Source organism: Gadus chalcogrammus, unplaced genomic scaffold (assembly GCF_026213295.1).
Source record: "Gadus chalcogrammus isolate NIFS_2021 unplaced genomic scaffold, NIFS_Gcha_1.0 GACHA101, whole genome shotgun sequence".
In the NCBI taxonomy this organism is placed as follows: domain Eukaryota; kingdom Metazoa; phylum Chordata; class Actinopteri; order Gadiformes; family Gadidae; genus Gadus; species Gadus chalcogrammus.
This window is the reverse complement of record NW_026613536.1, coordinates 77,724-149,812: the sequence shown is the minus strand read 5'-3', so window position 1 is coordinate 149,812 and position 72,089 is coordinate 77,724. Positions and strand designations below refer to the sequence as shown.

The window sequence follows — 72,089 nt, the reverse complement described above, 5'->3', positions numbered from 1 at the left end:
GTATATGTGTGTGCATGTGTATATGTATATATATATGTTTATTTATGTTTACATTTATTTATTTATATTTATTTATTTATATTAATCCTCTATACAGTTCTCTACATTTATCTTTTATTTTACTTGAATCCTGTTTTACTTCTATTATTATCTACTTTCTATATTAGCTAAGAGTTTATTGTTTACTGTTTACTGTTTTTTGTTTACTTTTTATAGTTAGTTAGTTAAGAGTTTATTGTTTATCTTATATTATATTATAATTATTGTTTACTGTTTACTTTTTATTTTACTTTTTATAGTTATCTAAGAGTGTATTGTTTATCTTATATTGTATATAATTTAATATTGTGTTGTGTTTCTTTCTGTAAGATACTGGACAATCAATTTCCTTGAGGGAGTCATCCCAAAAGGATCAATAAAGCCTAATCTAATCTAATCTAATCTAATCTAATCTAATAAAGTAGTATATAAACGACTCACTTCAACTAACTGACTAAAATGGGTAATATAACCTGCTAATTTACTATGAGGTACAACCTATTATTAAAAATGTTTATTACAGGTTTTCCTTTTTTCAGATGCAATAAAATCCCTTTAAATCAATAAAACCCCTTTTTGTTGCTATATCTTTGGTCAAATGATGCGGGCTAATGTATCTTCAGGGCTTTGAAAGGGATAATGTTCACTGCACATTACCCCTTCCAGAAATGTCTTGTAAATGTCTTTGTACCGGTCAATCCAGAGGTCCAGAGCTGCTCCTCCTCAGAGTCTGTCTCTTCAGGTGAGCAGACTCTCACCTGGCCGGGCTTCTCTCTCCTCATGAAGGCTGGAGCCACAAAGGACAGGCCTGACACACACACACACACACACACACACACACAGACACAGACACAGACACAGACACACACACACACACACACACACACACACACACACACACACACACACACACACACACACACACACAGACCGAAACACACACACACACACACACACACACACACACACACACACACACACACACACACACACACACACACACACACACACACACACACACACACACACACACACACACACACACACAAAAGAAGCAGTGATGTGTACAGCAGCACCACCTGTGTCTGTATGTAGAGCAATGTACTCAGTAAAATAGTATTTAAGTATGAGTGGTTTACCAAGAGACGACATAACCAAATGGTTTTCCTTGATCTGCATGAATCTTTTTTTCTCTGCCATACAGAGGCGGTTCCATTTTGTTGTGGAAAAGTAGGCCCTGATATCCGCAAAGTCCTCCTTCACCACAAACAGACAACATAATGTCCAATACTGTTGATCTAACCTTACCACTTTGTAGATAAACAACCTTAACTACAACCGTAACACATTCTAGGTAATACTGAATCTATCAAAGTCAACAGTTGCTATAGAGCAGCCAATTAACTGTTGTAAATCCCACATATTTCTCATAAATAAAGTAATATCGTTCTCCTAAATTGCCATTCTCTCCATGGAGGGTCCCTTTCATGAACACATTGGTCTTATCTGATCGTCTGATCTGATTTAATGGTGATTAACTCACCAATGTTGCATGAACAGATGTTTAAAGTATTGATATGGTGTCTCACCTCCTCCACTGAGTGACTCATCTGACTGGTAGGCCTACAGCTTGAGTCCAGATCAATCGTCTAACAATGAAACATAATTAGAACATCCGGGGTAAATATCGACGGCTAACATCCCTTTGCAAAGTTAATAAGAGTTACTTAACGTTGGTTAGTGAATTGGCGCTGACTAGTCAACACGATGATTGGAGGGATTCTGACCATAAATCACTTACGTCGTCCACTTATGCTTAGTTATGTTAGCCATTAAATTATATAATAACCAAACAAGTTTAGAATATAATACATTTCAGATCATATATGCCTTACCACATGCACTTGAATGGCACTAAAATGGAGATCCGAGATTCTATTGTTCAGTTGATTCGGCCCCAAACTGAGAAGAAGCGGGAAAACTTGGGAGAAGTCCCGCCCCTTCTGCCGTGTTCCAATACCCGTACTGTCCGTACTTACTAGCCAACATTTGAGTACGCAGTACGTTACAATTCAGATCCGGCGAAAAGAAGTATACCTCAAGGACCCGGATGCCGTACTCAAAACGGGCTTAATCGTGAAGTGTGGATCGAAGGACACTCCCAGGCCCCCAGGATAGGCGCATACTTCCGCAATCCACCAGTGCTCAGAGGCCAAGCCTGGTATTGCAGCTGTTTAAGCTGGCTGTGGACGGGGGTCCGTCATTTCATGTGGCCCAGAAGTAGATATCGCCGTCCACTCCAATACAAGTGGGGAACAGGATTGTGTCTCCGCAAAAAATTTCTGGATATCAATCAAAGGCTCATAATTATATTTCTACGCTGTTCTAAAAAAATGTAAGTTTTTTCTTTTCAAAACGCCTCCTCAAGCGTTTTATTAGCAGTTTATGTTGGGTGGGCAGCTGAAAGGAGTCGTACTGAAACAAACGGCTCCTTGCTATGGACCTATTTTGAAGTGCACGGCTCCATTAACTTCCGAATTAAATTAAATTCCGAATTAACTTCCATCAACTCCATTAACTTCCAAAGTCTGAGATTTGTCCTTTTACTTAACATGAATGGCGTTGAACACGGATATATAACACACATATCATTCAAATAGCTGTAACAGGCACGGGCGTATTGATTACCTGATTGATTATGGGAGACCTACGTAATCTTCATAATATTGTTAATTGTCTAATATTAACATTTCAGTTGCGTTGGTAGGTATTTCATTTTCATTTGCTTGTTTAGCTATGACAGGGTTATGGTTAGCTATGTATGACAGTTGACAATGTTGGTGTATTACAATTCATTATTTGGGTAGGCTACTCCAACTTCGTTGCTGGTCGATATGTAAACATTTACTTTTATATAAATTATTGATTGCATTTTTCGTAAATAGTTAGTTGGAAGGAATCTGTTTCTTAAGCAATAACATTGAACTGAATTTTTTAGGCCTCCATACGTTTACTATACATGTTACTATGGTATTATATGGAGCAATCTTACATATTTATGAAGTTTCCAGATCAATAAAGTTCTATCTCTTCTTATTTGAACTGCATGTATGTCCTCTTGATTATAGTATTACAGTGTGTACCTTGGTTATCAGCTATCATAGAATGGTGTCCAAATGGCTGCATGTGTAAGAAATAGGATTTGAACCAAGTGTTACAATAAAAAAAGCTTTTATTACAAGACCCCCCACCCCAAATTTTAACAAAACACTTTTTTGTATATACATGTTTCATGTATTTATATGTTTTTTTACATGTTGTGACTGTCTGAGTTTGTGATGTGAGTCTATGGTCTTGTATATACATGTTTCATGTATTTATATGTTTTTTACATGTTGTGACTGTCTGAGTTTGTGATGTGAGTCTTTGGTCTCGTATTTATATGCATGTTTCATGTATTTATGTTTTTTACACATTGTGACTGTCTGAGTTTGTGATGTGAGTCTTTGTTCTATTGTGTCTCGTATTCATATACATGTTGTGACTGTCTGAGTTTGTGATGTGAGTCTTTGTTCTATGTTCCCACTCTTGGCCTGCACCTTGACGTGGTGAGTGGGCTTTAAACTAAGCCAGGCCTTTTATATTTTTTCGTTTGTTATTCACAGTCTATCTTATTAATGATACAAAGCCTTAATTAAACCCCTTCTCTTCTGTTTGCAGAAACTGGAAACTTCAGAGTATATTTTATCTTAAGTTAGATAATCTTTTTTTGTTTCCTCATCAGATCCCAGTCCATCATGCTCCTCTGCTTGTCTGCCGTGCCACCATCATGCCTCATGCATCACCTCTCAGCGCCCTGCCCAGCTGCATCTTATTCCATTTCGAAAAAGCGAGCATCTCACCAAGCAAAGTTTTGCTAATGCCTGCTCAAGTTATTTAAATACTTCATTCTATGGATATCTGAAAATATTTACAGATGGTTCTAAAGATCCCAAAGGACAATGTGGTATTGGCATATATATTCCAGAATTTGAAAAAGGATATGGATATAGAGTGGGTGACTTTATCATACTCAATCGAGATGGCCACAATAATAACCGCTCTTAGATGGGTTGTAGATACTAAGTTTTATAACAGATAATTCAATACGTGAAGATTTGGTGATAGAGGTAAAGCAATTTCTTTTAAATATTATAAGCCTTGGTTTAATTATTCAGTTCTGTTGGATTCCAGCCCACCATGGAATATATGGCAATGAAATTGCTGATAAATTAGCTAAAAGATACTAACCTAATTAGAAGAATTTAACCTTAAGTATATATATTTTTTCTTTACTATTTTTATTTATTCATTTCTTTTGTTTGTTTGTTTTATTTTGTTTCGTTAGTTTCGTTGAAGTTATTTTTATGATTTAAAGTATCATTTGCCAACGTCCTTGTCACACACTCCTGTATAGTAGTCCAGTAGGTGGCGGTATATGGGGAAAAACTATGATCCGCCACTAAACAAGAAGAAGAAGAAGATCTCTGCATCCGGTAAGTCACGGACTAGGCCACGTGTCTTGGCCCCATAACGCGGAAGCAAATCGCTCCTGTATGTTACCCTGCGCCACTGAGCAGTTTGTATCAATGGTGGATTCAATGATTCGTTTCCGTGACCCAGTTCGCGTGATTCAGTTCGCCACGAGGAGTCGTTCGCGAATCGTTCGTTCGTTCGTTCGTTCAGTCGAGTTTCCGGTAGCACTAACTCCACTGAGTCTGACTGACTCAGCTGAGAACCGTGCAATGGGGTCCATTCCATGATGCGATTTACCGCTTCCGGAAACCAGGCTGAACGAACATACGATTCGTGAACGACTCCTCCACGTTCAGTCGAGTTTCCGGTGAATCGATTCACCGGAAACTCGACTGAACGTAGAGGAGTCGTTCGCGATTCAGCCTAGTTTCCGGTAACGGTGAATCGCATCATGGAATTCACGCCATTGCACGGTTCTCAGTTGAGTCAGTCAGACTCAGTGGAGTAAGTGCTACCGGAAACTCGTTCGTTCGTTCAGTCGAGTCGGTGAATCGAATGGTGAACGAGACGACCGAACGAACGAGAGAGACGAACCGGTTCAGTTCGTTCGTCCTAAAGACTCGGTCATTCGAACCGGTTTGCGAACGAACGAGCCAACACTAGACCAGCCTCCACACTCAGCATGGGGGGGGGGGACTGCTGCTGCTGCTGGGGCTCCTCTCCGGGGGGTCTGCAGGAAGGACCCTTCAGAGCGTCTCGGTCCCAACTATATATAGAACCGGAACTAGAACTATAGTGGTCCCGCAGCAGTGCTTGGTTTTGCTGTCTTTCCTTTTGATGTGAAAATGCGTCCACCAAAAGTGCAAAAATCCTTAGAGTAAATATAAAACAAAATCATGAAATAACTACAGCAACAGCTTTTAAGTGTTGTATTATGAAGACAAGACATAGCGATGGATAGAGGATATCTCTCAGATAGCACTTGTTCTGATACCATTATGTCTGCACATTATCATGGCTCCTATTGCACTCCTACCATCCCTGGAGAGGGATGGTAGGAGTGCAATAGGAGCTTCTCCAGGTTCCCTGATATTAGGGGGGTTTCCCTGCCCTTTGGGGGGCTAGGGTCAGGGGGTGTCCTTTAAGAAGCGGCCTGCGAAGCCCTTCAGATCTCTGGTCCAGGGTGTTCTAACCTGTTTGACCTGATGGGGATGTGGTGTTTCAAGGCTGCTTGGCTGGGGGGGTCTATAACGGATTGTGTGCGTGGTAGTGTGGCTGTGTGGTGTTGGTGCGATTGGTGTAGGTAGGCCTCCAGGGTGAATACATTTCAAAAAAGAGATATCTATTTCAAAAGGGTGAAGCTGTGAGGGGGCTCTGACCTGCTGACGGTGACGGTGGTGGTCCCGTGGTGGGTAGCCGGAGAGGGTGGAGGTCCCGTGGTGGGTAGAGGCGACGGCAGGACGGTCCCTGGTAACTGCTGACGGTGACACAGCCAACGGGCCCATAGATTTGGTAGGTGACCTTTTTAGAGCATTTAAAAGAAATAAACCACTCAAATAAATATCTCCATCTATTATGTTTATATATTACTGTATAACTGTGTGTATGAATGTATTACTGTGTAACTGTATGTGTGTGTACATGTTAATAATCAGTGAATAATAACAAGTATGCTAGAGACCAGCACTTGTTCTGCTTAAGTGTGTTCTTAATTCAACACGAGAGCTACAGTACTTCTGATGTTTCTTCTAGATGGGGAGGGATTCTGCAGACCGTAGGAACACTGTCTGGACTGTGAATAACAGCCATGCAGTATGAATATATCCCTGTGTACATAACTGTGTGTGTGTGTGTGTGTGTGTGTGTGTGTGTGTGTGTGTGTGTGTGTGTGTGATTTCTAATGAAATTCCAGGCAATCAGAGAAGTCGCTCTTTCAAAAATCCAACACCTGTTTGCAAACATCCATATACCTCAGAACATCCTCACAGAGATGACAAACAAGACGGTGAGCCTGGTGAGGAAATGGCTTGGCTTAAACACCCACTCGACCCGTGACATCATCTTCCAAGCCCGCGGAGATGGAGGTCCCGGAGTCCCAAACATTGAGTGGGTCTACACCGCCACCAGAACCAACCACCTCCTCAAGATGCTCAACTGCGACGACGTGACAGTCCGGGAAATGGCCCGTGAATCACTCCTCCTGCATATGCAGCGACGCAAAATCCCACCTGCGAAGGAGAATGAGCGGCAATTCCTCGGATTCAAAATAAAAGATAATGGAAAACTGGACATCAGAACTGCAGGCTTCGGTGTGCGGTCAGACTGGATGGATCTCAATGACCTGTGCCACCGCTCAGGAATAAATCTGAAGTGGGCGGGGCCCGATGGTACACCTGTTGCACTGAACTCTGTTGTCATGGACCCGCTCATCAATGTATGCGCGACCTTTGAACAGGAAGATGGGCAACACGAGCTGTCAATCAAAACAGCGAGAGCCACAATGCTAAGAATGAAAGTAGAAGAGAGTGCGCAGCATTGGACTAGCTTAAGCCTGCAGGGCAAACTGGCACTGCTACCCTTTGCAAACCACTCTGTGTCCCACTCAATCCTCTCAAACACGACCATTGGAGAGGACGTCCTTATCTTTTGCATTAAGGCCCGCTTACAGGTATTGCCAAAAAAATACAACCTGGCAATCTGCTATCCATCGCAACACAACCCACACTGCATCCTACATCCCACCCCAGACAATAAAGAGACAATGGCTCATATCCTAAACGGCTGTAGCTTTTACAAAGGACTGTACATCGCCAGACATGACCGTCTGGTGGACTTGGTCTCACAAGAACTCAGACAAGTACAGGACAGAACAACACACATGTTGTTCTGTCAATACCCCACAACAATACCCCCACCTACCTCTCTGACCTCCTGGAATCCTACACTCCTGCCCGCTCACTGAGATCCTCCACAGCAGGCCTACTGCATGTCCCTAAGGCGAACCTCAGCACCCTGGGAGAGAGGGCTTTCAGCTACATCGCCCCCAAGTTGTGGAATTCACTGCCAGACTACATCAGACACTGTGACTCAATTACTGACTTTAAAAGCAGACTTAAAACTAATTTCTTCAAGATAGCTTATGGACTGACTGACTGACTTTTATTTTTCTTATTTCTATTTATTTCTATGAGATTATTGTAATTGTAATGAGATGATTGTTTGTGAAGCGACCTTGGGTGTCATGAAAGGCGCTTGAAATAAAATGTATTATTATTATTATTATTATGTATAAGCACAGCACTGTGAAATTGAACTGGTTTGATCATAATTGTACTGATAACAACATACTGTATAACATCCCAAACACCCCGGACATTGTTTTCATTAACCAAGCCAGAAAATCAGTTACCATCTTTGAAATAGGCTGTGCGTTTGATCTGTATATGGACACTTGCTTCACATCCAAATTCATGAAATACCAGCCATTGGTAGAATGTATCACAGCTCTAGGATATAACTGCCAATTAATCATAGTTGTGTTCGGAAGTCTGGGGCATGTACACAAACTTGTGCTCCGAGGTTTGCAGATGGGTGGACTGCAAAAGGCTGATGCGAAAAGAGTTCTAAAATTCTGCTCAGTCTCAGCGACCATAGGCAGCCTCCACATCTGGAAAAGACGTTGTGTTGTCTATCCCTGAATGCCATATTGTATGCAATGCAATGCTTTAACCTCAGCTAAACCATCATAATTTCATCTCTACTCCTCTGCGTGCTTAAGCATTTTGCACATTCAGTGTCTGGTTAGTTTTCAGATTGAAACCTTCTAATTAATGTTTGTGAAAACTTTGTTTTGCTTGTAGATCCAAATAAAATAATTTGTTAAACCTGTTTGTGTGTGTGTGTGTGTGTGTGTGTGTGTGTGTGTGTGTGTGTGTGTGTGTGTGTGTGTGTGTGTGTGTGTGTGTGTGTGTGTGTGTGTGTGTGTGTGTGCATTTATCTTTTGAGTTTTATACGTCACCATAATCACGAAACATTGACTGAGCGTCTCTCTCACGGTCTCTGACAGCAGACAGGGCCCCGAGAAAGGACCGGTCCCAGGTATTGGGGAACGTGTGGGTCCGGGTGAGGGCACTACGAAAGAAACCACCGACGCACCCCTGAACAACCCTGAACATCAAGATTTAGTCGTTGAGGCTGAGAAGGAGGGGGAAGCCACACAGAAGGCTGAGGGGACGGGCCTCAGGCCTCGGTTGAAGAATGACACTCTCAAACTTGTGTTTGAGTATCAATAGAATTGATCAGAGACAAACTAATGAATGGTCTTTCTTTGCCCCACTGTGAGTGTTGATGCAAATGTTTGGGTATAAAACATGCATAGATTTGGAAATAGCTGATGGACTTGGGAGAACAAATTTCAAATGGTGACTTTGTAAACACGACTGTGTTATTGTCAACTTTTTGTATTAAAGTAATATTCTTATTTCAGTGGTTTCCATTTGAGTTATTAAAAGGCCTATTCGGTAGATTGCAATAAAAACAAATCCAGTTGCCTGCGACGACGAATCAACATCAGGTACCACCTCTGGCCGGTCGGAACCCGACGGGCCGCTGTGACATCACCGCCTCTATATAAGTCCCCGCTCCTCAGTCCAGTCCTCAGTGGTGATCAGAGCAACGACTGAGCTGCATATCAATAACCAGCGACAGCAACAAACTGAGAGATCCACTATGGTGAGGAAGAGACAGGAAGAGAGACAGGAGGGAGACCAGGAGACCCTGTGTGGGGACCCCTCGTCGCCCCCCGGAGAACAGCGTCCGGCACAGGTGAGGAAGGAGAGGACACCACGCCAACCGCACACGCACACGCACACTTTGATTCTGCAGACGCACATTTGTATTCTGTAAAAGCTTGTGGTTGTACATGATTATATTAAGTTAGGGTCCAACTGACTTTCTTTAAAGAAGTGCAGGCAACACACACACACACACACATACACTCACACACACACACACACACACACACACCCCCACACACACTCAAATACACACACACACGATTGTACACATTTAATATCAGTGCTTTATAAAAAATATACATGATATATATGTATATGATCTATAAATACGTTTATGCATGTTTTTCTTGAACTTTTCTATTCGAAAAAACATCAAAATTATTGATTTATGCTTCAGCATATTTTTGCCATTTTCAAAAGAATGTATACCCAAACATTCCGTCCCCGTGACGACCCCTGACGACGTCCCCGTGACGACGTCACCGCGGCGGCCCTCTGACATCACGGGGCCACGCTCCTCGATATAAGATAATAATAACAACTAGAAAATGCATTTCCTGCAGAAAATGAGTGCTTTAGTGCAAAGTGAGGTTGAAAATATTATGAAAAGCGCTGTGCTGTATCTGAAACGTGCCGGGTGGCCGTAGCGCGGCGAACTCTGTAGGGGATTGTGCTTTGTGGGGTTTGTTTAACGGCGTTGCTATGGTTACCTAAATTATTATAAGCAACTGAAAACGATGCCGGTTTGAAACTAAAACTGTGACTCTGAAGAAAGTATAAATGCTATTGAAATTCCGTTGGGATAGTATTGAAGATACAAGTGTGTAGATTTGTTTAATGGTTTGAACGATGATAAACGGTTGAAAAAGGATTGAGTTACGAAGTTATAAGAAGTAGGTGTATCAGAATGGGCATTGACGTCTTCAATGAAAACAGCTGAAAACGAAGCGGTATGAAACTAAAAGTGTGATTCTGAACAAAGTTTAAATGATATCGAAATTCCGTTTAGATATTATGGAAGATACAAGTGTGTAGATTTGTTAAATGGTTTGAACGAAGATAAACGGTTGAAAATTGATTTAGTTACGTTCAGGGCTGTAGTGGTCAAATTAGAGGTAGGTAAACTATGAATTTTTTGATCAGACCGACCTCGACACAACGCAACGCAACGCAAAGTGTTGCGACTCTGTAAGGCTAGCCTGGCTATATTCCATTATGTTATCAATTAAAGTCATATTAAATCAATCGATGACAGTCAATGAATGTGTTTGTAGTTTATTCAAGTTATTCAAATTTCAACAGTAAAGAAAAGTATGTGTAGATTAAGAACTATCTATCTATGGCATGTGTGTATGTGTGTGTATTAGTATGCATGCTTTTCACAGTAGTACCCAGAGGGCCTCCTTGTCCTCCACGTCAGGTCCTGCCTTGCAGGGGCGTGTTCTGGAGTTCATGGCTCCCCTGTGCTTCACCAGCCAGGACTTCACATACGTGTTGGATTGAACTTTGTGGTGGCTGAGTGGTGGGCCATTCAGTTGAATAAACATCAAGGACGACACTGTGACCAAGTGCAGACTGCATCTCAGGGGGCACACTATGATGTTCATTAAGCTGAACCCCCTCTCACACTCAGCAGTGCTAACTGGAATGAGATGGTCGATATTCAGGAGTGGTGCAAGGTTTTCTGGAATGATGCTTGAGTTATCCTTAAAATCCCTATAGCCTTCAAGAATTTTTCTGTCATCAAGTCTGAACCTTTGGGCAAGTTGTTTCAACTTGGATTCCCCATACGGTTCCTCTAGGGCAGGGGTGTCAAACGTACGGCCCGCGGGCCGGATCAGGCCCGCGAACGGGTTTAATCCGGCCCGCGAGATGATTTTGTGAAGTACAGTATTGTAAAAAAATAAAAAAAAATAAATTTTTTTTTTTTTTTTTTATAAAAATCCTTCCTAGCATTACATGAATTGCATTGACTGGCACTGACTAATTTGTTGTACATTGAACTACTGGACAATTGTGTGTAACTGGAAGTCGCTTTGGAATGTAACGTAAAATGATCTGCTATTTTTCAATGAAAGAAACTGCTGTTCTTAATGTGTCCACTAGAAATCGCAATAGCAATTATGTTAAGCAAGCAAACTTTATACCGGGGCTGAGCAGGGAGCAAGTATAAACAGGTAGTGCAGCTAGCCCGGAGCTACCTTGTCGCTCTGCCTTATGCTACGGCCACACCAACCGCGTTGCTCGCAGTGGATACCGCGAGTACCGCGCCTAACCTGACGCTTGATCGGTGTGTGGTGGTTCAACGCTTCCACCGCGTCACCGCGCCACCGCAGCTAGATGAGTCCATGTCCATGCAAGTGAACGGAGCGTTCCCTCTTCGTCATAACTATCAAACCAAACATCCTTCACATTCACTGAGCAAAAATTATGAAATTAAAATGCACATTTCTCGCTAAAAATGTTTCCATAAACGCATTTAATGGCGTAACTATAACTATTTCCACCCAGAATAAAGAAAGATGTCGGCCGTGGCTGCGCTGGAGTCCGAGGTAGGAAACCCAAACGCCGCGTTTGGGTGCATGATAGAGTTTAGATCGGGTTAGATTAAATAATCTCTGATATAAATAACACTAATCGGGTTAAATAACTTCACATGGTGTGTCTGGTGTGTTTCCAGCATTCGTAGTGTTGATCAGCAGAGAAATAGTCCGCCAGGCTGCGTTTACGTGCGTAATTACGTGCAACTTCCGCGCCTAAAGCCCCCAACGCAACGCTTCAACGCGTGTACCGTGCCTAGACCAATGGTTCCCTATGCAAAAATGCCGATTTTCAACGCCCCTACCGCGAGCAACGCGGTTGGTGTGGCCGTACCTTTATACTTCCAACATTATGCGCTTTGGCACTCTCATTGCCCCAAAATGTCTCTGTCAAAAAGACGAAAAGTGGACACAGTGCAGAGTTTTACAAGAAAAATGGTCATCGTACTTTTTATTCACGGAAGTAAATGGGAAACCTGTGTTTGGTGTGCTCACAGCATGTTTAATTTTACAAAATTATGCCATATTTTTACCGGTCCGGCCCACTTGGGAATAGATTTTCCTCCATGTGGCCCCTAGGCTAAAATGAGTTTGACACCCCTGCTCTAGGGGAACAGGCCAGTTTGGTGGGAAAATAACTTTAAAGAAAATAAATAATAAAATAAAAATATTTATAATATATAAAATACAAATATTTATAAATATTTTTTTTTTTATTGGTTTAACCGCCAACCGCCCGAATTTAATTAAAATATATTTTTTTGTCGCGTCATCCGCCCGATCCACGGTTCAGCCGCGGAGCCCACGGCTGCAACCGCCAACCTCGCATCTCCAAATTGAGGCTTTAACATAGCGACCAAGCTATAGCGAAGTTGATACGCCGAAACCGGAGTTTAATATGGATAGTAAAACTCTGGCTGCCTTTCACTCATTTTGACGTGGGCTGTACACGGATAGCAAGACTACGCATTGGCCAATCTGAATGCTCGTAGTCACTTAATAGTTCGTCAAGTAAAATTGATTTATAAATCACAAAAACAACTCATGTGAATTGATCATCTTCAGTCTTACTTTGTACTTGAGGCCTTTTTCGGGCATCTGTTGGAGTGGGAGCACTCGAAGGTCTCTTCAAAAATCGCCTGATATCCATGGCTAATTAATGACAGGTAGGCAGGCATGATAATCCACAACGCGCAGGGCCATGTGTTTACATACTTCCTGTTTACATATTTTCCTGGATCCTGATTGGTGTCGCTGCCGCAGCCGCAAGGCACTGATTGGAGGGTCACAGACCATAATAGCATAGGCCTAGCGCAGATGAAAATGATTCAGATTACAGCGTTTGTTTGTTCAACAATATGAAACCTAGTCTTAGGTGTTTTAAAGTGATGCTGAATTTATTTCCGATTATTCCAACGGCAGAATACAAGGCACAGGGAACTTAGAGGTGCGTAAACGCTATTTAGAGGTGCGTAAACGCTATTTCCTAAATTCCAGAGGTGCGTAAACGGCGTTTACGTGCGTTTACCCTCCACTACAGCCCTGGTTACGTTACGAAGTACCAGAGGACGGCTCTGCCGTCCTCCCATTGACTCCCATGTTATAAAAAAGAAAATATTTTAAAAGTAGAATATCTCAAAAAGTATAAAATATTTTCAAAATCTGAAAAGAAACGCGCGATTCCAAGCTATTCTGAATATTTAAAAATTTGAATGGAGTCTCTCGGTGAAAAATTGAGGAAGGAGATAGGTCCCAAAGTTTGTAGAGAATAAGAAAGAAAGAAAGAAAGAAAGAAAGAATAAAACTTATGAAGAACAATAGTTGAGCGCTGCATTCAGCACTCACCTAATAACCTTTATTTATGCATTGCTTTTCTAAACAGAGCTACAAAGTGCTTTACAAATAAAAAGAAAGACAGCAAAACAACCAAACAAAAATTAATGTCTAAGAATAACTGTATCACAGGTCTTTTTTTTTTTACAATTATAAAACCAAAAATACCATCAATGAAAAGTGTACCAGGCAAAAAACATAAAAAATAACATTTAAACCTAAATAAACTCTTTAAAAGCTTTGCGGTACAGGTGAGACTTAAGGAGGGACTTAAAAGATGTCACCGAATCAGCTAACCTTATTTTCTCAGGCAATGCATTCCAAAGCTTTGGGGCTATCACAGAAAAAGACCCGTCCCCTTTAGCAGCTAGCCGGGACTCAGGAATAGTGAGTAAAATATAAGTCACCGCTCCTCAGTGCCGTGCTCAGTGGTGATCAGAGAGCGGAGCGATGAGCGTTACCTGGTGATCAGAGAGCGAGCACAGCGGCCAGTGAGCCAAGTTAGCAAAGAGCGAGGGAACTATGGAGAAGAGAGGGGCGAGGAAACATTAACGGTGACGATCTCCTCCGACAGGAGGAAGAGGCCACCCCCGATCCGGACTCCTCCTCCCCCTCTCCGGACCCCCCCCAGCCCCATCAGGTCTCCACCTCGTCACAAAAGAAAGAACGCCTGAGACAGGTGAGGAAGGAGAGGACACCACCACGGACACGGAGCGACTGAGACGTCTTTGTGTTTCCTGTCGTGGGTCTTCAGTGTCGGTTCGTGTTTGACCCGAAGAGTTCCTGATGCCGTGTGTTTGTGTCCTAGGTGGTGATCAGATGGATGGAGACAAATGAAGAGGCGAATGACCCGGACCAAGGCCAGACCCCCCCGGACCCAGGCCAGACCACCCCGGACCGAGGCCAGACCGCCCCGGACCGAGGCCAGACCGCCCCGGACCGAGGCCAGACCGCCCCGGACCAAGGCCAGACCGCCCCGGACCAAGGCCAGACCGCCCCGGACCAAGGCCAGACCGCCCCGGACCACGGCCAGACCGCCCCGGACCAAGGCCAGACCGCCCCGGACCAAGGCCAGACCTCCCCGGACCGAGATCAGACCGCCCCGGACCGAGATCAGACCGCCCCGGACCGAGACCAGACCGCCCCGGACCGAGACCAGACCGCCCCGGACCGAGGCCAGACCGCCCCGGACCGAGACCAGACCGCCCCGGACCGAGGCCAGACCGCCCCGGACCAAAGCCAGACCCCCGATGAACCTGGTGAGTTCGCTGCATTGTTGTTTTTACCTGTTTGTGTGTGTGTTTACCTGCTTGTGTGTGTGTGTGTGTGTGTGTGTGTGTGTGTGTGTGTGTGTGTGTGTGTGTGTTAGAGCCCGACAAATATATCGGCGGTCCGATATTATCGGCTGATATTAGGCATTTTCCAAACTATCGGTATCGGCTGATTAATAAATATTAAAAAAATTAAAAATATATACATTGTTTTAAGTTATTGTGGTTTGTTCAAAGGACATTGATTTTCGTATCTTAAGTTTGTATTTTTATACATTTTATTTATGAGAAATTTAATGAATTTGGAACTTGACTTTTCTGTTTTGAAAATAAAATAAGATTAATCAATATTAAAAAAAAATATATATGTATATATTTTTGTAGTTATTGTGTTTTTGTTCAAAGGACATTGATTTTCATATCTTAAGTTTGTAATACATTTTAATTATGAGAAATTTAATACATTTTGATTTTGACTTTTCTATTGTGACGATAAAAGAATAAAATAAAGTTTATTTTTAAACTGCATTACCTCATTATTTTAGTAAGGACTCATAAATGACTACAAATAACCAATGTTAGGGAAATCCGTTTATGTTTTGTTACGCGTTTCTGGAATTCCTTTTATTAATAAATATCGGCCGATATATCGGCCGATATATATTTATACCTTTATTGGTCGGGCTTTAGTGTGTGTGTGTGTGTGTGCGCGCGTACGTGCGTGCTGTATTGTATGCATTTATCTTTTGAGTTTGATGTGTCAGCATAATCACGAAACATTGACTGAGCGACTCACTGTCTCCGACAGCAGACAGGGCCCACAGAAAGGACCTGTCCCAGGTCACGGGGAACACGAGGACCCGGTTGAGGGGACTCAGGGAGCTCTGGGATGAGACCCTTACCATCGCCCTGCTGGATCAGGAGGAGGAGACGCCTTTGGGCCGCCCTTCAGGCCTGAACCCCGTCCCTGGCCAGACCGCCCCGGACCGAGGCCAGACCGCCCAGGACCGAGGCCAGACTGCCCCGGACCGAGACCAGACCGCCCCGGACCACGGCCAGACCGCCCAGGACCGAGGCCGGAGCGCCCCGGACCGAGGCCAGACCGCCCCGGACCGAGGCCAGACCACCCCGGACCACGGCCAGACCCCCGATGAACCTGGTGAGTTCGCTGCAGTTTTTTAAATCTGTTTGTGTACCTGCGTGTGTGTGTGTGTGTGTGTGTGTGTGTGTGTGTGTGTGTGTGTGTGTGTGTGTGTTAGAGCCCGACTAATATATCGGCGGTCCGATATTACCGGTCGATATTAGGCATTTTCCAAACTATCGTATCGGCCGATTAATCAATATTAAAAAAATAAAATATATATATTGTTTTTAGTTATTGTTTTTTTGTTCAAAGGAGATTGATTTTCATATCTTGGGTGTGGGGTGTGTGGGTGTGTGTGTGTGTGTGTGTGTGTGTGTGTGTGTGTGTGTGTGTGTGTGTGTGTGTGTGTGTGTGTGTGTGTGTGTGTGTGTGTGTGTGTTAGAGCCAGACTAATATATCGGCGGTCCGATATTACCGGTCGATATTAAGGTGCGGCCACACCAGACGCGTATCTCGCGTACTTCGCGTATAAAATCGCCATTTTTTCCATAGGGAACCATTGGTTTACACGCGTATTACGCGTTTCACGCGTATAAGCAACATTTTACGCGCGTATAGCGCGTATGTGGCGCGTATATTTACGCGCAATACGCGCGTATATCGCGTATATCGCGTACATTTCAAGAGTTCAAAAAATTGAACTTTTTACGCGAAGTACGCGAGATACGCGTCTGACGATTAGCCGCGTTGCCCAATCAGCGTTGAGCTTGACCCGACGTCACTGGCAGAGAGTAGTGAGCTTGGACAGAAGCATACGGCCGACATCTTTCTTTATTCTGTGTGGAAATAGTAACATAGTTACGCCATTAAATGCTTTTATGGAAACATTTCTAGCGAGAAATGTGCATTTTACTTTCATAATGTTCGCTCGGTGAATGTGAAGGATGTTTGGTTTGATAGTTATGACGAAGAGGGAACGCTCCGTTCACTTGCATGGACAGAGTGTCTGGATGCTAAGCAACCTCAACGTCTTGGCGGACTATATATCTGCTGATCAACACTACGAATGCTGGAAACACACCAGACACACCATGTGAAGTTATTTAACCCGATTATTGTTATTTATATCAGAGATTATTTAATCTAACCCGATCTAAACTCTATCACCCAAACACGGCGGCGTTTGGGTTTCCTACCTCGGACTCCAGCGCAGCCACGGCCGACAACTTTCTTTATTCTGGGTGGAAATAGTAACATAGTTACGCCATTAAATGCGTTTATGGAAACATTTTTAGCGAGAAATGTGCATTTTACTTTCGTAATGTTCGCTCGGTGAATGTGAAGGATGTTTGGTTTGATAGTTATGACGAAGAGGGAACGCTCCGTTCACTTGCATGGACATTGGACTCATCTAGGCGAGTGACGTAGGCGCGTATGGCGCGTATTGCGCGTATGTGACCATTTTTGACACAAAATGGTCAAGCAACATTTTACGCGCGTATCTCGCGTAAAAATTACGCGAGATAAGCGTCTGGAGTGGCCACCTTTAGGCATTTTCCAAACTATCAGTATCGGCCGATTAATCAATTTTAAAAAAATAAAATATATATATTGTTTTTAGTTATTGTGTTTTTGTTCAAAGGAGATTGATTTTCATATCTTAAATTTGTATTTAGATACATTTTATTTACCAGAAATTTAATGAATTTTGATTTTTCTGTTGTGACAATAAAACAATAAAATAAAGTTTATTTTTCAAACTGCATTACCTTATTATTTTAGTGAGGACTCATAAATGACTACAAATAACCAATGTTAGGGAAATCTGTTTATGTTTTGTCACGCGTTCCTGGGATTTCTTTTTTTACATATATATCGGCCGATATATCGGAATATCAGATTTTTAAATCACCAAATATTTGTATCCGAATCGGCCTTAAAAATCCTTTATCGGTCGGGCTAAAGTGTGTGTCTGTGTGTGTGTGTGTGTGTGTGCGCACGCGCGTTTGCGTACGGTATGGTTTGCATTTATCTTTTGAGTTTTATGTGTCTGCATAATCACGAAACATTGACTGAGCGACTCACTGTCTCCGACAGCAGACAGGGCCCACAGAAAGGACCTGTCCCAGGTCACGGGGAACACGAGGACCCGGTTGAGGGGACTCAGGGAGCTCTGGGCTGAGACCCTTACCATCGCCCTGCCGGATCAGCTAGAGGAGAAGCCTTTGGGCCGCCCTTCAGGCCTGAACCCCTTCCCTGGCCAGACCGCCCCGGACCGAGGCCAGACCGCCCCGGACCGAGTCCAGACCACCCCGGACCGAGTCCAGACCGCCCCGGACCGAGGCCAGACCGCCCCGGACCAAGGCCAGACCCCCGATGAACCTGGTGAGTTCGCTGCGGTTTTTAGAGCCTGACAAATATATCGGCGATCCGACATTATCGGACAATATTAGACATTCTCCAAACTATCGGTATCGGCCGACTAATTAATAAAAAAAAATAGTCATTGTGTTTTTGTTCAAAGGAAATTGATTTTCATACCTTAAGTTTGTATTTTTATACATTTTATATATGAGAAATTTAATGAATTTAGATTTTGACTTTTCTATTGTGACAATAAAATAACAAAATAAAGTTTATTTTGCATAACCTGCATAACCTTATTATTTTAGTGAGGACTCATAAATGACTCCAAATAACCAATGTTAGGTAAATCTGTTTATGTTTTTTTACGCGTTTCTGGATTTCCCTTTTTTTATATATATCGTCCGATATATCAGAATATCGGATTTTTAAATCACCAAATATTTGTATCGGTAACAGCCTTAAAAATCCCTTATCGGTCGGGCTCTAGTGTGTGTCTGTGTGTGTGTGTGTGTGCGCACGCGCGTGTGCGTACAGTATTGTTTGCATTTATCTTTTGAGCTTTATGTGTCAGCATATTCACGAAACATTGACTGAGCGACTCACTGTCTCCGACAGCAGACAGGGCCCTCAGAAAGGACCTGTCCCAGGTCACGGGGAACACGAGGACCCGGTTGAGGGGACTCAGGGAGCTCTGGGCTGAGACCCTTACCATCGCCCTGCCGGATCAGCTAGAGGAGAAGCCTTTGGGCCGCCCTTCAGGCCTGAACCCCTTCCCTGGCCAGACCGCCCCGGACCGAGGCCAGACCGCCCCGGACCGAGTCCAGACCGCCCCGGACCGAGGCCAGACCGCCCCGGACCGAGTCCAGACCGCCCCGGACCGAGGCCAGGCCGCCCCGGGCCGAGGCCAGGCCGCCCCGGACCGAGGCCAGGCCGCCCCGGACCGAGGCCAGACCGCCCCGGACCACGGCCAGACCCCCGATGAACCTGGTGAGTTCGCTGCAGTTTTTTTAATCTGTTTGTGTACCTGCGTGTGTGTGTGTGTGTGTGTGTGTGTGTGTGTGTGTGTGTGTGTGTGTGTGTGTGTGGGTGTGTGTGTGTGTGTGTGTGTGTGTGTGTGTGTGTGTGTGTGTTAGAGCCAGACTAATATATCGGCGGTCCGATATTACCGGTCGATATTAGGCATTTTCCAAACTATCGTATCGGCCGATTAATCAATATTAAAAAAATAAAATATATATATTGTTTTTAGTTATTGTGTTTTTGTTCAAAGGAGATTGATTTTCATATCTTAAATTTGTATTTAGATACATTTTATTTGCCAGAAATTTAATGAATTTTGATTTTTCTGTTGTGACAATAAAACAATAAAATAAAGTTTATTTTTCAAACTGCATTACCTTATTATTTTAGTGAGGACTCATAAATGACTACAAATAACCAATGTTAGGGAAATCTGTTTATGTTTTGTTACGCGTTCCTGGGATTTCTTTTTTTAATATATATCGGCCGATATATCGGAATATCTGATTTTTAAATCACCAAATATTTGTATCCGAATCGGCCTTAAAAATCCTTTATCGGTCGGGCTAAAGTGTGTGTCTGCGTGTGTGTGCGCACGCGCGTTTGCGTACGGTATGGTTTGCATTTATCTTTTGAGTTTTATGTGTCTGCATAATAACGAAACATTGACTGAGCGACTCACTGTCTCCGACAGCAGACAGGGCCCTCAGAAAGGTCCTGTCCCAGGTCACGGGGAACACGAGGACCCGGTTGAGGGGACTCAGGGAGCTCTGGGCTGAGACCCTTACCATCGCCCTGCTGGATCAGGAGGAGGAGAAGCCTTTGGGCCGCCCTTCAGGCCTGAACCCCTTCCCTGGCCAGACCGCCCCGGACCGAGGCCAGACCGCCCCGGACCGAGTCCAGACCGCCCCGGACCGAGGCCAGGCCGCCCCGGGCCGAGGCCAGGCCGCCCCGGACCGAGGCCAGGCCGCCCCGGACCGAGGCCAGGCCGCCACGGGCCGAGGCCAGGCCGCCCCGGACCGAGGCCAGACCCCCGATGAACCTGGTGAGTTCGCTGCAGTTTTTTTTAATCTGTGTGTGTGCGTGCGTGCGTGTGTGTGTGTTTGTGTGTGTGTGTGTGTGTGTGTGTGTGTGTGTGTGTGTGTGTGTGTGTGTGTGTGTGTGTGTGTGTGTGTGTGTGTGTGTGTGTGTGTGTGTGTGTGTGTGTGTGTGTGTGTGTGTGTGTTAGAGCCCGACTAATATATCGGCGGTCCGATATTATCGGTCGATATTAGGCATTTTCCAAACTATCGGTATCGGCCGATTAATTAATTGTAAGAAAATAAAATATATATATTGTTTTTTAATTATTGTGTTTTTGTTCAAAGGAGATTGATTTTCATATCTCAAGTTTGTATTTTTATACATTTTATTCATCAGAAATTTAATGAATTTTGATTTAGACTTTTCTGTTGTGACAATAAAATAATAAAATAAAGTTTATTTTTAAACCGCCTTACCTTATTATTTTAGTGAGGACTCATAAATGACTTCAAATAACCAATGTTAGGTAAATCTCTATGTTTTCTGGAATTTCTTTTTTTTATCTATATCGGCCGATATATCGGAATATCGGATTTTTAAATCACCAAATATTTGTATCGGTATCGGCCTTAAAAATCCTTTATCGGTCGGGCTCTAGTGTGTGTCTGTGTATGTGTGTGCGCACGTGTGTGTGTGTACGGTATTGTTTGCATTTATCTTTTGAGTTTAATGTGTCAGCATAATCACAAAACATTGACTGAGCGACTCACTGTCTCCGACAGCAGACAGGGCCCACAGAAAGGTCCTGTCCCAGGTCACGGGGAACACGAGGACCCGGTTGAGGGGACTCAGGGAGCTCTGGGCTGAGACCCTTACCATCGCCCTGCTGGATCAGGAGGAGGAGAAGCCTTTGGGCCGCCCTTCAGGCCTGAACCCCTTCCCTGGCCAGACCGCCCCGGACCACGGCCAGACCGCCCCGGACCGAGGCCAGACCGCCCCGGACCGAGGCCAAACCGCCCCGGACCGAGGCCAGACCGCCCCGGACCGAGGCCAGACCGCCCCGGACCGAGTCCAGACCGCCCCGGACCGAGTCCAGCCCCCCCCGGACCGAGGCCAGGCCGCCCCGGACCGAGTCCAGACCGCCCCGGACCGAGGCCAGGCCGCCCCGGACCGAGGCCAGGCCGCCCCGGACCGAGGCCAGGCCGCCCCGGACCGAGGCCAGACCGCCCCGGACCGAGACCAGACCGCCCCGGACCGAGGCCAGACCCCCGATGAACCTGGTGAGTTCGCTGCAGTTTTTTTTAATCTGTGTGTGTGCGTGCGTGTGTGTGTGTGTGTGTGTGTGTGTATGTGTGTGTGTGTGTGTGTGTGTGTGTGTGTGTGTGTGTGTGTGTGTGTGTGTGTGTGTGTGTGTGTGTGTGTGTGTGTGTGTGTTAGAGCCCGACTAATACATCGGCGGTCCGATATTATCGGTCGATATTAGGCATTTTCCAAACTATCGGTATCGGCCGATTAATTAATTGTAAGAAAAGAAAATATATATATTGTTTTTTAGTTATTGTGTTTTTGTTCAAAGGAGATTGATTTTCATGTCTCAAGTTTGTGTTTTTATACATTTTATTCATCAGAAATGTAATGAATTTTGATTTAGACTTTTCTGTTGTGACAATAAAAGAATAAAATAAAGTTTATTTTTAAACCGCATTACCTTATTATTTTAGTGAGGACTCATAAATGACTTCAAATAACCAATGTTAGGTAAATCTCTTTATGTTTTCTGGAATTTCTTTTTTTTATATATATCGGCCGATATATCGGAATATCGGATTTTTAAATCACCAAATATTTGTATCGGTATCGGCCTTAAAAATCCTTCATCGGTCGGGCTCTAGTGTGTGTCTGTGTATGTGTGTGCGCGCGTACGTGCGTGCTGTATTGTATGCATTTATCTTTTGAGTTTGATGTGTCAGCATAATCACAAAACATTGACTGAGCGACTCACTGTCTCCGACAGCAGACAGGGCCCTCAGAAAGGACCTGTCCCAGGTCACGGGGAACACGAGGACCCGGTTGAGGGGACTCAGGGAGCTCTGGGCTGAGACCCTTACCATCGCCCTGCTGGATCAGGAGGAGGAGAAGCCTTTGGGCCGCCCTTCAGGCCTGATCCCCGTCCCTGGCCAGACCGCCCCGGACCGAGGCCAGACCGCCCAGGACCAGGGCCAGACCGCCCCGGACCAAGTCCAGACCGCCCCGGACCAGGGTCAGACCGCCCCGGACCGAGTCCAGACCGCCCCGGACCAGGGCCAGACCGACCCGGACCGAGGCCAGACCGCCCCGGACCAGGGCCAGACCGCCCCGGACCAAGTCCAGACGGATCAGAAGGAGAAGCCTTTGGGCCGCCCTTCAGGCCTGAACCCCTTGGGAGACATTAAGACGGCCACACAGCAGGCTGAGGGGAAGGGCCCCAGGTCTTGGATGCATGTCCTGTAAAAAAATAATATATATATGTATATAATAATAATAATAGCATACAAAAAACCCAAAAAAATAAAAGCCCCATAAAATGTATTACTGCACCATTGTACAGACAAAGTATGTACGTCAAACATCTGATGGCACCCAACCGATCATCAATGTGGACTTGGGCGGGACCCATCCGATGTTTGAGGTCCATACTTTGTCTGGGCCCAGGTGAATTTATAAAAAGTATGTACGTCAACATCTGATGGCACCCGACCAGGTCGACATCAATGTGACATCACACAGGAGGGAAACGCAGCTTTGTCGGAGCCCGGGTGAATTTAAACAAAGTAGTCAAACATCTGATGGGACTCAACCAAGTCCTCATCGGTGTTGCATCACACTGAGGTGTGTAATGCTTTGTTTAAATTCACCTGCGCTTGGACCAAGCTGCGGTTTCTCTCCAGTGTGAAGTCACATCGATGTGGACTTGGTCGGGTCCCATCCGATGTTGGACGTACACACTTTGTTTCAATTCGCCTGGGCCCAAATGCCAATTCTTGCATATAAAATCGAATAAAAATATGTTTGCCGGCGGTTGTTCGAGGGAAAGTAATAGCTAAAACCTCTAAAATAAAGAAACTTAAAGCAGAGGCGTACCAGAACCACTCTTTAAGATTAAGAGAACTGGAACAGCAATATCAAAAGACAAACAACCCGAATATATGTAAAAAAAATTAGGGATACCAAAACTAAGATAAATTATATATTAATGGACGAATATGGAAAAAAGAACATATTTATGAAACAAAATTATTATGAAATTGGCCCAAGAGCAACTAAACTCCTAGCAAAACGTATACGAAAACAACAAGCAGTTAATACCATTCATACAATTAAGGATCCATGCACCAATGAGACGATAGACGAGCCGGAAAATATAGAAAGAGTATTTAGGGGGTTCTATGAAAAATTATATACACAACCGGCTGCTGCGAACGAGGAAGAAATTAGAACCTTTTTAAACGAATTGGATTTACCGTCGATTGGCACTTACCAAAATGAAAGATTAACAGCAGACATTACAAGGGAAGAGATTATTTATGCTATAAAACCATTGAAAAACGATAAATCTCCAGGGAGCGATGGTTATCCTGCAGAGTGGTACAAGATTTTTAAGGAGGAACTGCTACCAGCTCTCCAGACTTCCTTTAATTGAACTCTAAAAGAAAACAAAACACCACCAACATGGGCAGAAGTAATTATATCAGTCATTCCAAAACCAGGCAAAGATAAGGATAGATGTGAAAATTATAGACCGATCTCAATACTAAATTTAGATTATAAACTATATACGTCAATTATCTCTAAAAGAATAAATACCTTCATTACAGAATTAATTGACGAAGATCAAACGGGATTCATATCGGGCCGCCAAACCCAAGATAGTATACGCCGAACTCTACAAATAATTGACAATGCAAGAAGAGAGAAACAAAGCACTGTACTGGTTAGCATTGACGCGGAGAAGGCATTCGACTGTGTGAATTGGAAATTCCTTTATCAGGTGTTGGAACGATTCGGATTTAATACTAAATCAGTTCAATTGATTAAAACACTTCATCAAAAACCCTCTGCTAGAATTAAAATTAATGGAAGTTTGTCCAAGAAAGACAAGGATACTGTATGTCGCCGATCCTGTTTGCGATTTTTATTGAGCCCTTAGCTCAAGCAATCCATCAAAATAAAGAACTTAAAGGGGTCACGATTAAGGGTATAGAACATGAATTGGGACTTTTTGCTGATGATTTAATAGCTTTCCTCGATCAACCCAACACGTCGCTCCCTAATTTGATGAAGCTACTACACACGTATGGCCATCTGTCAGGATATAAAATTAATGTTTCCAAAACACAGATTTTATCGTTTAATTATACCCCACCAAAAGAGATCATGGAAATATATGACCTTAAGTGGAACCTAAAGTCAATTCAATATTTGGGCGTTACGATCACTAAAAACTCCACCGACCTATATAAAGCAAATTATAACAATTTAGATCAAGAAATAAAAAAAGATATAGCAAGATGGTCTACCCTCCCCTTGATCTAAACTCAAGAATTGAGATAGTTAAGCTTAATATATTGACCAGATTTCTCTATCTATTCCAATCTTTACCAATAGAGGTCCCCAGGGGTCAATTTGCTAATTGGGACAGAATGATTTCCAGATTTGTCTGGGGGGGCAAAAGACCTAGAGTCAGATGCAAAACTCTTCAGCTAAGGAAAGAGAGAGGAGGTATGGGTCTTCCAAAATTAAAGGAATACTATTATGCTGCTCAATTGAGACCTGTGTACTGTTGGTGTAGGTCAGAATTTAGAGTAAAATGGAAAGACATAGAAAGAGATGTAAACCAAATTCCAATTCAACATTTCATTGGAGATAACAAACTATACAAAGAACTAAAAAATAAAATGGACCGTACAACAGTACACACGCTAGGTCTATGGTTTAAAATTTTGAAAGTATATAAGATTCAGAATGACATTAATATATTAAAATGGGTAGCACATGATATACATTTCAAACCTACATTGTATGATCCAGGATTCAAGCACTGGGTAACAAAGGGAATAACAACTTGGTGTGTTTTGGTAAAAGCTCATGAATTCTATAGATACCTTCAAATGAGGGACTATTTCAAAAGGGAAATCGGGTCAGATTCTCCCAAGGAGGTGAACGGTGTCTCCATATGAGGTCCCCAAAAGTAGTTTGGTGCTCTATCTATGTAAATTTCAGGAAGAGAATATTATTGCGAGTGATATATATTTGATAAAAATACTGCTGGTAGCGAGCAAGAAAGCTATCACCAGACATTGGTGTAAAGAAACACCACCAACGAAGACTCATTGGTTTACTATTGTTGATAGCTGTAATGGAGAAACTGACACACAAACTGAGACTTCCAGAAACACAATTCGACTGTAAATGGGAAAAATTGACACTTTACAGGACTCAAAATGAAGACATTGGATTGGAACAGTAGTAGATAATTACAAACTCAGGATATGAGAATATGAAGGTACTTCCCAGGCAGGTTTTTTTTTTTTTTTCTTGTTTTATTTTTATTTATTTTTTATTTCTATTGCCATTCCATTTGTTGATGTTGATATAATGTTGTCATGTTACTGTGAAAAACTGTCAATAAAGATCTAAGTGACAAAAAAAATAGATATATGTTTGCCAAAATCTTCATCCTCTTGTGTCTTTTTATAGATGTATACGTATGTCTTATACTTGGTGGCAGACACACACTCTATGACACGCACGTGTGTGAGTGTGCACACACACAACAATAGCAGGTGGTGGAAGAAGAACCTGAAAGCCATGAGTCTTCCCAGAAAAGGGCCCTGGTAAAAGTAAAAAGCCCCCAATAGAATACGACTTGAGTAAAAGTCTTCCACTATCTGATATTAATTGCACTTAAGTATCAAAGGTAATTTTCAGATATTATATGTACTTGAGCATGGAAATTAAAAGTACAAGTATTGTTAATAAAAAAAAGCAAACCAATAAATGTTTTCCGATTTGAGATTTATTGGAACTTTGACAATAACACACACACACAGAGAGAGAGAGAGAGAGAGAGGAGAGAGCAACAGAGACAGAGACAGAGAGACAGAGACAAAGAGTAGGCACAGCAATTGTCACCACATTGCCTGTGTCGTTTCACGTCGTATTCACCGTGAAATGGAAAAATGACAAGCAAACTTCACACAAAACTTTACCAGACTCGCCTTGCACTCGTTTCACCCAGGGAAAGATAGTTTCCCAGTCTTTATTGTAGCTGCATTCCTGTTCTTAGCCGTACGAGTCGTGCTTTCCTCCGTCTTGTGCTGAAGGCAGTTTGACCTGAGTTGCATTTTTTCTTGTTGGTGGGCGTGCCCTTAACCTGCGTCCGCGTCCCATTTTGATTGACATGATCAATCGGCCCGCCCCGCCCCCTGATGAAAGCCCTCATTGAACAAAATTGAGATTCTGAAGCCCTGTTTACAGGAAGGGAAAACGCAGATATTTCCACGCGGTTTGGCCTCTCATTTACACGAAAACGCAGTTTTTGTCACAGAAAACGATCATTTCTAAAAACTCCGGCCAAAGATTTCTGAAAACGCTGGTTATGTGTTGTCGTGTCAGTGGGCGAAACGGGGTTTTAGGTTCTGATGCGTCACATTATGCGCCAGGAAATGCTTAACGTCATATGAGCGCCCTATGTCAAGTAGGTCTATCTGCAGCCGGAGCCACTTGCCAAACACGCCCATTGCTCTGCCAGACACGCCCATTACTTTGCCAAACACGCCCATTGCTCTGCCAAACACGCCCATTGCTCTGCCAGACACGCCCATTACTCTGCCAAACACGCCCATTGCTCTGCCAGACACGCTCATTACTTTGCCAAACACGCCCATTGCTCTGCCAGACACGCCCATTACTTTGCCAAACAGGCCCATTGCTCTGCCAGAAACGCCCGTTGCTCTGCCAAACAGGTCAAGTCTATTTTCGTAAATGTAGGGGGATATATGAGTGGCCCCACGTCGAATGGCATGACCCAAGATACGTAAGACAGAGAAAGCGCGCAAATTCGTGCAAAATATGTTTGACAGTGGAAGGATTTACATGGTTGCTTGGGTTATAGACTTCAAGACCCCCCCCCCTCTTTCTCCTTTAAGTTTGGCGCAGAACAACTCGGCCCATACCAAGTGTGACGGGATATTGTTGGTCAATGAAATGATTGAATAAATGTTCAACATGCATGCATGTAGCCTATTACTTTGACTTTCTAATGTTCTGGCGAAATTACCCAGTTTAAGTTTAAATATTAAGCATATATAAAGCACATACGTGCCTTTTTTTTCATAAATATCCTTAATACATAAAGCGGTGCAGTAAGAATTAAATGACGTATTCCAAGTAGCTCTAAGCACTGCTTATTAATATTAGACCAAACAAGACTCGTAATGGTAGGTAAAACAATACTTTATTAAAGCATGCAATTGTGTTGCAGAACAAAAGAAAAAGAAAACGTATGAAGTGCTTGCATGATATTGAAGCCTACAGCGATCATTAGTTAACGTGTGTGGCGGACGGTATTGTTATTTGTTATTTGTTTACCCAGGTGCCATAGCAACACCATTGCTACCTTTCATTGGCTGAATCTTTGAGAACGTTGTAGACTCAATCAATATAAGGTCGCGGGGAGACGAAGCTCTGTTCGTTTGTATATTTTATTTACGTGACCATATTTTAGTTTTATGTTAAAAAAAAAATGAATCAAAGAACCAGTTCTCTTGTTTTGGGCAACCAGTTCTTGTCGTTCACCTTCGGGATTCGTTCGTTGTGAACGGATCGGTCGCGAGATTCGCGACCGACTCATCCTTAATGGCCACCATTGAACGAGCAATGGGTGTGTTTGGCAGAGCAATGGGTGTGTTTGGCAGAGCAATGGGTGTGTTTGGCAGAGCAATGGCCGTGTTTGGCAGAGCAATGGGCGTGTTTGGCAGAGCAATGGCCGTGTTTGGCAGAGCAATGGCCGTGTTTGGCAGAGCAATGGGCGTGTCTGGCAGAGCAATGGCCGTGTTTGGCAGAGCAATGGGCGTGTCTGGCAGAGCAATGGGCGTGTCTGGCAGAGCAATGGGCCTGTTTGGCAGAGCAATGGCCGTGTTTGGCAGAGCAATGGGCCTGTTTGGCAGAGCAATGGCCGTGTTTGGCAGAGCAATGGGCCTGTTTGGCAGAGCAATGGGCCTGTCTGGCAGAGCAATGGGCGTGTCTGGCAGAGCAATGGGCGTGTCTGGCAGAGCAATGGGCGTGTCTGGCAGAGCAATGGGCGTGTCTGGCAGAGCAATGGGCGTGTCTGGCAGAGCAATGGGCCTGTTTGGCAGAGCAATGGGCCTGTTTGGCAGAGCAATGGGCCTGTCTGGCAGAGCAATGGGCCTGTTTGGCAGAGCAATGGGCCTGTTTGGCAGAGCAATGGGCCTGTTTGGCAGAGCAATGGGCCTGTTTGGCAGAGCAATGGGCCTGTTTGGCAGAGCAATGGGCCTGTTTGGCAGAGCAATGGGCCTGTTTGGCAGAGCAATGGGCCTGTTTGGCAAGTGGCTCCGGCTGCAGATAGACCCTACTCCCCTATGTTTACAGTTTGTTTGTTTGTTACAGGAAGACGCTCGTGTTATTCGTTGTTGTTGATTCTGCGGATTCTGATTGGCTTGCATGGCTTTAATTGCACTCAACGGCGTATTTATGCGTTTTGATGTAAACGACAACTTTTTTGAAAACGATATTGTGTGCACAATGTTATTTTTGAAAACGGAGGGGGGGAAACATTCGTTTCTATGAATACGCTGCTACGTATAAACGTGGCCTCAGTTCGAAGAACTTTGCATTGCATTCATGTCTTGAGAGCAGCTGAAGGGATGACCACGAACCACCAGAGGGCAGCAAGCCCATTAGAGCTCAGCTCTTTCAGAATGAAATATGATCACATGAATGATCACATGAATACACACGCATTCAATGTACGTTACCTTATATGTATGGACATATTCACAGCTGTTGATTTTTGGTTTAATGTTTAGATTAACATCAAATCACCTTCGAATAATCATCAAGTCTATATCAAAAGCAGTTCTCCAGTGGCGCAATCGGTCAGCGCGCGATAAGACAGTAACCATGTTAGCTTTGTACAAGATATTTTAGGATTAATCAACTCATTAATTTCTAATGTAAAGTAATGCTCTATGTCTATGTAATATGTTGACATGATCGAGTGCCATCTGATTTAAAATAACTTGGCTGAAACAAACCCAACCTGCTCAGAGTATTGTTGGATACGACGAGAAAGAGAGGCGGCCTGGTGGGAGGTACTTATAAGTCAAGCAGCAAGTCATGCGAGTTCGAGCCTCACCTAGCGCATCGTAAAAATAAGTTAGGCTTCTATAAACTCAGAATCTGTTGACATAAGCAAATTATCACTGATTTGCCAAAGCTTGTCTTAAGCCAACGCTCACTGTTTGATTTGAGGCCAGAGTCAAAGAGATCTATTCATTGACTTGGAACCAATATTAATAGATCTGACTCACTTTCTCTCTTCTCTTTGTGTAAAACAAAAGCTGTTGACCTAGTAGGTTTTGGTTTAATGCTTAGAATAACCTGAAATGATCTTCAACTTGTGAACTGCTGTGCTCCAGTGGCGCAATCGGTCAGCGCGTGGTACTTATAAGACAGTAACCTGCACCAAGTCATGCCGAAGTTGTGAGTTCGACCCTCACCTGGAGCAAGCTTTAGCTTTGTTAAACATAGTTGAGGACTTGGATTTCCGCTGTAAAGTAATGTGCTTTGTAATCTGTCGACATGAGCAAGTGCCGTCTAATTTACAATAGCTTGACTAAAACACAGAACAGCATCCTGAAATACAATATTGTTTGATTTGATGCCAGAGATCAACAGAGATGTAATCCAAGAGTTGGAACAGATAACCAAAGAGAAGTTTAAATATTTCGAATTTACATTTTTTGACTTTGTTGAAGACAGAATCAGTTTAATCAGTGGCGTGATTTGTCGAAAGAAGTAAACGTGACATTTCCAGAGATTACATTATTTCACAGGCAGCCAATCAAAAGTCTAAATTATAATTTCTCTTTGTCTTTAACACTAGAACAACCGTCGAAGGGGTCAAATGACCCCTGTGAGTTAAAATAAAATATATCTTTGCACTCGATCACATTCCAAATCCCTACTTTCTTGACTTTCCCTAAATATGTCTGTTGTACCACCCTGTGTTCATAATTTATTTTATTCAGACCGGGAGAGCTATTATAGAGCATTTTTTTATGTGTTCCGATGTAATTGTTTTTTTTCCAAGGATGCAAGGCTCTTTCTTTGTCAGCAGAGGTCGCCAGGGGACATTCTGAAGTGAATAAGATGTATATCTATAGGTAGATATACACAGACAGACAGACAGACAGACAGACAGACAGACAGACAGACAGACAGACAGACAGACAGACAGACAGACAGACAGACAGACAGACAGACAGACAGACAGACAGACAGACAGACAGACAGACAGACAGACAGACAGAGGTGGCCAATACGTCGACTGCAATCGACTGTACGACCGCAAGAGTAGTGCAGGTCGATTTTTAATGCGTGACATTAAAAAAATAATAAATAAAAGTTGATATATTTTTTATTTTATTAATATAATTTAAAAATAAATAAATAAAATATAATTATAAGAAGGATAGAATAATGAGTGGACACACTGTTCAAACTATTGCAACGTATAATTTGCTACTATCAAATGCAAATTGTTACATTATTTTTGAATGAATAGATAAGTAAGTACCCTAGCATAGACAATAGACACTGTGGGTGTGGCTGAGAGAGAATTAGACATGTATTCCATGTAGTATATGAACCAGCCGTTGGCAGAGTGGTTTAGCATCTGCCCTGCAATACGGGTGACCCGAGTTCGCGTCCTGGGTACATCATGTAATTTTTGCCGTTGGCTTATTTTTGTAATTTCTTTTATATCAGAGAAATTAGGCCTAACAACTTACTTTTTATATAATAAATATGTCTTACAATATAACCCAAATATACCTTGCAAAAACTCGTAAAGTTCGTAAAAGTCGTAAAGTTAACGTTAATATTAATGTTACTGATAAGCCTTCGTTACAATGACAAAGACACTGCATGGGAAATTGCAGCCACATGAATTCCATTCAGGTGAGTTTCGCGGCAGGCAGCCAAGAAACTCACCACTGACCACTGACCACTGACCACTTCTGTTGAGAAAAAATACTATGGTCAGTCAATTTAGCATATTCAAAGAAATGGAAAATAAATGACATGAAAAGTTTTTTTTTTATTTCGCCAGTATTCCTTCCTAAAACACTGATTCGGTGGGGATTGAACCCCGGACGAACGTTCTCTGCCTCAGTCTCAGACCGATCACTAGGAATTAGCTGGAAGAGCCTATACTTTTCCCTGGATTTAGAATGATACAAACGTGCAAAAACATAATTATATATTTATGTGGCATTCAGTGCAATGCTGTTTGTCCCTATAAAACAATAATAGTAAAAAAATAAATACAAAACATGAGGATAACTCTACAATCAAACCCTGCAATCCGAAGGCTCTTCTTCACCACTCCCCCTTCTCACTTCCAATGCAAAGCGAATAGAAGTGAGTAGGGGATCGAGGGCGTAGCCTAACTAGTTTGTGAACGCAAATTCGATGTGAACATGTTTCAGGCTTTAATAAAATCCCGGACAATTTTGAAATTCTGCCCGGACACATTTTTCGGTCTCAAAAAGAGGACATGTCCGGCAAAAGAGGACGTCTGGTCACCCTACTGTACGGGGAACCCACTTGAATCCTACCTGTTCTACTGTTATAAAAAGATTGCGGCGCAACTTGGTGGGCGTTATACTATCAAATGCAAATTGTTACGTTCTTTTTGAATGAATAGATAAGTAAGTACCCTAGCATAGACAATAGACAATGTGGGTGTGGCTGTTATGATAATTGCATTCCCTGACACAAAGAGCTATAAATTAGTAGAGCAGTCTGTGTCTCTGCAATGCATCCATTTTTTACAATGCATCCTGGAGGCAGAGGCAGACAGAGGCACTGGACGCCAGAGCAATTATTGGTCGAGTTACAGAGTATTTCAGAGGGGGAATCTGATGGAGAAGCAGAGGAACTGACATGCGAGCTAGAGGGTGATGATGAGAGAGCTGATGATGGAAGTGGCGCTGTTATAGAATCTGATTCAGGTTCAGAATCAGAACCTGAGGCGACCACATCCATGGAAGAGACATCACCATCCATGCAAGAGAAAGCACGAGATGGTACCATACGGATTGAACAACCCCCTGGCCGTTCGAGAGGCAGAGCAACAGAGGCCAATGTCATGAGAGAACCTCCAGGGCCCACACCTCGCGCCAAGGAAAATATCACAGATCCACTGAGCAGTTTACTGTGTTTGCTTGACACGGAAATGTGGGAACAGATTCTAAAGTATACTCAGGCCGAAGCTGACCGAAACAATGCTGATATGTTCAATGCGACAATGGACCAACTACAAGCATTTGTTGGTCTCGTTTATTTGAGAGGTATTGCCGGCGGGAAAAGCCAGAAACTGTAGGACTTCTGGTCTGCTGAAATGGGAAATCCTGTTTTCAAGGAAACAATGTCTCGCCAGAATTTCAGAGATATCATGCGCTATCTGCGCTTTGATGACAAGAGCACAAGGGCTGCCCGCCTTCTGGAGGACACATTTTCCATGATATCAGAGACATTTGATCGATTTGTGAAAAACAGCACTGCTTCTTACACGCCTGGGGAGAACATAACAGTCGGTGAACAATTGTTCCCCACCAAGGCGCGCTGTCGTTTCACACAGTACATGGCAAATAAATTGGATAAATGTGGCATAAAATTCTGGGTAGCCGCTGATGTTGAAACCAAATACATGTTGAATGCCCATCCCTATCTAGGGAAAGAGAACAGTAGGCCATCCGGACAGCGCTTATCAGACAATGTTGTGCTTCGTCTGATGGAGCCATTCCTGGAGAAAGGAAGAAATGTAACGACAGACAATTACTTTACCTCGTTACCACTGGCAAACACTCTTTTGGCGCACAAAACCACCATTGTTGGCACAATGAATAGAATCAGACGAGAGATGCCCCCGTGAACAAAGGCACAGATGGAAAGATTCTCCTCCAAGGTGCTGGAGGGCTTGGGAAGCCACACTCACCATTTACCAGGGAAAACCACGCAAAAACGTCAGCCTCCTCAGCACAATGCACCAGACAGTTTCAACTGACAATGGCCCCAAGAAAATGCCCGTAACTGTTTCCCACTACAACAGCACTAAATATGGCGTTGATTGTATGGACCAGATGGCACGCTTGTATTCAGTAAAGGGAGGGACCAGGCGTTGGCCTGTAGCTGTGTTCTACAACATCCTAGACCTGGCTGCAATCAATGCACACATTCTGTACAAACAGTGCATGGACGTCAACATGACCAGATAGAGATTTATTCTGGAGCTTGTGAAACAGCTGTGTGCGCCTCAGAGAATGGCCAGGACTGTGTCATCAGGGGCAGCATCAGTGGCACGTAGGCGACTTCTGATTGAAACTCCTTCCCCACCTACCAAAAGGAAAAAGTGTCAAGTCGCCAGATGTAGTGGGAACAAAACTAGTGCCGTCTGTGAGTCATGTAGGCGACTTGTCTGTGGGAAATGCAGTGAGCCTGCTAAAATAATCTGCTGTGAATGTTGATTAGACTTTGCTGAAACCGAAAGATAAAAAAAAAGACTGCTGTCCCTAAAGACATTTATTTTTCATCCAGGTCCTAGTTCATTCAAAGTCAGCCGTATTTTTTTGTTTTCATTGTTTCCTGACTTACTGAATGTCAATGTACTCTATACTCTAATAAACTCTAATACACTCATTTAAAACCCAAGTCATTTGGTTATTTGCAGTGTTGGGCAGTGACGCATTACAAAAGTAATGAGTAATAAATAATGCATTTCACACACACACACACACACACACACACACACACACACACACACACACACACACACACACACACACACACACACACACACACACACACACACACACACACACACACACACACGTTGTCTAGCTCATTGTTTAATAAAAAAAAATACTATTTCATTCATCCAAGCGTAATGATTTGCTATTCTTTAATATATTTGATACTTTGTGTATGGCTTAGTCTTAAAAGTATCATGTTTGTGTGGTCACCTCCTGCCTCATGAGAAGAAGTTGCCTGGGAACTGAATACTAAATGGTCTGTTTTCACTGCTTTCTCAATCGCTCTCTCTCTGCCACACCTCCCCTCCCCCAGCCAGTACATTTGCATTTGAATAGATAAGTAAGGCCACGAAGCCGATTTCAGGCCATCTGGCCGTGGCTGTTGGCCTTTTTCACACCTAACCGTGCTCAACTGGCCCCTATTGTTCTCTGGCCTGTATTCACACTAGGCAATCGCAACTGTGGCCTGGCCACGGTAGGCTCTTGTACATACCACACAAACATGATACTTTTAAGACTAAGCCATACACAAATTATCAAATATATTAAAGAATAACAAATCATTATGCTTGGATGAATGAAATAGTATTTTTTTGTCATCACGTCGTAATACGTCACCATCAAGCGTCCGCTTAGTAGAACAACACAGACAACACAGTTGACACGTTACTGACTTTGTTGTTTATTTGGAGCAGCACATTTTTATATTTCCGCGTGTGAGCTAGAACCCCAATTTACCCTCCCGGACCCTGCACACACTGGTGGTTTATTGGGTTTCATTCTGTTGTAAATGCGACGGCTCCGCTGTTCCAGGGGTGGATCTCCACAGAGATAACGCAGCGATATGATCATGAGCAGTTGACTTCTAACTTGATGAAGTGAAATGTGAGAGAGAAGGTGATGCAGTTGTATTAAACAAAGACGTTGAAAGATGTTGCAATCTACGAGAGAGACGCAAATTATTCTAAAACCCGTTCGTCCGGGGTTCAATCCCCACCGAATCTGGGCTTTAGGAAGGAATACTGGAGAAATAAAAAAAAAACTTTCAAGTCATTTATTTTCCATTTCTTTGAATATTCTAAATTGACTGACCATAGTATTTTTTCTCAACAGAAGTGGTCAGTGGTGAGTTTCTTGGCTGCCTGCCTCGAAACTCAACTGAATGGAATTTATGTGGCTGCAATTTCCCATGCAGTGACTTTGTCATTGTGACAAAGGCTTATCAGTAACATTAATATTAACATTAACTTTACCATGAGTTTTTGCAAAGTATATTTGGATTATAGGGATATTGTAAGACATATTTATTACATAAAAAGTAAATTGTTAGGCCTAATTTCTCTGATATAAAGGAAATTACAAAAATAAGCCAACGGCAAGAATTAAATTACGTACCCAGGACGCGAACTCAGGTCTCCCGTATTGCAGGGCAGATTCTAAACCACTCAGCCAACAGCAACGACGCGATCGACCCACACTACTCTCGCGGTCGACCAGTCGATCGTGGTCGACATATTGGCCACCTCTGTCTGTCCGTCCGTCCGTCCGTCCGTCTGTCTGTCTGTCTGCCTGTCTGTGTATATCTACCTATAGATATCAATCTTATTCACATCAGAATGTCCCCTTGCGACCTCTGCTGTCAAAGAAAGAGCATTGCATCCTTGGAAAAAGAACAATAACATAGGAACACATAAAAAAATGCTTTATAATACCTTTCCCGGTCTGAATTTTTTTTTTATGAACACAGGGTGGTACAACAGACATATTTAGGAAAAGTCAAGAAAGTAGGGATTTGGAACGTGATCGAGTGCAAAGATATATATTTTTTTAACTCACGGGTCATTTGACCCCTTCGACGGCTGTTCTAGTGTTAAGCCCTTGTCTTTCCTTTGTTCCTTGTCGGATCATTGTAGTTTGTGGTGAGTTCTGTCCTGTGTGTTCCTGTGTTCCCTGTGTTACCCGCGTCACCCGTGTTCCTTGCCTTTTTGAGTTAATAAATTATCCTTTTACCTGAACTGTCTGCGTTTGGGTCCTACCTGCCTGCCTGCCACCCGCTAACCGTGACTCAGCATCTGCCTCATCAGAAGAAGTTGCCTGGAAACTAAATGCTAAATTGACTGTTGCTACTCTGCTTTCTCAATCGCCCTCTGACCACGGGTAAGTGAATCGGAATTACAAGCAAAATCAAGAAAATTCAATAGTTCAGTTGCGCTAAAATGAACATCTTGAATCGTCTTTGATTTCAGAACAGATGTAGCAAGGTTAAGCCACTAAAGTCAGTAGCCTAGTGCTACCCATGCTAACACGAACGTGAAGCTTTCCCTCAAACTTAACGTATCTAAGTAGCTTGCAGTTGTCACCCTACCACTCCAATTTAAAACTGACGTTTACAAATATGCAACAATGGTCAGAAAAGTACTTGTGTTTTTTAATTTATATTTACCATTCAATATTGCAATCGCTGCGGTCAGTCCCATTGAAGAACACAGCAGCGTGGCTTGGAACTATACAGGCTTACATGAACCACGTGACCACCCTGCCGGCGAGATCAGAGAGTGTCGCAACTCTTCTCTCTCTATGGCTCTGGCAGCATCTTTAGACAGATGAGGAAGCCGGAGCCATTAGGTCATAGGCCACGCCCACTGGATACAAACGCAGCGCGGGAGTCAGATGAGGTCAGGAACATATGGCCGTCCCGTTGCTAGAACACGGCAGCGCCAAACATTTCACTGCTTCCTCAACTTGGGCCAATACAGAGCTGGACTTGCTCAACGTCTGAAAATCAAATCTGGATCAGTACCAACTCTCCTCGGCTCAGCTACAAACCTCGAAAAAGTAAGTTAACTAACGCCATATCATTGTGTTGCTTTACTGTATATGGTTACCTTGTTAGCATTATAATGTTGCTTTAGCATTAGCGCTACAGCTAACAGCCAAGTTATTGTCGCTAATGTTAAGGTAGATAGCATCAGTTATGTGTGTAAATACCATGGACCTATTATAGAGAAAGGACAGTGGACTAATACATGGCCGCCCATTCATTCCTATAAATACACGCACTGTAAGTCGAGTGTGCATCTCAGCAAGCAAGGGGCATCACACGAGAATGGGCACAATTCAACAAAGGGGGCACTGATCTCTACTGCTTGGATACCAAGGGAATGCAATGTTTTACAATGTCTGCTCACCATACAACAAACAAATACAACTGTATTTTACCGGCCACTGGACTGCAGTAGTTCTAGCGTTTTACTGATGAGGAGATTGACCTGTTCAACTCATCCTAAATACATATGGTGTGTTAGATTTCAGCTTATTTCTAAACTGTTCGGACGGACTCTGCGTTGTGTATTTTCAGTCGTAGTAGTAATTCTTGAAGTCGAAATCAAAGCAGCTTGACAGGTTGGATCAGAGGGTTGAATAGATGGTTTATTCCAGGATGTAATACAGCGAGATACAGACTTAGGTTGAATAATCTATAGTGGACCCATTGAGGAGCCGTTTGATGACTTGTTCCTTGGCTGTCGAACCCTCTTCTCGTCGAACCAAAGGGTTGGGGCGAGTATTATACAAAAAGGGGATACATGAATAACACGTGAACAGACGCACTCTCAGGCTCAGCCTTGATAAGGTATCTGGCCCTGGCTATGTCCCGGAGGACCAGGTCGGTTCAACCTTTTTGAAACATAAGAATGGCAGAATGTTGGGGATAACACCTTGTATCAATATGAGAGGCCCTGGCCTGTTCCTAGACTAGAAATGTGAACCATAGAGAGATACTAAAATACACCAACATTCTACAGGTGCGTTCCTGGGAACCCGTGTTTTCGCACCCTTCTACCCTCTTGTACTCCCAGTTATATCTGGTTATTTACGGGCATAGAAGTGTACCTGGAACGCACTATTATAGGCATGTTTTCCCCTTCACACCTGATTCAAATCAAATGGTTATTAGCCGATTTCTGCAGAGTTTGATGTCATGGTATTGAGTTGATGAGATGAACTATAAAATATGTAAACAAATCAAGGATGCAGGGCTGGCGCTCGGCATAGGCGAGCTAGGCGCCTAGGGCATGGTTTCTCAACGGGGGCGGTACCGCCCCCTGGGGGGCGTTGGCACAACCTAGAAAAAAAAATTCTTTTTAGCCTATTTTCATTTATTGTTTTCTAACCCCTCTACCGACTCAGCTACTTTTTACTGTCTATGCGCAGTGGAACAGTGATAATACAGCGCTGTTCGGTCCTGCACACGCCGGGACTCCCGTTACATCAGCTATAGTAACGCTGATAAACATAACCCAAGTTTGCGGGTGAACAGGTCAATAACCAACACAATCAAACATGGCCGATAGCAAGAAAAAAATATCACATTTTGTTTCATAGCCCGTTTTCCTTCTTCCTCTTTTTCAGTTCCAGCTGCTCTGAGCGTAGTCTCCATAAAAAGGCTGTTGCATTTCAAATACAAAATATATAGGCCTTATTAGGCCTTTGCTTGCAATCTGTTTTCGTGGAGTCCGCGTTGCCCGGGCCGTGGTGGCCGTGGTTCCCGGGCCATTCATTCATTTGTTCACGGGGCATGGCGGGAGTCGCGGGAGACGTGGGAGTGGTCGCAGTGCCCAAGGTCACGGTGCCCAGGCCGCAGGGTGCCGCGGCCGGGGCACGACGGGAGACGTGGCGGTCGGGAGTCGCGGGAGTGGCCGCACCGCGGTCACGGTGAATGAATGTTCAATCCAGCCATTTCTTCCTCAACACTTCATTCTTGGTCTCTCTCTTTTTCTCTCTCTCTCTCTCTCTCTCTCTCTCTCTCTCTCTCTCTCTCTCTCTCTCTCTCTCTCTCTCTCTCTCTCTCTCTCTCTCTCTCTCTCTCTCTCTCTCTCTCTCTCTCTCTCTCTCTCTCTCTCTCTCTCTCTCTCTCTCTCTCTCTCTCTCTCTCTCTCTCTCTCTCTCTGTTGAATTGCATGTCATGAAGATTCATTAATATTTTTATATTTTTTGCACCAAAACCGACTCAGAGGGCATTCACTGCTATTAGTGACCAACGCAAAATCAATGAAAAACGATGAACTGACAACTTTAAGCAATATAACACGAGTGTGAGTGGGGTTGTTAGTTTATTTTTATTTTAATTTTTTTCACACACACACACACACACACACACACACACACACACACACACACACACACACACACACACACACACACACACACACACACACACACACACACACACACACACACACACACACACACACACAACCAGATAATATAAATGTATAAACCCCACAAGAGGGAAATTCAGTTGTTCCAGCAGTTCAAGAGTCAAAAGAGCAAAAGAAAGATAAAGTGAGGAATAGACCCTTTGACAGCCAACGTCATCAAATAGTTGCGTGCGCATGCCGGCAACAGAAGTGGTGTTGTTTCCCAGTCGTTCTGACTCACACACGAGGTAGCAACTGACTAGCAAGAGTTTAAAAGTGGATCAAAAAAAGTTTCCAGCATCAAAATGTCTGGTTGTTGCGTATATGGTTGTCAGAATCGATATTCCACCGGCGGACTAAAGTTGTATAGGATTCCGACAGCATCACAACCATTTAAGAGCAACCGGCGGCGTCTGTGGCTGCAGGCGATTAAACGTGTTGACTGGAATGAGGACATAATACAAAATTCTGATTTCACCATATAAAACTCAGAGTCTTTGTCATGGTATTTGACGTTCTGTACATGACCACAGTATTCATAAGCATCATCCAGTGACTTATAGGCTCGTAATTTCTGTGGTGTACAAGCTCGGTTTCTCTATTAAATACGTAGGGGATAATGTATAGAACGCCGGTCATTATCGAGAAAATAAGCCCCGACAGGGCGAACAGGACACCGACGCGCAGCGGAGGTGTCCTGTTCGCCATGAAGGGGCTTATAAAAATAATTCACCGCCGGAAGTTGTGAAGTGCCCATGCAAGTGAACGGAATGTTGAAAAGACCCGTGTAATAAGTATATATATATCTGGCCACTGTATATTCGGCCACTTGCTGACGTCTTCAACCCACTCATTAATAGTACACGGATCTGGAAGTCGGACACCATTGTCAAAGTCAACTTGTTGAAGTAAAATTCGCGATCTTGTGTTGATAATTCCCTCGCATAGCTTGACAAGCTGTTGATCTCTGCCATACTTCTGTTGCCGGACTGCGCGCGCATGCGTTCTACGTCATCATTGTGTACAAACAGTAAAAGGGTCTATACAAAATATGAAATGCTAAATAAATTAAAGAATTAAGTAAGGAATAATCACCGAGAGGCCGGGCAATAAACAGTTTGATATGCCCGGCTCGTGGACGGCTTATTTTAATTTTTTTAATTTTTTTTTTTTAGGTCAGGGGGGCGTTTGCTCAAAAAAGGTTGAGAACCACTGGTCTAAACTAGCCTGGCTAAGTACTTCCGCTCAGTTTGAATTTCCCTTCAGTACTAGGTCTGGACTAGCCTGGCTCCGCCCGCCTAAGTACTTCCGCTCAATTTGAATTTCCCTTCAGTACTAGGTCTGGACCTGCTGTATGTAATTTGGTTTTCTGGGGCCGCCACAGCGGCGCCCAATCAGCGAACAGAGGGCGTGTCTGAGAACAATGACAATGGCGTGTTGTCAACGATTAGACCAGACCCCCAGGGCCAGGATAGGCGCATACTTCCGCAATCCACCAGTGCTCAGTGGCCAAGCCTGGTATTGCAGCTGTTTAAGCTGGCTGTGGACGGGGGTCCGTCATTTCATGTGGCCCAGAAGTAGATATCGCCGTCCACTCCAATACAAGTGGGGAACAGGATTGTGTCTCCGCAAAAAATGTCTGGATATCAATCAAAGGCTCATAATTATATTTCTACCCTGTTCTACATTTTTTTTAGTTTTTTCTTTTAAAACGCCTCCTCAAGCGTTTTATTAGCAGTTTATGTTGGGTGGGCAGCTGAAAGGAGTCGTACTGAAACAAACGGCTCCTTGCTATGGACCTATTTTGAAGTGCACGGCTTCCGAATTAAAATTAAATTCCGAATTAACTTCCATTAACTCCATTAACTTCCAAAGTCTGAGATTTGTCCTTTTACTTAACATGAATGGCGTTGAACACGGATATATAACACACATATCATTGAAATAGCTGTAACAGGCACGGACGTATTGATTACCTGAATGATTATGGGAGACCTACGTAATTTTCATAATATTGTTAATTGTCTGATATTAACATTTCAGTTGCGTTGGTAGGTATTTCATTTTCATTTGCTTGTTTAGCTATGTATGACAGGGTTATGGTTAGCTATGTATGACAGTTGACAATGTTGGTGTATTACAATTCATTATTTGGGTAGGCTACTCCAACTTCGTTGCTGGTCGATATGTAAACATTTACTTTTATATAAATTATTGATTGCATTTTTCGTAAATAGTTAGTTCGAAGGAATCTGTTTCTTAAGCAATAACATTGAACTGAATTTTTTAGGCCTACATACGTTTACTATGTTACTATGGTATTATATGGAGCAATCTTACATATTTATGAAGTTTCCAGATCAATAAAGTTCTATCTCTTTTTATTTGAACTGCCTGTATGTCCTCTTGATTATAATATTACAGTGTGTACCTTGGTTATCAGCTATCATAGAATGGTGTCCAAATGGCTGCATGTGTAAGAAATAGGATTTGAACCAAGTGTTACAATAAAAAAAGCTAGATATAGAGTGGGTGACTTTATCAGTATACTCAATCGAGATGGCCACAATAATAACCGCTCTTAGATGGGTTGTAGATACTAAGTTTTATAACAGATAATTCAATACGTGAAGATTTGGTGATAGAGGTAAAGCATCTTCTTTTAAATATTATAAGCCTTGGTTTAGTTATTCAGTTCTGTTGGATTCTAGCCCACCATGGAATATATGGCAATGAAATTGCTGATAAATTAGCTAAAAGATACTAACCTAATTAGAAGAATTTAACCTTAAGTATATATATTTTTTATTTTTTATTTTTATTTTTTAATTCTTTTGTTAGTTTGTTTTATTTTGTTTATTTTGTTTCGTTAGTTTGGTTTTTTCTTTGAATTTATTTTTATGATTTAAAGTATCATTTGCCAACGTCCTTGTCACAAACTCCTGTGTAGCAGTCCAGTAGGTGGCGGTATATGGGGAAAAACTATGATCCGCCACTAAACTAGAAGAAGAAGAAGATCTCTGCATCCGGTACGTCACGGACTAGGTCACGTGTCTTGGCCCCATAACGCGGAAGCAAATCGCTCCTGTATGTTGCCCTGCCACTGAGCAGTTTGTATAGGAATGAATGGGCGGCCATTTTCTTTCGTCTGTGGTCCATCCTTTATTATGTCCATGGATTAGACCCAGCTTCGAAAGTTGACTGCATACATCATCTCTGGCCTTACTATAAAATATTGATTTACAATGTGCAATTTTTCCCTGATAAATTAAATTCGACGAACAAAACCTGCATCTGTCGTTGACGGACATTTTTGTGCAGACGCGCAAGGTGTTTTGGTTTGTGTACAACCTGCGCGTGATTCCCGGCGCATGACATACGTCACAACCAAACGTTAGCGATTGGTTATGGCAGATCCAGAGTGGCACTGGGCAGATCCAATCATTTTAAACTTCAACAGACACCCGCCTTCAAGTGAGTTAACGTTTGTCAATTGATTAGGTCCAGACTCTCTGTACAAATGAAATTAAATGAAGTGAAGTACGAGAGTCTGGTAGAACCAGGCTAGGTCTGGACCTGCTGTATGTAATTTGGTTTTCTGGGGCCGCTGTCACGTTAAAATTGTACCGGGGGCGAAAATTGTACCGGCCTACGTCATCGTTTGTTTACATCCTGACAACCTGCCCTGCAACAGACGACGCGATGCAGAAAACATGTTTCCAAACGACGAAATAACATAATACAGATAGCGGATCGCTATCTGTATTATGATGGATAGCGATAACACTTGTTTTTACTTTATAGTTGTATTGTATTTAATTGTTTAATCGAAACAATAAAAAAAATTCCCCGCGAAACGGGCGATCGCGTCAAATGACAAATATTTTGCCCGCGAAACGGGCGATCGCGTCAAATGACGTAGGAGGGTTAATGAAACATAATACAGATAACGGATCGCTAGAAAACACTTGTTTTTACTTTATATTTGCATTGTATTGAATTGTTTAATCGAATTTAGCTAGTAAACTGAGTGTTTTAAGCAGGTTTCATAGTCTAGAATGTTCAAGAACCTTCCTACGTGATTTGACGCGTCATTTGACGCGATCGCCCGTTTCGCGGTCAAGTTTCTTTATTGTTTCGATTAAACAATTAAATACAATACAAATACAAGTGTTATCGCTATATATCATAATTCAGATAGCGATCCGCTATCTGTATTATGTTATTTCGTCGTTTGGAAACATGTTTTCTGCATCGCGTCGTCTGTTGCAGGGCAGGTTGTCAGGTTGTCAGGATGTAAACAAACGATGACGTAGGCCGGTACAATTTTCGCCCCCGGTACAATTTTAACGTGACACCGCCACAGCGGCGCCCAATCAGCGAACAGAGGGCGTGTCTGAGAACAATGACGATAAAGTCGTGCGCCAGTTTGAGTTGTTGTTGTAGGTCGGTAGTCAGAAGGCAATGGAGAACGATGTGAGCGAAGCTATTCAGTCTGTTGTGGCAACGCTGCCGAATATTGAGAAGTTAAAGCCGGAGCAAGAACAAGCTTTGTTGAGTTTTGTTGGTGGCCATGATGTGGTGGGGCTTCTCCCCACGGGGTTCAGGAAAAGTTTGATTTTCCAGCTGGCTCCGTTATTGGTGAAGGAGTTGGGTAAGGCGAATGCTGGCGATGCTAAGCCGATAGTAATTGTAGTCTCCCCTCTCGTTGCACTAATGGAGGACCAAGTGAAGGAGGCAGAACAGTTGGGAGTTCGTGCTGGGCAGCTCGGCGTGCATGATGACCGTGACATTTTGGATGGAAGCTTGAGTCTGGTGTTCGGCAGCCCCGAGTCCTGGCTGCTGAACAACAAATGGCGACGAATGCTAGCCTCAACCATATACCAGGACAACCTCATTGGTATCGTCGTAGATGAGGTCCACGTTACGTACAAATGGTAAGTAAGCACTAAATATGGTTAAACAACATAAATAGGGCTGTGTTGCATACTTCAATGCTTAGGTTAAACAACGTGAGTAGTTCTGTTCTTCCATACTCGATAGCTTAGGCTAATGTCTCCATTTTGTTTCATTCAGGGGCGAGGCTTCCAAAGGCGAGTCGGCATTCCGAGAGAGTTTTGCCAAGCTCGGAGAGCTAAGATCTATAGCCAAGGAGGGTGAGTTGAATGCACTGCCCTTTGTTGCTCCTACCTTACATGTTGTGAAATATCTCATTTGAATGCTATAGTATCGTCAATATTCTGTGTATGGATAATATCTGTTGCAAGGATTAGTTACTGTAATGAAACAGAATTGTGTGATTAAGTGCATTCATGTTCATAGTGCTGTTCATTAAGTCCTCCCTGCAATAGTATATTTGTTGCGTGTGGCCATAACTCATTCAATCACTGTGCTGTGCCTAAACCCCCATGTCTTTGCTTTCCCATCAGGCTGACACACCTGCAGCAAATTTGAGATCCCCACGCCCAATTACCAGCCTGCTGCATAAAGCCAGCAAGTCAGTTGCTTGAGGAGAACAGACCCGGCAACACCTTTGTCCCACAGTGCGAGTTGTTAAATAGCCTTTTCTTTCTGTAATCTTTGATCTAGGCCTGGGGATGGCCGGCGGTCCTACTTTTCCGTTTAGTTCTTAGTTTATGATTTGGTTTGGTCAGGCAGGGAGGGGGGCCAGCCTCGACGTCCCTATAGGGGGTGGCCTGGTCCCCCCTCCATTTTGCTGAGTTTGTCCGGCATCCCCAGGTCCCTTTTGGTTTGCAGTCTTCTTTATTTGGTAAAGTATTCATACTGCATTTCAGCTATGGTTTCATTTGGTTAATAAAACCCGTTAAAACATCTTATTTCATGGTGTCCTTCCTTTATGTTGGGGTCTCCAATTCGAGCCACTGGGTATCTTATTCAGTTATGTGGAGGCCGTAACAATATTAAACAAACACTTGACAACTTGTTGGGTATGTTATAAAATGGGGCATGTGTTTATCTTGTCATATTTCTACTCTCCCAGGTACACCTGTTTTGGCACTGACTGCCTCCGCTGACATCAAGTCAAGAAGCAGTCATCAGACTACTCCATATGGACAATGCTGTTCAAATCATCGCTAGTCCCAACAAGACAAACATCCGTCTTGGCTTGTGCAAGGTGCCCACTCATCACATGAACTGCCTAGACTGGATAGTGCAACATGCCAAAGACGAGGGCTCAGCAATGCTACCGATATTAATTTACTGCCAAAGCCTTAAATCAGTGGGGAGAGAGAGACATGCCTGGGTGGGCTGTGATCCGGACTGTAGAAGTGAGAACCTACTGATTGGCATGTTCCACAGCAAAACCCTCCCCCAAAACAAGCAGAGAGTGTTGGCTTCTCTGAGGGGGGAAGGGAATTGCCGGATAGTTGTTTCAACAACAGCTTTGGGGATGGGGTTGCATTTTGCTAATGTTTCACACGTGGTAATGTACGGGGCTCCAGGTGACCTAGAGGCCATTTTACAACAGGCGGGCAGGGCTGGAAGGCATGGTCAGCCATCACATCACATCACATCACCTAAACGAAGCCTGTCCCCCAGGCTACAGTTACTTGGAGGCAGCCCGCAGAACTGGACGCGGTGGTGGCCTAGCTGTCATCCACAAACAGGACCTGGAGTTGTCCCCCATGGTGCTGCCTACAACTTCCTCCTTTGAATGTCTTGCATTCACATGCAAGCCCCCCCATCCCATGACTGTTCTACTCATATACAGGCCCCCTAAACCCAACTCTGCTTTCATCCCGGAAATGTCTGATCTCCTCACAACACTCTGTACTACCTCTGCCAATACCATCATTCTGGGTGATTTAAATATTCATGTTGACACCCCCTCATGCCAGCCCGCTGCTGATTTTCTTCAGCTGCTAGACTCCCTCAACCTACAACAACATGTTGATGCCCCCACACACTCCAGAGGACACACAATTGACCTGGTCATCTCAAACTCCGCCCCCATCAGCAACCTACAGGTCTATGATCTTGGCGTCTCGGATCACAGAGTTGTGTCAATGGAGCTCCCTTTTCCTTCCTCCCACACCAAACCAAAGCGGCAGATCCACTTCAGGAATCTGAAAAATATCAACATGGATGCCCTGGCCCTGGACCTTCAACATCTCTCCTCTGGCTCAACTGACTCCCTCTCTCTTGCTGACTCAGTGGACTTATACAACCAGTCCCTGAGCAGTCTCCTGGATCTCCACGCCCCCTTAACATCGAGGTCAGTCTCCTTCTCGCGCTCCGCACCCTGGTACACCAGTGAACTACGTACAATGAAGGCTGCTGGGCGTGTCCTTGAGCGGCGACTCAAGGCCTCTGGTCTGACCGTTCACAAACAGGCATACAGGGAACACGGGAGGGCATATGCTGAAGCCCTGAATAATGCACGGTCCAGGTTCTATTCCGCAATAATCAACAATAGCCCTGGTAACTCCAAACAGCTCTTTTCAACTGTTCATCACCTTCTCAAACCCCCTTTACCATCCCAATCTGATGCCACCACGGAGAGGTGCAACATCCGCTCACACCTCTCCATCACTACTGCCCTGCCCCTTCAAACTGCTGACCCACCGATTGACTCTGTCCAGACCCTCTGCTCCTTCTCCAGCATCACAAAGGAAGAGGTGGAGGACGTCATCAGGAAAATGAAGCCATCCACCTGTGCACTAGACCCCTTCCCTACAGCTCTGCTGAAGGCCAACATCTCTGCTGTCTCTCCACTCATCACCAATATCATTAACCACTCCCTCCTGGCCGGCCATATCCCATCTGCATTAAAAACTGCTGTCATCAGACCAACATTAAAAAAACCTACCCTTGATCCAGAAGTCCTCTCCAACTACAGGCCCATCTCAAATCTCCCATTTCTGTCAAAAGTTCTGGAAAAAACAGTTGCAGCACAACTCCAGGATCACCTCATACAACATCACTTGTTTGAAAAATTCCAGTCTGGTTTCCGCTATGGCCACAGTACAGAAACAGCCTTGGTCAGGGTCACAAATGACCTCCTGATGGCAGCAGACACCGGCTCCCCATCTCTCCTCATCCTCCTGGACTTAACAGCTGCTTTTGATACGGTTGACCACAATATTCTCCTTCACCGCCTGCAATACACCATTGGACTATCAGGAAATGTGAAGAACTGGTTCACCTCGTACCTCACTGACAGAACTGAGCACGTTGCCCTGGGCAAAGCAAAATCACACACCAACAACGTCACCTGCGGTGTCCCCCAGGGCTCGGTGTTGGGCCCCACACTGTTCTCACTGTACATGCTCCCCCTGGGTAGTGTCATTAGCAGGCATGGCTTGTCTTACCACTGCTATGCTGATGATACACAGCTCTACATCAGGACAACCCCCACTTCTTCTGCCCCTCTGCCAACATCCACACTGACCACCTGCCTGGAGGAGATAGAGGCGTGGATGAAGCTCAACTTCCTACAACTTAACAGCCATAAAACGGAAGCCATCCTTATTGGCACGCCACATCAGCTCCGCTCCCCCACCATCACCAATATCACCTTCTCTGGCAAAAACATCCCCCTTTCCACATCCGTCACCAACCTCGGTGTTAAAATGGACCCACAACTTAATTTTGACACCCACATCAAACACCTCTGTAAGACAGCTTTATACCACCTCAGGAACATCGCCAAACTCCGCCAATCACTCACCCTGGCTGATGCAGAGAAGCTCGTCCATGCCTTTGTCTCCTCCAGGTTGGACTACTGCAATGCACTCCTCATTGGGATCCCTGGCAAGAGCATCCAGAGGCTCCAATACATTCAAAACAGTGCTGCCAGGGTCCAGCAGTCGGTTGCACCAGCAGAACGTAAGGTCCAACTAAGGCTACGTTGAACGTAAATCACCCAAACGTTCGACTTTACACTCTACTAAAAAAATAGCAGTTGCACCAAGCAGATAGTTTCAACGTAACACTAAGTTATAACTTATCTTTTACACCTCCCCTCTAGCTGGTGTAAGTTCCATACTAACGATAAAGAACCGTTAAAAGAAAAAAAGGTAAAAAGATTTCAACACTAACGCAGGGTAAAGATGGCTATTCGTTTTGAGCAATGGGAAGAGGAGTTTCCGTGACCGTATCGATCCATTTCTTTATTATGATGATGTTGAATTATATGCGCGATTTCGGTTTTGCCGGGCGGAATATTATATTTATTTATTTATTATAAAATCCGCCATCAAATAGCTTAACCTCACGCCTATACCGTCCAAGCAAATTTTAGAGAATAAATGACTGAAACTGTTTTGTTTGCCCTCTCATTTGGGTGTTAACGCGTCTTCACTCGGGTAAGGTGGACACTTGCCGGTATTTCCTGTTTACATTGTTATCTGTCAATGATTGGCTTGAAATTATCTAAACGTCATTAAAAGCGACACTAGTACCGTTTACGCACTACCAGTAACGTTACAACTTAAGTTATGGTGGTGCAACCAAAATTTAGAACACCTTTAGTTTGACACTAGCTACGTCGAGCGTAGGGTTACGGCGGACTTTACACCCGAACTTACGATCGGCTTTACGTTCTGCTGGTGCAACCGACTGCTGATGAGGGTGCGCAAGCATGACCACATCACCCCCATCCTGAAATCACTGCACTGGCTCCCTGTCTCACTCAGAATTGAGTACAAGGTCTCCCTCCTCACCCACCAGTGCCTTCACGGACTTGCCCCCCTCTACCTTCAGGAACTCCTCACCCCCCCGACAAACTCACGTACACTCCGTTCAGGATCCACTCACACCCTCCAAACCCGACATACAAAGCTGTGCACCATGGGTGATCGGGCCTTTTCTGCTGCTGCCCCTAGACTATGGAACGCCCTCCCTGACCACCTGAGGGCTCCACAGACTACAGCTCTTTTTAAACGGAACCTCAAAACCCATCTCTTTAAAAGAGCATTTAGCTAAACTTTCTTTGAGGTTCCCCCTTTTTAATAGTTTTTTTGGTATTTTTTTCTCTGAAGCACTTTGAGATTCTTGAATATAAAGTGCATTATAAATACAATTTATTATTATTATTATTATTATTATCACATGCCATCCTCTACAACACCGGGCAGTACTTCAAGGTGGATGAAGAGGTAAAGAAACTGCTTGCTGTTGGAAAAAACACATGTTTCAGGAAATCTCTCCATGCACATTTTGAAGCAGAACCCAGCCATGTAGAGCCAGGCCATCTCTGTTGTACATACTGTCAGACTGTTTGCGCTTGTTAATATGGCACATGTACAGAACCCATGCCCAATTATGAACAGATTGAAGCTGAACCAACTCATCAGAGATCTAGGCATGTGGATGCAAATGACAAGTCTTTAATTGCAGATTTGCTGAATGACTACAGAGATAGTTTGATCAATTCATCCAATCCACTGTACACCTCACATGCAGCCTGCACTGGATTCAGTCAGCAACTGGTGGATGCAGTATTGACCCACTGTCAATACATATTTGACCTGGCATACATTAGTGCTAACCTTCCTGTGTTTAGATTGGACCATGCAAAGGAGATTTTAATTATCATCAGTGATGTTTTTGGGGATATTGATGGGGATCTGCAATATGATTCAGAGAGGTATTTAACTGACCCAGATCTCTATTTCAGTAACTACTTCGACAATGTTGATGATGATGTTGAAGATACACTCACAAGCCGTGTCTGTAGCTCTGAGTCTGAACAGTGAATTCTGTGATGCTTGTGATGTACAGAACACTTCAAACCCCTTTGTGTACTTGTGCAGGAACATGATTGGTGTCAGTTGTATATTGTTTTGTATGTGTTTGGTTGTTATTTGTGCAATTCTACAAAACTAAATAAAAGTGTACAAAACACATACTTGTAAGACCCTAATTAAGTTATAAAAGAAACGAGACGTACTATGAAAAAGTGTTTTTTTTTACTAATTCAACCAAAAAGTACTTGCATAACAATATGAACTATTTACACATTCATACAAATAGGCCTTCTATAAAAGCTTCAAATGAAATAGTCTGGCAGGACAAGGCTAGGACCATTACAGACCAGGTAGGTAATTGATTAAAGAACAACAGTCCTCCAGTCTTTCAGCCTGCAACGCATCCATCGCCACACGTCATTATAGTTTAGCTTGGACAGAATGTTTGTGTTAAATTTAGGGAATGCAGAGAAGTGTCTTCCCGGTTGCTGGTTGAAAAGTGTTCCTTAATACCTGAAGCACCATTAAAATGTTGTTTTTTAGATCTGCTGCATGGTGGATGCCACTGGGCCGGGATAGCTGCAGCTCTCCGTCTGTTGTATCCATCAGGGTTTTTAATAAACCAACAGACCTGCTGACCCTGTCAGCTGTTTTCTCTGCAAGGTTGGTGCCTTTATTCCTCAAAAAAGATTTCAGGAAGTTGTTGAGGTGCTCGAGGTGCAGATCAAGAGGAACATTTTTCCCTTTCCCGCCGCTACTATTCCAGAATCGGTTCCAGGTTACATCATGTTTAACCCTAAGGGGACATTGTTGCATTGATTTGTACAGTCAAGAGGAAAGTGCTGTAGGCATAATTAGTGTGCCCGTAAGCCTTGTAAATCAGTAGTGCCACCTTGTACAGCCTTATCAAGCGCTCCCCATCTCCCTCTTTCACTGCATCCAACATATCGAATAGCAGAAATCCAAAGCTAAGCCTGGCCTCAGTATGCTGTTTTTTGTGGTCAATCAGACCAGAGGAAGCCGGCTCAACAACTGGCATAGATGCCACCACTAAACTGTGGACTTTCTCTTCGTGGGTCTCTCTGGCTTTTCGATAAATGAAAACTTTCTTGCAACCTGGCTCACGACAAGGGAGCTTCTCCTTCTCAGTGCGTTGGGCTGTTGCCGCTTCAGTAACGCCAGCTGTCAGTTCAGCAATGTCTGTAGACATTAAAAACTTGTCAACGACCTCTGCCACAGAGTCATGGAGCCAGGTCCTCTTCTGTTCTGCAGAGCCTTGCTGGATGTGGTCTGGTACTAAGCCGTCTGGAGTAGCTGTGAGAAAACAAAAAATAAATATATATATAAAAATTGTATTCATACATTGTACCTTATGCCAAGAAAAGGTAATGTTTGATTCCTTGATTTTAATCCTTTCAACACAATGTAGCAGATACAGACCTGTGACATCATCCAAATGAAAATGTTCCATTGCTGCCGCAAGGAAAAGTGCTGTCGTGTCAATCTGCACAAACTGTTTGTAAGCGTTGTACGCAGCATGTGGGCCTTTCTTCGCATTGCTGCACCTGTAAATCACATAGCAGTTATTTAAATGGCTGCATAAAACATCTGCTTGTGAAATTATATTCATAGTTCATAAATTCATGATGGTGTGTGTTTGTTAGTAGTACCAATCAGTGTTGGGCAAGTTACTTCAAAAGAGTAATGCATTATTTATTACTTGTTACTGTCATTTCAAAGTAATTAGTTACATTGCAATATTACTGTCTTTGAATTGTACGGCATTACACTACTTTTACCAAAATAACAGGAAATATGGATTTGTTGTTCTCAATAGATCTTCCTGTGTTCAATGCAGCTCATTGCACAGCAGGAGGTGATGTGGTATGGCATAATGACTGAGCTAGGCTTAAGGCTAACAAAAGTACAATATAATGGTCGCAGTTATGGCTCATGGTACAATACATTTCATAATAGAAATACTGTAACTTTAGGTATTCATATTGAAATCAATAGAGCTAGAGCCTACTAGGGAAGATGGAAAAAAAAAAAAACACATTGAGCCCCCTTTTCTACTACAACCAGGTTGTAGTCTTTTCGCTCTGTTCTAGCCCTACTGTTGATATGGAGAACCAAGCTAAATGACTACAACCAGCCTCCCTGGACTGGATTTTTTTCTCCTCTGTGAATCTCGCAGTGTTGGCGAATTTGTATAAAAACACACAAGTTAATTTCGGGTTTAAAACGTATTTCTGGGTTAGTCAGGTTAGGGTTAGCCAAGTAAAATATTACCTTTTTTTGTTGGGAGTAACGCGTTACTTTTGTAACGCGTTACTCCCAACACTGGTACCAATGACCCACTTTTCCCTTAAATCCCAAATGGAAAGCAGCCGAATTCATGGTGGCTGTGCTTTCTTGGTAACATGCACACAGTTCATAAGTCCACGCCAACTTCATGGTTGGCGAAGATACTCTTTAGGGGAAGAAATGTAGAGAGAAAAGAATTATACAATAAGATACATACACAGTAATGAATGTCAATCTGACATTAATCTGAAAACACATGGTTTCTGATGTTTAGTGATTGATTACCTCAAGAGATTCATGTTGGCGTGGAGTGTGCCATGGTCTTTGGCAGATTCTTCACTAAAGAAGATCTGATGATATATCTGTAATGCATATCAAAAACATCATGTTTGAACCACTTAGAAAACATCATTACTTCTCTATGCCTTGGAAGGCAGTGTATTGTAATCATAAAAAAATCAACATTATGTGCTTTTTGTAAATATAAATTGTGTATCAGGGTGCACGTAGTTAATGATTACAATACCGACCTCAAAGAGTTTTCGAATTGCGTGCCAGTCTTCATATTTGACACAGAGGCCTTCCAGGCGGTCCTCCTCCGTCTCCCCATCAGCAAACGCCAACTGGATATTCCGGGAATTGGCCTCTGTCAGTCTGTCACCCCCGATCAAAATCTTTTCAAGCCCATCAGGACATCTTGGCACATACCTAGAGAGGACTTACAGTTAGAATATCAATTTAAACACAATCGGTCCATTTCTCTTACATGGGTTTGGACTATTCCCAGACTTGATTTCCCCTAGCGCTTTCAGCCAATGGTCTAATTCATGTATGGGAAACTGTCCCAGGGTACACAAAGTAATGATTGATCTTGCATGATATTTACTCCTTTTGAAGGTGCTGGAGCACATCCACCAGGTCGGCAGTTTGTGTTTCGTCCTTGAATAGAAGTCCAAGTGGATACTACAAAAGTGTAATATTACAATTATGTGTCAGTGTGTGAAACACTTAAAGCATGAATAAGTGCATTACATCTGCAACTTGCACTGTGAATTTACAAATGTATTTGTTTCATTTGATATTTAAAAGGACATGAAACTTACATGAGTGGATGGCTGGGCCATTTCTTCAGAGAACTGGTGGGGGATATGTTGAACAACCACACTGGAGAGGGTCTTGAATGATTCCAAATAAGCTGTCAGGATTCGGCTCCCCAAAACAACGAATTCCCGACGCATACTGGCTTGTGTGTCTGGTCCAGGAAGTGAATTCCCGAGATCATAGTCAATCAAAGAATTTGTCGGTTTCAACTTGTCAAGGTGTAGTGAGTTGATTCTGTTGATGACACACATGTGGTGGATCCAGTGAATTGACTTGTTGGTCTGGCTGGTGGACTGATGATGCGTCTGAACGTAAAAGTCCAGGTTGTCGAATATGATGGAATATGTTTGAGGTGCAGGTGAGGTTGGAAGTGCTGAGGCAGACAATGGAGCAACACCCAAATCGGCCATGTCCAAGTCTGACAATGTACTGAATGTAAAGTCATCAGCGGCGTCCACCTCCTTGCTTGGTTGAACAGTGGTCTCTGTGGTAGTGAAGAAATAAATAAAATTTATTTATTTCCAGCCTGGCGCCCAGAGGGCCCCCACTCTCCACGGCCTCCAGTACAAGACCGAGGCACAGACACCTCCCCAGGTAGGCCTCATAAGCCTGCTGTCTATTAAAGGTCACTGAGGGTCACACAGACACACACAGAGCACCAAACACTGCCCTGTGTATTGTATTAAGTCACTGACAGGCCCAGAGGCACAGACACCTCCCAGGTAGGCCTCATAAGCCTGCTCTCTGTTAAAGGTCACTGAGGGTCACACAGACACACACAGAGCTCCCAGCACTGCCCTGTGTATTGTATTAAGTCACAGCAAGGCCCAATGGCTCACACTCGTCCCCCTTTAGGCCCCAGAAGCCTGCCTGCTATTGGAGGTCACTGAGGGTCCCACAGACATACACAGAGCTCCCAGCACTGCCCTGTGTATTGTATTAAGTCACAGCAAGCCCCAATGGCTCACACTTCTCTCCCTTTAGGCCCCAAAAGCCTGCCTGTCTATTAAAGGTCACTGAGGTTCCCACAGACATACACAGAGCACCAAACACTGCCCTGTGTATTGTATTAAGTCACAGCAAGCCCCAATGGCTCACACTTCTCTCCCTTTAGGCCCCAAAAGCCTGCCTGCTATTAAAGGTCACTGAGGGTCCCACAGACACACACAGAGCTCCCAGCACTGCCCAGCACTAACACTAACGCTAACCCTAGCCCACAGACACACACAGAGCTCCCAGCACTGCCCAGCACTAACCCTCACCCTAACCCTAACCCACAGACACACACACAGAGCTCCCAGCACTGCCCAGCACTAACCCTCACCCTAACCCTAACCCCCAGCACTGCCCTAACCCCCAGCACTGCCCACACCTGAGCTTCATGAGGCTGACTTTCACAGGTAGCAATTGCTTACGGCCATACCACCCTGAACACGCCCGATCTCGTCAGATCTCGGAAGCTAAGCAGGGTCGGGCCTGGTTAGTACTTGAATGGGAGACCTCCTCAGAAGCCCAGGTTGCTGTAAGTAGTGGCGGGTGTCACCAAAAGAAAAAAAAAAGCACGCCCAATCTTGTCCGATCTCGGAAGCTAAGCAGTGTCGGGCCTGGTTAGTACTTGGATGTGAGACCGCCTGGGAATATCAGGTGCTGCAAGCATTTTGGCTCTGCCTCCTAGTGGGCCCCTGCTGCCCGCAGCACTCAGCACAATTCAGCCTGTTCAAGTGCAGGCTGCAGTGGTGCTCTCCATGGTCCTGAAGTCACACAGACACCGGTGACTCCCACAGTCTGCCTTATATATATATATTCACCTGTCATCGAATGACTAAATGTTAACTTGGTGTATTATTGCCGTGCCATGTAAACCGAAGTCCGGAGGTTGTAGCTTGATAGCATTATCAATCGCTAGCATGCTCGCTAATAATAGTTAACTGGTAAGTCCTAATGTAATATATTATCCGTTCAGATACCATCATATGAGTCTGTGTGGCATGCTAGCAAGCTTCGCAATCAAAACGTATTTTATTTATCTGTGTATATAAAAGTATTACTGGCGTTTTTAATAGCTGAATAGTCAGGGGCACAGGAGAGACGTTCCCTCCAGGGCCGATGTTCTCTCGGGGTAACACCCTTAACTTTGACAGGCAGTGGGTCTGCTTATAGGTCGGAATGAATCGGACACGATTATTGACGGGCTGGGTACTTTATTCGTAGTTCCAGTGACTTAACAGTACACACAACCGGACTCGTTCGTTCACTAAACTGACATGCGCAATCGCTCGCTCTCCTTGCTTGTCCGCTCACTCGCTGAAGTCAACACACGCTGCCATTCTCACGCACACACATACGAGAGCGTAGTGTGTACTGAATGCATCGTGATGATGACACACTTCTTATATTGACACGACACCGGCTTCCTCTATCTTCTTCGCCACCTTTTTTTGATAAATCGCCGTTTCTCGTTTTCCGACGGCGACAACCATAGATATATATATTAACTAGATGCCTAATACTGTGGCGTCTAGAACGTTACCATAGCCGGTCATCTTACCACAGTCAGCTGCTCACTCATAACATTGTGTTGGTAGTGGTACATTTACTTTTTAAATAACAATAACTTGCTAAATTTTCAACTGATTTACAAACGGTTTGGTTTATTACAAACGTTATTAACGTGGTTATGATATTGTACATATTTTAGAACATTATTCTGTTTTTCATGATTCTATCAAAAGTATGCAGAGTCATAACTACATCTCTGATGTTTATAATGAACCAAACCGGTTGAAATCGGTGGAAAATTGAGCAAGTTGTGGTTATTTAAAAAGTACATGTAGGCCTACCACTACCAACACAATGTTATGGGTGAGCAGCTTACGCTGGGAAGATGGCCGCCAGTGGTGACGTTCGACTCCATTGGCCAGCAGCCTGGACGAGGCATCTATTTAATATTTATATATATGGCGACAACATCATGACTATCTCCTTATGCTTCCGGCTCTCAGATATTTTGAAATATTTTTTAATAGCCTGAATAACACAATTATTTGTCTTATATATATTTGTATTGTTAGTTTATGCATTGTTATTTATTTTTCTTTGTTTCCATCTTTTTCTGGGTTGCAGTAACTTACAAGAGGTCCCCACTTGGACTTGGAGGATTCACTGTAAGCAATATACAAGTAATTTAATATAGCACCACCACCTCTCTCTCTAGCTAAGATGGCTTCTTATTGGGCCAAAAGACGTAGGGTCATCAGTACTGTAAGGGACATAGAGAAAGATATCCTTAAGGAATACGAGGAAACTCTGCATAATGAAAGTGCACCCTGTGTGAATAGGGAACCACCCTTCACAATCTCTCAAGTTTGCCAACTCGATACAACACTAGCTTCCCATGTACCTATGGAAAATGAGCATATAGATGGTAGTGTAGATGGCAATGATGAAGTTGAATCAGATTATGTACAAATGGAAAATGATCATACAGATGGTAGTGTAGCTGGAAGTGATGGAGATGAATCTGATTCTCACTCTGACAGTGATGAGCATCAACCTAGTCAGGATCTGCTTATAAGGAGCCTGAGATATTGGGCAACATCCTACTACATCAGTATGGTTGCTTTGTCTGCTCTGCTGTCCATCTTAAAGCTATTTCACCCCAGGCTTCCTAAAAATGGAAGAACTCTGCTTGGAACACAATCTCATGTTGCAACCACTCAAATGCAAGGTGGCGAGTACTTTCATTTTGGATTGGTGCAAGGAATACTTTCACGATTGAAATGTCTGAGTTTACCAGTGAACCTCACAACTCTTACTTTACAGTTCAACATAGATGGTCTCCCCCTCTTTAAGAGTTCAAGTCTTCAATTCTGGCCTATACATGCAATCCTGAAATGTGATTACACTAAGTCCCCATTTATTGTCGGCATATTTTGTGGTTTAAGCAAGCCAAAGTGTGTTGTTGAGTATCTGAAGCAATTTGTTAGGGACCTTAAAAATGTACTGGCTAATGGCATTATTCATAAGGGTAAGCTATTGAATGTAGAGGTTTCCTCATTTGTGTGTGATGCTCCCGCCAGAGCCTATGTTAAGAATGTTAAGTCACATAATAGGTATTCAGGATGCGACAAGTGTGATCAAGAGGGTGTGTGGAAGAACAAAATGATGTATCCTGAAACAGATGTCAGGCTGAGGACTGACTCGAGTTATTATGATATGATTGATGAGGAACATCACTTGAAACAGACACTCAGTCCTTTAACAGGGATTGTAAAGATGGTTTCTTCATTCCCAATAGATTATATGCATCTCTGTTGTCTTGGGTTGATAAGAAAACTGTTGAATATGTGGTCAAAGGGCAAGCTAGCCACTAGGCTTCCTTCACAAACTGTTAACAGTATATCAAGCAAACTGCTGGTGTTACATTCCCACACCCCTGTTGAATTCAATCGTAAGCCAAGAGGTTTGAATGAGCTTGATCGTTGGAAAGCTACTGAGCTCCGATCCTTTATGTTATACTGGGGTCCTGTAGTTCTGAAGGGTTGCCTTCCCAGTGAGTTTTATGACAATTTTATGTTATTTTCTGTGGCCATGTATTTGTATTTGTCACCGGGACTTTCTGACCAAATGGTTGAATTTGCACATAGATTGATGATTTCCTTTGTGAAACACTTTGGACAGCTGTATGGTAGGGATGAGATTGTGTTCACTGTTCATCAGCTTATACATTTAGTTGATGAATACCAGGGGTTGACACTAAGGTTTCAAAAGCACTTGCCCATCGGGCAAGTACAGGTCAGGTTCAACTTGCCCGAATGTAATGTTCACTTGCCCAAATTATAATCAGAATCGTGAACGGGCCTCTTTTTGCCAGGCACCCGACCTGGTTTTGGGGGGGCTCAGAAAAATCATCCTAGCTCAGACTGAAGCTGAATGTTAGCTTCCACACATCTTGTGTTTAAAAAATAACAAACTTCTCTTTCTTTACTTATTTATCGAGCGGTCACATCGTGCCATGAAGTGATTTCAGTCCACCGTTCCAACCTATTAAAGGTATCGCCAAGTTATATGTAGACCTGCATGATTTTATGCAAATGTACATGACTAAATGTCAGAGGTAGTAGCAAAGATATGTCTTTTTAACTTTCAAGTTTCTTGTAGCTCTAACTGAATAATCACAATTGCGTTTCTAGTAGGGTTGTCAGTCACGATACTGGATTTCTAACTTCAACACTATTCCTGGAAAAAGATCGATATTCTATACCATTTTTGATATCAGGGGAAAAGTTTTTTTCAGGAAAGAACATACCCAAAGTAAATAGATTATATCTCCACAACTGCAAGGGCGATAATGTCATCTTTGGGCCAAAAGAAAGATTGTTGTGCAAGTGAAATATTCAATGGGGATAATACTTGGTTAAAGTGAATAAAGCCATGGAACACAGCATAAGTGGAAGATAACATTTCCATCAGTTGGTCATTATCAGTTGGGAGCGCTGTCTTACTATGAGACACAAATATAGGTAGATATCTTACAATTTTGACACTTGACACCTCTATTTAAAGTTCAGGGCAATCGAATGCACCAAGCCAAACACTCGCAAATAAATATATGGCCACTAGATTGCGCTGAAGAATATGTTTTCTGATTGAAGGCAATTTACCTATTTCCTAAGAAACCTTCTCTTATTCATTGATTGAAAACACCATGTAAAGTTGCAAAATTTGGCCCAGATACTGGATAATCTGTTTATGGTGGTTTTATTCGATCAGAATCAACTTTGTGGACAAAAATCACAAAGGTAATACTTCATTTTTGGTTGTTAAAAGAAAAGGGGACGTTTCTTCTTAATTTGTTATTTGCAAGTTTTAGTCACAGAATGATATGGTTTGGACTGTTGGAATAAGTGGAGGGTCAGCTTTCATGTAATATACAGTAGTTTGTGAGGGTCCAATTTCGTGAAAAAGATCACTATTGCTGTGTGCATGTGCACAGTTATGAAACCCAAAACCGTGTTCTTGACTTTCCTTGATAATTTGCCTCAATCCAAAGTACTTCCAAACTGCACTCCTCCATCACTACTCCATTAGCTTCTACCTAAACCGTTTGCGGAGGTGCTGCACTTGAGATGCTAGCTGTGTTGGCTAACCTTTAGCGAATCAATGCCAGGGACCGCACAGCGAGTGAGTGACAGAAGGCGGGGCTATATTCGCACTGAAGCGATGCGTGACTGTTAACTCGCTTTCCGAGAGAAGAGAAGACAGCGCGCTGATCAATTGCAAATACTTCTATTTTGTGTGGTTTTGAGGAACAAAAGGTTGTTCTGCAGTTTCTAAAAACATTTGAATAAATAGCTTTTATATTAACATCCACCCAAAATCCACTTGCCCGTTCGGGCAACCAGAAAAAATCTCAACTTGCCCAAACATTTTTTTTACTTGCCCCGGGCAAGCGGGCAACCGTTAGTGTCAACCCCTGAATACAAACAATTTGGACCTTTAGATAATGTTTCGGGATTCCCTTTTGAGAATTATCTAGGCCAAATTAAGCATCTTTTACGCAAGCCACACAAACCTCTACAGCAGGTTGTCAAAAGGTTGTCAGAAATGCCACATGTTGAGCGTCCATTAGCAACAGATGAACCAGTCTTACAGAACATCCATACTGATGGACCACTTCCTCGACATTTCAATGTTGCTCTACGGTACAGAAAGGTCTCCAGTAGTCGCTTTACCTTGTCTACAAAGCAGGGGGATAATTGTATTGAGGTGGGAGATACAATTGCAGTAGTGCAGAATATAGTCCAAGAAGAAGATGAGGTCTATGTGATATACAGAAAGTTCAGACACCAAGAATCATATTACACTTATCCCTGTGAGTCCTCATGCATAGGTACATATAAGGTTAGAGAGTTGTGTGATGATATCGGCGTTGGTAAACTTGGCTGTATTAAACGTAAATGTGTTCTGTATCCAGAGTCGGAGGGAAATAGCCTCATAGCTATTCCAATAGCTCATATGCAGTAGCATAGCAAGTTTATGACTTCTTACGATTCAGTATTTTTTTTTTTAATCATTTATATTCTAATTGAATTTATTGTACACAGAATGGAAAGAGAGGTGGTGCTGTTGGGAAAAATAACCTGCTGAGTACATCACATGTACATTATAAATATAGCTAACTCCTACCCTAGCCCGATGAGCACATCACATGGACACATTACAATATAGTCAACTCTTGCTCTAACCCAACAACACAAACATGATAATATATAGTCAGGTCAAGGCCGGAGCTGAAGGCCCCATCTCCCAGGCAGGCAGATGGTGGACACTCAGACAATGCACCAGTATCATCTCCAGAACGGGAGAGCCACATTAATTTATCACACAGGAGACATTTTGAGAGCTCTTCCCCGTTAGGAGGAACCAAGAGATACCTCTGCCCACACCAGGGGCCTGAGAGCCACATTAAATTATCACACACGAGACATTTCAGGGGGGCACTCCCCGTTTTAATTTATCACACCGGAGACACGAGGAACTCTCCCCCGTTACGAAGCTCTCTCAGGGCCTGGGAGCCAAGACTACGCAAAACACACAGAACCACACACACCTCAAACGCACACACCTCATCGAGAGGAGGATACAGCATAAAAACTGTACCACACAGGGACTCTGCTCCCCTTCTTCTGAAGCAGACCTTCCACGGAGGCGAAGCTCCGGACGAACCATCAGCGCTGATTAGGGACTTAGACATATTCGATTTCTCACGCTTTATGACTCTGTATAACCGTTGCCACTTTACTTAATAAATCCAAGGTCCTCGTGCCGACAGACTTTATTACCTCTCCGTCTCATTTTATCTGGTCCAGTAGCTAGACAGACCGTTTTTCCCCACAGTGCTTTGGGCCGTTGTTCTATTTCCAAATGGCGGAACTGCAACAGTTCTTTCCAGCTGGTTCAATGCAAAGGAAGGTACATTGTCCTGGCCCCCAAAAAACATAAATTATTCAAAGGCCCTAAAAGAAAACATGATGCCCCGTAAAGGATGGACCGCGTATGAGAATGTTCGGCTCTTAAATACTTGTGGTAAGTAGTCAGTCACTACATCACTATTGTCTGATGTGAATTATTCCATATCTAAGCCTGTCAATCCCATTTGTGACAGAATGAATGGCATTACTTTTATATCGGTCACAAATGGGACTAGTCAATCAGGTTAATTGAAGTGGCCACCTTGATGTTATTTTGTTCTCCTTTCTGGTATCTAAGGAGAACCATTACTCGTGGGTGTTTGGGTATAGTATAACATATATTGGTAGTTAGTTACCTCATTTGGCAGATGGAAACTAAACAGATATGTATTTGAATTAAAATCGAATTGCCATTTGCAAAACCCTGTTTATATTACGTTGTTTATCATACTTCTTAAAAATGGCACTGTATTTTCTGCCTGTTCTTTTACAGCCTCGTTTGAAAAGGCCAAGCAACATGAAGAAAAGTATGTTACTACTGGATGTCCGACCACAGATTTGGAATCAGAGGTGGAAGCAGATGTACGTCGGAAAAGAAGAACAAGGTACAGTTGAATTCCTCAACCAAATGTGCTGGGTAAATTAGCCTACACCTAGACGCCTCTGCCTTGTGGTGAGTGTCAACCCAGAGATTATAAGGTCAGGGTTCGATCTCTGGACGAATCATAACAAAGACTTGAAACTGCTTGGCACTCAGCTTTTCTGTGTTATGTCTATGTGTACTTGTATGTCAATCCGCCTAATTTCACAGAAACGGGCGATGGGCTCCTGACCCGAGAACAGTCTTTCTCAAGGCTTGCTCATGTAATGTAATTATATTTAAAATTCTTTCAATTGCTGGGTATGTTTGATTTATATTTTTCAAGAACAAATACTGTGTATGCGGAGTCAGATGAGGAGACAGAAACCAGCAGTGTTAAGAGAAAATTTGCCAAGCCACCTGCTATTCACTTTCCAGGTACAGTGGTGACACTGTCAGTTATGATACTACAACTACTTTTGCCATGTATAATTCAACTTATTTGTTAATACAGTGCTGCCAGTATCCAACCAGTACCCCTCTCTACCAACCCCAGATGCAAGCAGTGGTATGTCATTGCTTATTACAATGGCATATGAGCTTTAATTTAGTTCCTCTGGCAATACATGCAAACATATCAGTCATGTGATATGTGTTGAAAAGTTACAGCTCTATTCCTTTCTTGTGTTCCCTTCTTTTAGCCTCTGGAGGAAACTATTCTGAGGATGTTCAGTCATTTTACCAGCCTAATAATGGTAAGTGAACCACTTCACATAACTAAAAAACTATCAGGTCGGACAGATTTTAAATGTGCTTTGTCTGAGTTATAGCAATCATAGTTTATGTTTTGTGTTCTCTCATTTTAGACTTTTGTGGAAACTTCTTGGCAGAGCTAGAGTCAACAGATCTCTGTAATGATGGTAAGTAGACAAATAGGCTCCATGGCTATGTGATGCCCTCAGCCACTCTTATTGTGTCTAGAGTCTGTTTATTCAGTGTCTCCCTATCTTGCAAGGATATAATTTGTTTGTCCTCTTTTAGACTTTCCTGGCAATCACCATCAACACCCCCAGGGCTATACAGGTGAGTTAACTAACATTTTTTTTATATATATATTTTTTAACACCAGACATGCCAACCAATGTCAAATGCTGCCATTCGATGGCCAATCAATCGGCATCCTTAGTTGCTATATGGTGCTCATTCATAACAACTTTGATAGTGCTTATTTACCTTATTTTCTTATTGCTGTCTGTATGTGAATGCAAATGTATAACTCGAGCCCCTACCACACTGTGCCATCAGAGCAAGCAAGGAATTAATGGTTACTATCAGTTAGGGGTGCAAACATCAGTGAGTTGCATTCTAAACAATTGAAAATGGTCAATCTATCCTTGAAATGTAATGTAAAACCAATTGCTTTTCTTCTAAGACATTGCTGCCAACCAAAACACCAAGATGCTAACGGAGCTACTCATGGAGGTGAAGCAAATGTCACGGGACATTCAGTTAATAAAGACTGAAATTGCCAAATCCTCCATGAGTATTCCTGGAGCGGGATCACAGAGAGAGGAGCCCTTCCCCATTGTTCTGCCACTCGCCAATGAGGAGCAGTTTGATGAGGCTGAAGCTGCACTGAAGGAGGAATTAGTCCTTCGAAATATGGTGAACCATTTTTTCATACAAGTATTTTCTTACATTTTGTCAGGAATTGTAGGTTTGGAGGCATTAAAGGGATAGTTTGGATTTTTGGACAAGAGGTCGTATTACATCCTCATCAGCGGTGTCGGGCATCAGCAGTGCCTTTTCCCCCACTGCGTCCCGTGAGCGGAGTTCTGGCCCGGTTTTTGCGCTGCAGAAAGAAGTTTTGCTTCAAAAAATAATATGCATTCAAAAGAGTAATACATTTGCATCACGAATTGTTGGCCGTGAAAAAGTCTGACCTCATCCGGCACTATTTTCCCTCCCTTCATATTACTGGGCGTACCTTTTCATCAGCTGAAGGAGGCAAAAGGAGACCGCTACGACGCTTCTCTCGCTGTCCATTTGACATGGCACATTGTACACTTTAGCAAACTAACCATTTTCTCTCTAATCTGTTAAGATTACCCGCTTGGCATTAGTCGGAGGGACCAATGCCGAAAATATGATCCGGCGAATGCTATCCGCTACCATGGCAAACCGTGTAGCATGCATCTTCAACTGGGCGGGAAAGGGACCGAAGAGGGCCTTCAAGGACACGTTAATGCAGGACTGCATGTTTGGTGAGTCTGCAAATCAAAATACTACGGATTTTGGCATTTTTGATGATGGATGTTAAATTTATTTAATATTTAATATTTATTTAATTCATAAGTATTTTAAACTTCTTCTGAAGTCAATAAGAATGGATGCATTTTCCTCACCATGGAGGGAGCCTGATAAATATGGAGGGCCAACTCTGCCATAATTAAAAATAAATAAATCACTCAATACCTAAATATACCACTTCTGTCTACTCGCTCTGCGTTTCCGGCCTACCAGTGACATAATTTCAAGCATTTCAGTGCCCTTCTCTGAGACACAGAGTAGACATAAACTGTGCCATTGTTTTACTATATGAATATTCTTTTTTTCTTTTTGTTTCAATTTGACCGCAAGTTGACAGAATTGCAGTACAGGGGTGCCCTGCAGAAGTGGCTGCGTTACGCACCGGAGAGGAGTGGCGGGGTACCAAGAAAAGGCAAAGATTAAGGACTATTAAGGACAAATGTTACTGTAATGTTCTAATTACAGGGTTAATTATAGGGTTAATGTTCATAATTCCTTAAGATGTTTGTTTATAATTGCTTTTGAATATTTATTAAATAACTTTTTGAATAATGGTCTGTTTTGTTGTTGTAGTTTTTTTGTTCATAGAGCATTCAATAAAGCAGCTGTTCTAAACCTTGGTTTCTTAAAAAGAATGGAAATAGCCAATCTAATGAGGTTTATAATGAGGCATATTGTAAACATACAAAGCAAGGTTGAAAAGTGTTGAAATGGCCCTTTAATAATAACATTGTTTCAATGTATAATGCAATGCATATATATAGTTGAATCAATGTTGTTCAATTCTACATTGTTTCAATGTTGATCATATCATAATTGAATCAAGGTTGATTCATTGTCAGAATTGATTGGAAATTCAACGTTATTTCAATGTTGATCATAGCGAGCACTTTCAATGTATATTTCAATGTCTGACATCAATATTGATCACAACCTTCAGCCTGACCATATCTCAACGTTGATTCAATCAAGTTTTGCTATCTGTGCAGGGACAGATATTTACCATAAGCATTACAATTGTACACCTACAAAGTCAACTATATTCCTGAAGACCCTCTTTTCAAACCTTCTGCTCTATTTACATTATTTCAAATTGCTCAAGCTCATGTAAGTTCGCTTTTTTCTCCACTTCATATTTTTAGACACTGCTGCTGTCACTACCATAACATGTCAACACTGTCACTTTTGTATACAAATATTAGAATATTAGATTATACCATAAATGTTTGCTTTCTAATTAGAGGTCTGAAGTAGCTAGCAACAAAGTGGAAAGAAGTTAGCTAATTTGAACAACTCATGCAGATCATGTTGGTAGTTTTTTGTCACCACCGCCAGGTTTTCTGACATACTCATAGACATACACATTTAACATATAGAAAAAGATAAAGTAGACATTAATAATAATAATATAATACACAGAAGTGATAGCAGCATATCAGTGATAGCAGCGAAGTGATAGCACTTTACCAAAGCAGCGCTTTGCAGGGTCTCCACGATGCCCAAAAGTGATTTTAATACCTCCAGAGGGTGTGTGAGGAGCCTCGGGGTAATCCGGGAAAAGGGCATCAAAATCGGACTGACCGGAGCTCTCCAGGGTGTGTGTGTGTGTGTGGCCTTTTCCTTTTTATTAACTCAGCCATTCATGACTAATTATACAAAACTTAACCACTATATTTTTCAGATGGCCGAAACAAGTGGCTACACGACGGGGGGGGGGGGGGATGTCGGAGGACTCCACCATCATCCTGTCCAGAACTGTAAGCTACACCCTATTGCCACATTTTATGTTACAAGTCTCAATGTAAACTTATTTCTAAATACATTATATACATATGTACAATACAATGCATACAATGTTTTTTTTAAAGGAGGAGGATTTATTTTCTTTATCTGGGGAGGAGGAGGCCCCTGCTCCTCAGCTGCGTCCCCAGCTGCGTCCCCAGCTGCGTCCCCAGCTGCGTGCCCAGCTGGCTCCGCAGCCTGCGTCCCCAGCTGGCTCCCCAGCTGCGTCCCCAGCTGGCTCCCCAGCTGGCTCCCCAGCTGGCTCCCCAGCTGGCTCCCCAGCTGCGTCCCCAGCTGGCTCCCCTGCTGCGTCCCCAGCTGCGTCCCCAGCTGGCTCCCCAGCTGGCTCCCCAGCTGGCTCCCCAGCTGGCTCCCCAGCTGCGTCCCCAGCTGGCTCCCCTGCTGCGTCCCCAGCTGCGTCCCCAGCTGGCTCCCCAGCTGCGTCCCCAGCTGGCTCCCCAGCTGCGTCCCCAGCTGGCTCCGCAGCTGGCTCCCCAGCTGGCTCCCCAGCTGGCTCCCCAGCTGGCTCCCCAGCTGCGTCCCCAGCTGGCTCCCCAGCTGCGTCCCCAGCTGGCTCCCCAGCTGCGTCCCCAGCTGGCTCCGCAGCCCCCTCCTCAGCCTGCTCCCCCTCAACTACCCCCGGCTGAGGAGGGGGACGAGGAGGGATATTTGGGAGATGATGAGGGGGATGATTGAATTTTTTTTTTATGTTTGTTTTTGTATATAGTTGTGTGGTTTCGTTTAAATAATAATAAAAAAATCTTTGTGGTTTCGTAGTTTCATTTTTCTCTGAATCTGTTTATCTCTGTATTTCTCTGAATTATTTTCTAACCAACCAACATCTTAATACATGACAATTACCCCTCCCCCCCAAGACTCCAGTTAAACCTAATCAAGTGTTCCCTTAAACATTTCAACCAGCATATGCTGTTGGAATTGGTCATTTTAAGAATAGCAAACACTCTGCAAAAGAAATCTTGCTTGTGCGACTTTAAAAATGTAATCTCTCTCTCTCGAATTTGAAATACAAGTAGATTAAATAATTATTTCATATATCTCTACTTAAAAAGTAGTTGCACTCAGATTTCCCTTCATGTGACGACCCAATATTGGTCAGCTGTCTCTTTGAACATGGTTTTGTCCCCAGATTACCACTCAAACACACACTTGGTGAAAATACACCATAAAATCTGCTTTTATTTGAAGAAAACACATTTATCACAATTGTACAATTTAAAACCATGTAAATCACCACAGAACCTCAATTTAAGTTACACAAGCTAGAAAAAGTTGCAAAACAGCTACACAACAAAAACAAAAATCAGCACTAAAAAACACATATGAAACATTTCACCAAAATGGGTAATTTCACGCTTTTGGAGTCCTCATCCCCATCCTTTAAAGAGCCATCAGCACAAACAAACACACAGATGAAACATTTCACCAAACAGGGACATGTCATATGTGTCTCTGAAGGCAGATGCCCTGTAAGCTTTAGGAGTCCTTCAAAGAGTTAATTTGACACTAAGAGGGAGCAACATCTCATCATCTGGAGATATAGTCCTGGTTGCAAGAAAAAGAGTCACATGCCTATTTCTCCATTCAATACCAAACTGCAATGTTTGGGCTTTACGTTTGAGTTATTTTTGGAGTACTTGATCAACTTGCCCGGCGGCTGTTTGGTGTGGCAATCACATCTGCTGTCCTCACAGTCATGTCTGCACCACGCTCGGCCTTTGAACGTGTCCTAGAATCACAATAGCTTCAAGGTAGTACAACACAAGAATTTTATCTGCAGAATACAATTAGTCAGCATCATATTCAGACAGTTTATCCATACATGCCAAGAATTGATCCTTGGCCTGGACCAGTATATATTCTAGCACTGATAATTGAAAGTTAAACTGTGTTCTCCAGTCAGAGAGGATGTGTTTTGCTGTTTGTGGAGACCAATGTATATGATCATTCACGCTAGTTTTAAACATTTCCTCAGGTATGTTAGAAAGATGTGGATACTGCTCAATCCATGAGTTAATACAAGAGAGCACTCGTTTCTTATGGCTGGGAAGATGTTTTGAGAAAGAGATCAACGGCATAACTACGACAGCCTTTGGAAATCTTTCTTGTGCAACTTTAAAAATGTTTTCCAAATCTTTCTTTACCTGCTCTAATTTGTAGCCGTCTGCATGATTAATTCCAAATGAAAGAATTACTTTCAGGCCAGTATCTGTTTTCTCTGTTTTCTTCAACATGTGCAAGGCATGGCTAAATTTGGCACCTGGATAAGAATCTATCTGTACTCTCTCATCATTACATTTGGTAGCTTTGACATATTTGAATCTCCAATGATCAATACTGGTCTCTGGATGCTTAGCTTCCAATTTCCAAATTTGTCATTGAAATGCTCATGTCTTGTAAACAAGGCTTTATCTCTATACAATTTCTCAAATTTCTCCTGAATCATCACTTTAGCTCTGTCTGCCGCATCAATGCAGTTCAACCAACTCTTGACTCACCCACTTCACTGCCATAGTCCAAGCCTCCTCCCAGTTTTTGGTATCGCCACTGAATTTGAAATCTGCCAATACAACTTCAAAATGTCTAGCAATAACTTCAATGGTATCCTCAGTCCATTCACTACATGCTGCATTGAAGAAGGGCAGGGCTGGTTTCACTCGAAGAAATTATGCAAAACTGCATTGCAGTCCTACAGTTGCTCTGTGTGTGAATGAAATGCATCCATTTATGTACAGACACAATTATTATCTTTTCCAGACCTTGGGGAATGTGTGATTGAAATGATGAATCAAAATGTGAAGTGCAAATGTTAATAAAATATCTTGAAAGTGTATCTCTGTCTTTGGAAAAAAAGGGAAAAAGTCTGCAAGTGTGTTGAAGTTTACCAAAATGAGAGAAACCTCAGCAGTCCTCTAGAATGAATAAGATTTCTAATTAATATATCTCTAAAGATAAGAAACAGGATATCACCACAGAACCTCAATTTAAGTTACACAAGCTAGAACAAGTTGCAAAACAGCTACACAACAAAAACAAAAATCAGCACTAAAAAACACATGAAACACTCTGGAGCCCTGGGAAGACTTCCAGACCGTTGGCGACCAACCGCACCACTCAGTCCGATTAGGGCACCCGTTTCGGCCTCAGACGCGACGTTGTCCCGCTGTTCTGGAGCCCTGGGGACACTTCCAGACCGTTGGCGACCAACCGCACCACTCAGTCCGTTTAGGGGACCCGTTTCGGAGTCAGACGCCACGTTGTCCCGCTGCTCTGGAGCTCCGGGAAGACTTCCAGACAGTTGGCGAAAAAAAGACTAAAAAAAACGCTCTGTTTTTGATTCATCCAGGCGCACACCGACTCGCGGCAACACTCAGTCCGACATGGCACACCGTCTCGGACTCAAACTCACAAAGTTAGCCTCCTCTGGAAGAAGTCAATCCCTGGTAGTCTAAAAAGAAAATAGAATACCAGGGATTTCGCTTTTCGAGTTTTACAGTGAGCGGCCTGCTATTTTCCTTGTTTTCGGTTATTTTTCATTGTAGTTTTTAGCCTATTCTATCTAATTTCTTCCATTTAATTCATTTTCTGATTGTTTTAGAGCTTTCCTTCATTTATTTCGTTTTCTGGTGATTGTTTTAGGCCTTTCTTTCATTAATTTCGTTTTCTGGTGATTGTTTCAGCCTTTTCTCTTTCTTTCTGTCTGTTTTACAGTGACCCTTGTGGTCCAGGGCCCAGCTCCCCCGCACAATGCTTTGGGTGACGGGAGCCGAGCCACAACAGGTCCCATGCCACCCCAGACATCAACCGGAGCCCCCCTGACGAGGTCCTGGCCCTCCCGGACCGGGGCCAGGCACACAGGCACACACACACACACACACACACACTCAATATACATCTATTCGAGAATAGGACACTGTCGTGGAAATATCAATCATAACGATAAATATACAATCACATACAAATTATATTAACCTTGTTTATATAATTATTACATTAGAAGGAACTGTATTCATTCTCCCTGTATCTTATAAACAAATCCCTCCCCTCTTAACTGAGAGAGGTTAAGTTAATTCGTATTCAAGTTCCCACTGGAGCCAGTAAATCTGGTTTTGTGACCAGGCCAATCGACTGACTTCTTTGTTGTGTAAACTATTTAGAGCCATGTCTTACAAACCTGCAGACATGTCCAATATGTTATCCACCCATTGTATTACAAATTGACGTGGCCTTAGGTCACTCACACTCCCTGTGCAGTGAAGCCCCACCTTTATTCATGAGCTGCTTTAGAAATTGTCAATGGACCATTCAAATTGCTTTCTCATCTTTGGGGAAGGGTTAGGGCTGGTTTCACTCGAAGAAATTATGCAAAAATGCATTGCAGTTCGACAGTTGCTCTCTGTGTGAATGAAATGCATCCATTTATGTAGACACAATTATTATCTTTTCCAGACCTTGGGGAATGTGTGATTGAAATGATTAATCAAAATGTGAAGTGCAAATGTTAATAAAATATCTTGAAAGTGTATCTCTGTCTTTGGAAAAAAGGCAATCTTGGAGAAAGTCTGCAAGTGTGTTGAAGTTTACCAAAATGAGAGAAACCTCAGCAGTCCTCTAGAATTAATAAGATTTTTAATTGATATATCTCTAAAGATACGAAACAGGATATCACCACAGAACCTCAATTTAAGTTACACAAGCTAGAACAAGTTGCAAAACAGCTACACAACAAAAACCAGCACTAAAAAACACATATGAAACATTTCACCAAAATGGGTCATTTCACGCTTTTGGAGTCCTCATCCCCATCCTTTAAAGAGCCATCAGCACAAACAAACACACAGATGAAACATTTCACCAAACAGGGACATGTCATATGTGTCTCTGAAGGCAGATGCCCTGTAAGCTTTAGGAGTCACCCGCCGCCCCACCACCCCCCAAAGTTCAAAGGCCACGCATCATATTCTTAACTTCCTACAACTTAACAGCCATAAAACGGAAGCCATCCTTATTGGCACGCCACATCAGCTCCGCTCCCCCACCATCACCAATATCACCTTCTCTGGCAAAAACATCCCCCTTTCCACATCCGTCACCAACCTCGGTGTTAAAATGGACCCACAACTTAATTTTGACACCCACATCAAACACCTCTGTAAGACAGCTTTATACCACCTCAGGAACATCGCCAAACTCCGCCAATCACTCACCCTGGCTGATGCAGAGAAGCTCGTCCATGCCTTTGTCTCCTCCAGGTTGGACTACTGCAATGCACTCCTCATTGGGATCCCTGGCAAGAGCATCCAGAGGCTCCAATACATTCAAAACAGTGCTGCCAGGGTCCTGATGAGGGTGCGCAAGCATGACCACATCACCCCCATCCTGAAATCACTGCACTGGCTCCCTGTCTCACTCAGAATTGAGTACAAGGTCTCCCTCCTCACCCACCAGTGCCTTCACGGACTTGCCCCCCTCTACCTTCAGGAACTCCTCACCCCCCCGACAAACTCACGTACACTCCGTTCAG

The 72,089-nt window shown here is 43.2% G+C and overlaps 2 protein-coding genes, 2 long non-coding RNA genes and 2 other non-coding genes across 16 annotated transcripts in view; 4 read left to right on the top strand and 2 right to left on the bottom strand.

The window, feature by feature from the left end:
• LOC130378772 (histone-lysine N-methyltransferase PRDM7-like) overlaps positions 1-8,458 on the bottom strand; it is an 18,047-nt gene extending 9,589 nt beyond the window's left edge. For 4 of the 11 annotated variants that reach the window (XR_008894906.1, XR_008894907.1, XR_008894910.1 and 1 more), the window contains exons 1-4: positions 1,935-2,127; positions 1,629-1,688; positions 1,179-1,296; positions 731-847 (exon numbers count right to left, since the gene is read on the bottom strand). Coding sequence is in view for 2 of the 11 variants with exons in the window: in XM_056585418.1 (XP_056441393.1) it covers positions 731-847; positions 1,179-1,296; positions 1,629-1,688; positions 5,934-6,075; positions 6,599-6,657 (496 nt within the window). In the remaining 9 variants the exon portion in view is untranslated. Of the gene's footprint in view, positions 20-730; positions 848-1,178; positions 1,297-1,582; positions 2,128-5,933; positions 6,076-6,524 lie in introns of those variants that run through there. The other 7 variants (XR_008894905.1, XM_056585418.1, XM_056585419.1 and 4 more) reach the window with 5 other exon arrangements.
• A 21,721-nt stretch (positions 8,459-30,179) lies between these two features.
• trnai-uau (transfer RNA isoleucine (anticodon UAU)) lies at positions 30,180-30,275 on the top strand. The gene is made up of 2 exons: positions 30,180-30,217; positions 30,240-30,275. It is a non-coding gene; the product is annotated as a tRNA-Ile (tRNA).
• Positions 30,276-52,907: 22,632 nt separating this feature from the next.
• Positions 52,908-54,383, bottom strand: LOC130378777 (uncharacterized). The gene is made up of 4 exons (XM_056585421.1): positions 53,905-54,383; positions 53,688-53,764; positions 53,332-53,509; positions 52,908-53,163 (listed from the first exon to the last, which is right to left on the bottom strand). The coding sequence occupies exons 1-4, from the start codon at positions 54,310-54,312 to the stop codon at positions 53,083-53,085; spliced, it is 744 nt and encodes a 247-aa protein (XP_056441396.1). The 5' UTR covers positions 54,313-54,383; the 3' UTR covers positions 52,908-53,082.
• A 928-nt stretch (positions 54,384-55,311) lies between these two features.
• On the top strand, positions 55,312-55,431 carry LOC130378778 (5S ribosomal RNA). Its single transcript, XR_008894917.1, has one exon. It is a non-coding gene; the product is annotated as a 5S ribosomal RNA (ribosomal RNA).
• A 7,657-nt stretch (positions 55,432-63,088) lies between these two features.
• Positions 63,089-63,954, top strand: LOC130378775 (uncharacterized). The gene is made up of 3 exons (XR_008894915.1): positions 63,089-63,375; positions 63,497-63,538; positions 63,888-63,954. It is a non-coding gene; the product is annotated as an uncharacterized LOC130378775 (long non-coding RNA).
• A 78-nt stretch (positions 63,955-64,032) lies between these two features.
• LOC130378774 (uncharacterized) lies at positions 64,033-65,400 on the top strand. Its single transcript, XR_008894914.1, has 3 exons — positions 64,033-64,120; positions 64,560-64,719; positions 65,096-65,400. It is a non-coding gene; the product is annotated as an uncharacterized LOC130378774 (long non-coding RNA).
• Positions 65,401-72,089: the final 6,689 nt, after the last annotated feature.

What these genes read in the sequence shown, in the direction of transcription:
- LOC130378777 (XM_056585421.1), bottom strand. Translation starts at nt 54,312, where the DNA reads ATGGCCGATTTGGGTGTTGCTCCATTGTCTGCCTCAGCACTTCCAACC. An exon ending in TGGCCCAGCCATCCACTCAT is followed by an intron (nt 53,765 to 53,904) that starts GTAAGTTTCATG and finishes ACACTTTTGTAG; the next exon opens with TATCCACTTGGACTTCTATT. An exon ending in CTCCAGCACCTTCAAAAGGA is followed by an intron (nt 53,510 to 53,687) that starts GTAAATATCATG and finishes AGTCCTCTCTAG; the next exon opens with GTATGTGCCAAGATGTCCTG.